A 60,984-nucleotide genomic window follows, 5' to 3' on the forward strand; every position below is an offset into this window, starting at 1 on the left:
ATCACTCGTATAGAAGATTGAAACAAGCGTTTGATGGAAATTCAGAAGAACGACCCCTTCCTAGAATTTTGTCTGGTGAAGATGTCTATGAGATGGTTAAAAACGTCAATGACGTGCTTGGGAAAAGAAAGCGGAGTGCTAGTACTAAAGAATCGTTCAAAGAGAATCCTTGGAAGAAGAAATCGATTTTCTACGACCTTCCTTATTGGAAGACACACTACGTCCGGCATTGTCTGGATGTTATGCACATCGAGAAAAATGTTTGCGAATCGCTTATTGGTACACTTCTTGATGATCCAAATAAATCGAAAGACGGAATACAATCTCGATTGGATCTCAAAGAGATGAATATAAGAAGCATTTTGCATCCCGAGGAGGGGGGTGGGAAAAAAACAAAATTACCACCGGCAAAGTACACTCTAGATCGAAAGGAGAAAAATAAATTGTGTAACTGGTTTGCTTCTATTAAAGTCCCCGAAGGTCATTCGTCAAACTATAAGAGGTTCGTGTCTTTGAAAGATTTGAGACTTACTGGAATGAAGACGCACGACTGTCATGTGCTGCTACAACAAATGTTGCCTCTTGCTTTACGAGGAATTGTGCCAAAAGATGTGAGGTTTGCAATATCAAAGATATGTGTATTCTTTAACTCGATTTGCTCGAAGGTCATCGATCCAACTCGATTGGATTTAATGCAGTCAGAATTGGTGAAAACTCTGTGCTTGCTCGAAAAGATCTTTCCACCTTCGTTTTTCGACATAATGATCCACTTAACCGTCCACTTGGTACGTGAAGTGAAATTAGGAGGGCCCGTGTTTTTACGGTGGATGTATCCAATCGAACGTTATATGAAAGTGTTGAAAAGCTACGTGAAGAACTACAATAGGCCGGAAGGGAGCATAGTTGAAAATTACATAGCAGAAGAGTCGGTTGAGTTTTGTTCTGAGTATTTAGCTAAAACAGACGAAATTGGGTTACCCAAGAATACCAATTTTGATTCAAAAGCTCTATCTAAAGGTATTTTTTTTAACACTTTATTTGTTTATTTAAATTATATATGAACATTATTTTTAAGTATTTGTTTCATTATATATAGGTAGTTATTCGATCGTCAACCGAAAAGAATGGGAGCAAGCAAGTCTCCATGTGCTACACAACGTTTCCGAGGTCAAGCCATTTGTGGATATTCATTTGAATGAGTTGAGAGTGAATAATCCAAAGAAGGGTAGAAATGAAAAATGGTTGCAAGAAGAGCACAACCGTTTGTTTCAGAACTGGCTTGGAAAACGCATATTTATAGAGGCAGGACATTCATCTACGTTGAGTAAACTATCTGGCGGGCCGTCCTCAATGGTTACAAGGTACACTGCTTGGTCTGTTAATGGTTTTACATTTTACACAGGGGAACGAGACAACAAGCATCCCGTACAAAATAACGGTGTTACATTGTTTGCTGAAGCTTTACATGTTTCGTCGGCAAAAGATAAGAATCCAAAACATGCTTTTATGAAGTATTACGGATACATTGAAGATATTTGGGAACTTGATTATTGCGGGTTGCGAGTCGCATTATTCAAGTGCAAATGGGCAGACAATAATCACGTTAAAGTTGATAATGAAGGAGTTACAATTGTCGACTTTAGACGGATTGGCTACGAGAATGATTCATTTATTTTGGCTTCGCAAGCAAGTCAAGTGTTTTATGTTTCAGATCCAGCAAATCCTGAGTTATCGTTAGTGGTTCATATGAAAGCGAGAAACGGTAACGAAGAAGAAGACGAAGACATGTCTAGCATTCCTCCGTTCACATCAGGATTACCGCCAATTGATCAAGAGGTGGATGATTTTAATGATGACGATGTTTCACATCTACTTCGTAAGGATATAGATCCTATTTTTGTTTGATATTGAACATTTAGATAATGTATTTTCATTTTGGATTTTATGTTATTCTCCTGTGGACAACGTTATTTTTCATTCAAAATTTCTCTATACAATGTCATTTACATTTCTCCAACATCGCCGCGGCTGAGTACATCTCTCGCGGTGGCAGGATAATCTCGCCGCGGCGAAATACAAATCCTGCCGCGGCGAGGGACCTTCTACAACGCTTTAACAAGTGTTGTAGAAACCTCGCCGCGGCAACGTATATTCCATGCCGCGGCGAGGTCATTACGCCGCGGCTGGAATATCACCACGCCGCGGCGAGACAAGTTCTTAAAAAACACAGACTCTCGGTATATAAATATCAAACTCTCGCCGCGGCGAGATACAAATCCTGCCGCGGCGAGGACCCTTCTACAACGCTTAAAAAAGCGTTGTAGAAACCTCGCCGCGGCAACGTATATTCCATGCCGCGGCGGGAATATCAACTCGCCGCGGCGAGGATATGTTCCCAAATATGAAGGCTCTCGGTAAGTTTCTCGCCGCGGCTATAGCTTATTTGCGCCGCGGCGACACGTTTCGCCGCAGCGAGAAGACTACTCCGCCGCGGCGAGATTCTGTTTTAAAAAACGCATGCTCTCGGTAAGTTTCTCGCCGCGGCGACGTGTAAGTTTCGCTGCGGCGAGGACCCTTCTACAACGCTTAAAAAAGCGTTGTAGAAACCTCGCCGCGGCAACGTATATTCCATGCCGCGGCGAGGTCATTACGCCGCGGCGGGAATATCAACTCGCCGCGGCGAGGATATGTTCCCAAATATGAAGGCTCTCGGTAAGTTTCTCGCCGCGGCTATAGCTTATTTGCGCCGCGGCGACACGTTTTCGCCGCAGCGAGAAGACTACGCCGCCGCGGCGAGGTAGAAAACACGCCGCGGCGAGAGTTATACGCCGCGGCGAAATGTCTAAGTCGCCGCGGCGAGATTAGAATAGAATCACCTCACCCTACACATTTTTACTTTCTTTCCCATTTTAAACTTGGTTGTCAACAGAAAAATTATCATTCAAGTAAAAAACCATCACACATTCAGATTTCATAATTTTTAAATATTAATCAAGTCTCAAACACACATTAACTAAAACACGAGTCTTAAACATAAACAAACCATGCGAGTCTTAATTTAAATTTAAAATGAAGCTTAAACAAACCAAACGAGTCTTGAATTTAAAATTTAAAGTTGGTGTTGTTGGTTTAGTCGTCATTCGGTGGTGGTGGTGGTGGTGAGTGCGCCGGATATTGAGGAGGTGCCATATGCGGTGGCCACTGTGGTGGTGGGTACGGATAATCGGAGTATTGAGGATATGGAGGAAATAACACCTGGTTCTCTTGGTTGATGTCCCACCGAGAGTAGAGATCGTTCAGTTGGTTGATGTGAGAGGCGCCATACTCCGCTTGTTGGTGCATGTACTGTTGCGTGTGTTGGAACCCGCCGACGAGATAGTTGGAGCATTGAGCTATGTAGTCGATGGTGGCGGGGTCGACTACCGGAGGTGCTGGTAAGAACAATCGAGGCTCGTTGACTGGTGATCCCTCTTCCCCTTCCTCCTCCTCATCCTCCGCTTCCTCCTCTTGTGGTTCCTCCCTAATCTTGTAGCGATCGATGATGTTATTCGTAATAGGCCCCATAGGACCCTTGATCGTATCCCTTTTCGAGCGTCCTACCCCCGCATTTGTACAAAGGCCGGTAATGATCGACGGATATGGCAAACCGTGGCGTTCATTAGTATAGTCTAGACTCTTCATCCAATTGTAGATGAATCGACCGACGTTGATAGAATGACCTTTTATGATGCAGAACAACACTTGGATACGGCCCTCGTCAAGAGTGGTGAAGTGCTTGATCGGATAGAGGCGAGCGCAAACAAAGTAAATCCAAGCTTTAGCAATCCTGGTGAGTTGGTCACGCTTGAGTACCCTTTTCCTTTTTTCAAGGACCCAATCCTCTCCTGGAATGCACAGCAACCTCGCCATCTCCTCGTGGCTGCAAGTTCTCAACCATTCCCGATAGCCTTCATTCTCGAAAGGCACATCTGGGGTCCCAAGCAAATCGTTGATCGCTTCGATGCTCACATCGACCTTTTTACCTCGGACCGTCACAACATCTCCATTGTGATCCGGTAAGTTTGCGTAGAATTCGTACACGAAGTTTAAGTTCGTCTCGAACTCGGGAACGGCACAATACTTCACCCATTCATGACCAAGAATACTGTTGCGGATTGACACTCCTATCTCGGTGTTAGAGCTCACATTGAATCCCCGCTCAGGGATCACACTGCGCGACGAGATTTTGTCGTAACGATCCTCCGCGGCCTTGCTGGTGAAGATATTCGTGTTATAATCTGCTTCAGGAGACGATTGACGAGCTCGCTTACTTTTACTTTTACTAGGACCTTTGGAAGTGCTCGGAGCCGTGGCGCCCGCCGGATTTTTTGTTCGAACCATTTTTCACCTTCACAAAGCATAATCATAAAAAATTCAATCTCGACATCTACAATCAACATAACCATTTTAAATACTAACAATGTCACAACAATCACAAATTCTATATCAATTCCAACTTCATTTAAACATAACAATATCAAATTCATAAACAATTCCATTCTAACACAAATTCTAACTCAAATTCATTCTAACACAAATTCTAACTCTAATTCATTCTAACACAAATTCTAACGTCTCAAATTCATTCTAACACAAATTCTAACTCAAATTCATTCTAACACAAATTCTAACTCAAATTCATTCATAATAAAATAACAAACCCTAATTTTGTTAAATCAATAACCACCTTAAATCAATAACCCTAATTTTGTTAAATCAATAACCACAACATGCAACTCGGGGAAATAACATGAAATCCATATTCAAAAACACGAAATCCATATTCAACAACACGAAATTAAATCAATAAACACCTTAAAAACTTAGAAAATCATACCTTTAAAAAGAGAGTGAGAGGCGGTGAGAGAGAGAGAGGCGCGAGAGAGTTGGGCGGCGAGGACGTGGCGAGCGAGAATGGCGGCGAGGATGTGGCGAGCGAGAATGGCGGCGAGGACAAGGCGACGGCGAGAAATCGGGGCGGCGAGGACGTGGCGAGGGATTTTGGAAGAGAAAATGAAGACAGAGTCGGCCGAAATAGTTTGTCTCGCGTTTGTATTTTGAGGAAAATGAGAAAAAAAACTGAAAACTGGTTTATATAGTGAAAACCTAAAAACCTCGCCGCGGCGAGAATATGTCTTCGCCGCGGCGAGAAGATCCTACAACGGATATTATAACCGTTGTAGGATCATCTCGCCGCGGCGGGAGTCCTACATCGCCGCGGCGAGGAAGTTTCATAGAAAACTGCTAGGCCACGGTATCCTTCTCGCCGCGGCGGAGTATATTTCCAGCCGCGGCGACATAATCTCGCCGCGGCGAGGGAGGACCATCGCCGCGGCGAATCTATTCTACAACCCTTTAAAGAAACCGTTGTAGAATTTGTCGCCGCGGCGAGGTTTAAATCGTGCCGCGGCGAGGTCGATCCTTCTACAACGCTTTGAACTTGCGTTGTAGAAAGTTTTCGCCGCGGCGAAAATCACATGGTGCCGCGGCGAAGGTTCTACAACGGGTTGTTGAAACGTTGTGGGAAATCTGAAATTTAAGTTCTTCTACAACGCTTTTGTAAAGCGTTGTAGAATCACCCAGATTCTACAACGCTTATCCATAAGCGTTGTAGAAACACCCAGATTCTACAACGCTTATCCATAAGCGTTGTAGAATCACCCAGATTCTACAACGCTTATGTAAAGCGTTGTAGAATCCCTAGTTTCTACAACGCTTATGTTAAGCGTTGTAGAAAGTCCGTTGTAGAATCTCATATTTGTAGTAGTGCTCATAAAAAAATTCGGGTGTTGCGAATGTTTCAATCACTAGCTTAATAGTAGAGCGTTCGGCTGTTAACACAGAGAGAGAGAGAGAATAATCTCAGGCTTGGTAAAACTGCTATTATACAAATACAATACAAGAGAAATCTCTATAATATGTACAAATTAAACAAATTATAACACCTCAATCAAAGTAAAAAAAAGAAAAAAAAACAGAAGATATTATACATATGGATCATCTCATCAAAACAATATATAATATAAATAAATAAATAAAAAGTCAGACAACGGCCACGGCGTTGCAATAGTGAAGGTCGAGCAAGTCAACGGTGAGCATGGAGGGGTAAGGGTTGAGCCTGGTGGGCCCGGGGACGGGCCTGGGGTCGTAGGTGGGCGGACAGGTGGAAGGTGCTCGATGGCAAGGGCCGAGCCACTTGGAGTGCATGTAGGCCTGCTTTCGCCATGGCCCCAAGTGCATGCGCTTCTGGCGCATGCACTTCTTGGCGGCGCTGCACATCAGCTTGATCACCGCTTCGAGTCTCTCCGCTTTCCCCACAAACACCTCGGGGAGCCCGCGAAGGAGCTTCTCGTACTCCTCGCTCCCCCTCGCCACCTCGAACTCCGCCCGAAACTTCACCTCTATTATCACCCTCACGCTTTCTTTCCCTTTCCCCTTCTTCTCCACCACGTCCACGAATGTGTGCTCGCCTATATATGTATTTTACAAATTAGTATACTCATCGTATATATATAGTGCTCAAAAACATGTTAGGGTTTCGTTTGTTTTGGTTATTTAGGCACTGAATATTAAAGATAATAGATATTACAAGTTTAAGAGAGAAAAATAAATAAATTATTTGGTAAGGGCAATTGTTATCCCAATCGATTTAAAAGAGACAAATTTATAATAATAATAATAAAAAAGAAATACTCAATTTTTAAGAAACTATCGAACACATGTAAAATAGAATATTTTTTTTTTATTGGTTAGAAAATATGTGACTATTTTTTTTTTTAAAAAAAGAAGAAGAAAAAAGGAACTTAAGGATAGGGATATACGCATAAAACAGAGTCCATAAAAATACTATATGTTAGTGGAATATACTATCTTAGTATATTAGCTACATTAAAATAACTAGTGTAGCATATATGAAAATGAGAATATTATATATATATATAATATCTTTCTGGAAGCAGCTAGGTAGCGTGGCGTTAATTTAGTTTTACCTGAAGGAACATTGGGCGAGCTTCTCCACTTTGTTTTACAAACGGCGGTGTTATAACCCGATTTCCCAAGCCGACCCGAAACCTCTGTCAACAGACAGTCTCTGCAACCGCTCAAAATGGGCTTCCCACACCCACAAACCCGGCCCAATTCTTCCAACTCCTCAACTACTTGCTTCACCGCCTTCCTTATCCCCGTTTCCAAACTGCTCGTCCTTCTCAACGTACCCTATATATACACATACCACATATCCACAAGCACGTAGAATTAGGTACATTTTACTTTTCTCACTCTTTACCGTATATATATATATATATATATATATATATATATATATATATATAAAAGCTGCATAAATTTTCATTTAATAAAGTTGATATGAAAAAGTTTAAGTACATGTTTTTTCATTTTATTGTTTTAATTAAAAAATACTTGTGTTATTTTCTTTAATACTATTTTTTGTACATATATACCTGCAAAAGCTGGTGTTGATTCTCCCAAAACGCGTTATCTTTATCGTCGCGCTGATCTTGACCTGCTTCATCATCACGATCAAGATCGTCTACAACGTCGCTTTCGCTGCTATCGTATGTGTTACGACCGTCGCGGCAGTGATCTTCGTCGAGAAATCCGAAAAACACGTCGGAGAAGCTCTGACCGACGTCCGGTTCCGGCACCGTGATTCTCCGGTTGGCCATGGTTTGAGTTATAGTTGTGAGCTCCTGAGAGAGAGAGAGAGAGAGTGATGAATGTGGATGGAATATTGGTCCGAATGAGGACTTTTGCGGTGCTTGGCGTTTTATATAGATTTGAAATGTTCAATATATGGATTAGGCTCTTACTGGGACCCACTTGCTGATGTGGAGAAACAGCCCCCGCGCACATGGCAAGTTATTGTATGTTCTACGTGGCGTAGTTCAATTGGGTGTAGCGAATCGAAGCCGTTCGGATCTTGGTTCGCACAGCGAGGATCCACGTCAGAAGAGGTCCAATAATATCCATTACCCCCAATGTACCCTATCTGGATATACTCGAATATTCACTCTTCATTTTCTAATTTTTATATTTTATTTGTCGTGTTAAATTATTAAAGAAAGGAGCCAAAAATTATGCTTTGTAGGAAATATTATAATAGTAACAGTAGGGCAGCGGTTACCAATGTTTTTATCAATTCATGTGATGCAAAACTATATTTTTTATTTTTTTTCGTAAGGTGTTTGCTACCTCTTCCAAGTCCAACACTTGATAATTAATGTTACATTCTTATTTTTTTTATTTACAATTCTTCTGTAATTTCAACGATCAAAATTAATTGTGAACTTGATATCATAAACCATGATCTTTATAAATAACAAAACAATATACTCCATGCGTTGCTGTGAAATAATTAATATATTTTAGTCTGAAACAAAAAATATGTAGACATGTCAAGAAATATCTAAATTTGGAAAAAATGTATTTACAATTTTTTTAAGACATTTTTATCTTTATGATAAAAAAAAATCGATACGAATGAACACTACTTGTGTTTAGGGTTTAATTTCTTATTTTTCTTTAAAAAAAATTTCTAAACCGGTCCGCAGTATGACCGTGCGATGGTCGAACGGAAAAGTTGTCTCCAAACTTGTCACATCCGCCGTGCCGGAAAGAGGTTTTCGGTGGGTCTTCACTTGACAAAGAGAGAAACATGAGGTAGAGAGGCGCGAAGAGGTTTCCTCCACGGACATTCCGACGCTCACCATTAGTCCAAGTGGTATGTGAGGTTGCTTGAGAATTCTAGAGAGAGAAGGTCTAAGATGAAAGAGAAGCAAATGTTTATTAAGTTATGAGAAAACTTACATCTAAATGATGAGACTGGAGGTATATATAGTGAAGTGGTAAGAGCAGGGGTGGATTCTTCATCTACCCGTGGTTCCTTCCCTTTGGTTCTTGTTGAGGTCAAGGCCAGACCTGCTTCGCTGTGGTCGAGGCCCGCCCTCGACAATGCCTTCATATTTTGTTGTGGTCGAGGCACGACTCTGACCACGCTTTGATATTTTATTGTGGTCGAGGTCCGCCCCTGACCATACTTGGATATTTGTTGTGGTTGAGGCTTGCCCCAGACCATGCCTTAATGAAAAGTTGTGATCGAGGTCTGCCTCTGACCATGTTTGGATATTTGTCGTGGTTGAGGTCTGCCTCTGACCATGCTTGGATATTTGTTGTGGTTGAGGCTTGCCCCAGACCATGCCTTAGTGAAAAGTTGTGATCGAGGCCTGTCCCTGACCATGTTTGGATATTTGTCGTGGTTGAGGTCTGCCTCTGACCATGCTTGGATATTTGTTGTGGTTGAGGCTTGCCCCTGACCATATTTTGATATTTTTTGTGGTTGATGCATGCCCTTGACTATGCCTTGATATTTTTTTGGTTGAGGCATGTCTCTGACCATATTTTGACATTTTATGTGGTTGATGCCTGCCCCTCACCATGCCTTTTTTTTTTTTTGCGGTTGAGGACTACCCCTGACCATGCTTTGACATTTGTTGTGGTTGATGCTTGCCCCTGACCATGGTTTAAAATTTAAATGGTTGATACTTGCCTCTGACCACGCCTTGACATTTCTTGTGGTTGAGGTCTGCCCTTGACCATGCTTTGACATTTTTGTGTGGTTGAGGCATGCCCTTGACCATGCCTTGACCTTTCTTTTGATTGAGGCCTCCCTCTAACCATACTTTAATATTTTTGTGGTTGAGGCATGCCCCTGACCACGTTTTGACATTTTTTTATGGTTGAGGTGTGCCTCTGACTAAAGCTGGCTATCGGACGGTACCGACAATACCGTGTCTGACGACGTGACTTTCCGAATCAAAGTGGGATGAAAATTTATGTGGCTTAACGACGGAATTACCGTGCTTCACGGAAATAAGAAATTCCAAGCTCTCAGTAGTCATTAATGGCAGACAAATTCTGGGTAGTTGGATTTACATCTTGCGCAGGATGACTCGCCTTTCGTCGTCTTTCATCGATACCCAACGTCATTTCCGCCTGTCGTCGGAAATCGTTTCGTCATTTTCGTGCCACACGGAACTCGGAATTTCCGGCAGGCACTCAGCCAGTCTCGAAAGTCTTTCCTTCCATCGTTCCGTTGCCGAATGGGCAGGTTCACCTCTGACCATGCATTGACATTTCTTGTGGTTGAGGTCTCCCCCTGATCATGCTTTGACATTTTTGTTGTGGTCGAATCTCGCCCCTGGCCACGCTTAAGCCTTCTGCCGGAACTTTGGGCTTTTCGGTTTGTTTCTAAGGCCATGCTTTCTTTTCTTCTTAGTTTTTGGGTTGGGCTTTCATGTTTTTCGAGTAAGGGAAAATCTATCACAACAATATATATTTTTTCATTTAAATATTTTTATTTTTCATAAATTTATCAAAACTTATCAGAGCAACATGTTCTATTATAATTTTGCCAAAATCTTAATACTATTTGTTAGCCAAGATGCTAAGGTGGCATGCTAATAGAAGCTCAGCTTACACGTGTTTGTATTAAAGCCTCAATAGCAGCTTTCTGTGTAGTAATTTTTTCTTTAGTTTGTTATATAGTGATAACTTCGCAAAAGAGAAAAGAGGATGAGAGAGAAACGAAAAAGAGGCTGAATACTAGATACATTGTGAATTATTTGTCTAACAATACATCAAAGATGAACATAAATAGGCAAGACAATAAAGAGTTAAAGACTAAACTAACCTTACATCATAATATAAATAATGTTGGAATAGATCTAGGATTAAGTATAATTTATCGCTTCTAGTAAGCGGCGGAATATAAAAAATTCTTTAAAACACGTAAAACGATTTTATTACCTAGACAAAGTGCATGAACATATAATTTAAAATTTAAAAACTATAAAGATTTTTCACTCGGTACCAACCTCGTTTGAAGCTTTAGCGTTGAGAAGCCTTTATAGAGGTTGAATCGTTCGTCTCCCCACTTAGCTTGTCTCATTCGTGTCTTCTTGAATCCTGAGTAACCACGATAGTTTCTACCACTAGAGTCTTCGAGTTTAGAAATGATTTAGTGTATGGTACTATTAAACACAATGACTCAAAAACAAGTCTTAGAGCCAAAGAGCTAATACAAAACGCTAGGTCTAATGAGGATCTAGGTGCCAAAACAAAAGAGCAAGAAGAGAGAGAGAGAGAGAGAGAGAGAGAGAGAGAGAGAGAGAGAGAGAGAGAGGATGGGCGGCCAAGCTAGAGAGAGAAACTCTCAATCTAAAAAACTTGTGTATTCAACATTGTGAATGAGGTGTGGTATTTATAGGATGAGGGATTGCCTTGAAGAGGTAGTTTCCTCTTTTTATCGAATATCACATATTCATGAGCACAATCTTTATTTTCCATTTCTATCATAATACCAAGTTTGGAAATTTCCCTTTTTCCTCCTATATTGGTCGTCCATGTGTGTAGCATCATGCTACAAATTTGTTTCCTCTATTTTTCTTTTGGAAATTATCTTCATACATCAATGCACAAGATAATTCCCTCTTTCTCTTGATGGTGTGCACGAAATTCTCATCTAAAACAAGCTTCTAGATGTTTCTTTATTTGTTCATGACAAAACAAGAAAATTCCATGTAGAATTTTCACATAAAATTCCATAAAATGAAATTCAATCCTTAAGGCCCAATTCTCATTTATGGTCGTGTGGATCAATTTACATTGTCATCATATGACAATGTCCAAAATCTTATTTTGACATTTATACCATCTTGTGTCCTTATGGACAAAATTACCCTTTAGACAATTTTCGTAAAATTCGTCTAGTTCAACACTTGAACTTGTTTTGACTTAACTACTAGTTTAACAAATCATACTCTAATGAATTGTGGTAGTGACCTCGTGGATCCAAATGAACAAAGCTTGAGCTTGCATACTTGGACACAAAAGTTCACAAACATTTTCCAAGTTCTAGCTTAATGTCAACTGACTCCTCTAAAGAGTTGACACTGAAAATCTTTCGGTTCAAATGAATATATTTTCTACTAAAAAATTAATTCTACTTAATTGTGACGAGTGGATCCATTGAATATTATCTATGTTTATCCTTCATGAATATCATCAACTAGATGAGATTTATAAAATTACCATTTTACCTTTCTAGTTGTTATTTCCTCAACTCATTTGTCACTTGTGAATAAGTTAGAAAAAAATGTATTGACGAGGAGCTAACAAGTCACATTGATTCATCCAAATAAGTCATGAATCAATTTGGACATTGGCCAGTTGATTTATTCATATTCCAAGGAACAAAGCATGAAGTGATATACATTGCATTTCAGCAATCTTGTACATGAATTCCATACATATGAGATCTTCACAAAGTTGTTCATGACATCTTCATAACTTAGTACTTCATCAATATGTCTTGTCTATATCACATAGTGAATCTAGAACTCCGACTTTCTCAAATGAGAGTATGGAAGCTAATGAAATGACATGTCTCATTTCAGGATTGAGGTAAGCATGCTGCAATTCATACATAGGGACTTTGAGACAGAAGAGGTTAAATGGTTTGTTCTTACACTGTCTCTAGAAGTGCACTGGTCAATTCAGTATCTTTAGAAGATACTTAGGAAGAACTATAGAGTCTCCAACTCTCTATATCTCACAATCAGTCATCATAGGTTCCCCTAATAATCATACTGAGATCAATAGCCCTTTGATCCTTAGATTGTTAATATACTGTTTTAAGCAAAATATGAAGAGTTTGTTCATGCAAATCTATATTTGACTCTTCATTTATTGTTAGGTTTGTTTGAGGACTAAAGATTAAGGTTTATCATAAAGCTTCAATCAAACAAGGAATAATGAATGAAAGTTTCAACTCTTTATTAATTATTCAGCAGTTACAAGCAAGAGTTTTCGTGAGACTTTATTACATCAAATGTATATAAGTGATAACTACTACTCTTGTTGTGGACACCAATGCCAACAATAACAACTATGCTAACATCCTCCCCACCTCGCAAACTCACGATGCTACAACGATAAACATCGAGTTTTTGTAAGACAAAAAGAAAAAGAAACGGAAGAGGTGAAATATTCAAATGTGAATCTCCAAAACCAATTTGAAATATCCAAGCAATCAATGTGGAAAAATCTCCATGACCAATGAGAAATCCTCAAACAACCAATCTGATTCTTCAAAAACAACCAAACAACCGATGCAAAATCTCTGAATAAAAGATGCGATAACACTAAACAAACACCAAAGACAACCTTCAAATACCCATTATCATAGATCCAAAACCATAATCCCACGGTTGAAAGCCTACCTCTGATTGTCACGAATATGTTGTTCAAATTTTGTGACAATCCAACGGTTGGCAAAGGCGCAAACTGAATTTTGGCATTGTTAGTCGGGGCTGTTGCGAAAGTAAATTCGGAATTCATCTCTTCATTCGATAGAAAAAATTATAATACTCAGAACACCATCTCCACCATTCAGAATAGACGAGTATGTGTCATGAACATTATGTACAAATTTCGTGACGATAAAACGGTGAATGAATGCGAAATTTTAATTTGAAGGGTTTGATACCGTGATAACTTTGCAAAAGAGAAAGATAATGAGAGAGAAAGGAAATAGAGTCTGAATACTATTAAGGTTATATTGTGAATTTCTTGTTTAACAATACATCAATAAAGAATATAAATAGGCAAGACAAAAAAGAGTTAAAGACTAAAATACCCTTATATGGTAACATAAATAACTATGCTAACAGATAGTTAGTTAACATTTTCATATTGTATAAATGACAGTTCGTTAATAATGTTCATTAGTTAATGAAGATTTTGTTGATCTAACTGATCGTCTTCATTCTCTCTCTCATTCCTTTCTGGCGTTCATATACAAACAATAACACTATTTAAATCATTACATTTCGTTTATGTTGGTCCTTATGCTGGGAAAAAAATCCAAGGTAAAAAAATTGTCTATTCTTACTCCGATAATGACCTGATCGAATTCATGGTCTTCGATTCACCAGATTTTAGAGTTGGACAAATGAAAGTGAACGGAGAAATCCTTTGCCTTCACCAGACTTTAGAGTTGGACAAGTGAAAGTGAACGGATAAATCCTCTACCAAAACAAATAGTTCTTTTCTTCGGAGGACGAGGGAGGAACCCGATCAAATGCATCTCTATTATTGTTTATCTCTTAGGAGTTTAGTTTTATTTATTTATTATTTTGTACTTTTTCTTTGAACAATATTAACAATTATATAGATATTTAACTGCGTTGCGAGTTATGTATTCGCTCTTTATCGATATAATTTTAATAAGTTTCGATATTAAAAAAATATATCGATAAGAGTTTGAACAAAATGAAATTTCATATGAAATAGGTTAAAAATTAAAGTACCAACTCCCGAATGTGTTCAAATATTACACGAAAATCCAATAGTATCACAGTTTTACTCTACATATTTATACAAAATTTTATGTTTCAAAAATCTCTTTCGTTAAATCCGATATCGTCAATGAGTAGGACCTTATCTAACTGTGGGCTGATCCCCGTCGTTGATGTGGCGGGTTTATCAGATGAGTATGGTGTGGGTCCCACTCTATCACTCACAACTCATCCAAATGATTAAAGTAAAAAAAAAGCGTTTCATATGTGATTCTGTGGATTAGAGTGGCAAACAAATACGCGGCGACTTGCCAATGGTGTTATGGGACTTGGGGTCCACACAAACCCGACGACAAAAAACCAACTCCAGAAGCTGGCGAATATTAATGTTGCAGGTGGAGGGCATTTTGGTCATTTCAATGTTGCAGGTGGAGGGCATTTTGGTCATTTCAGTGGAGTAATAATTCGCTTGTGGGCCAATGCCATTCAAGGCGGCGATTATGTAAATGTACGAACAAATGCACATGATTGAGAGAAATTGCCCATTTGTCACCAATTTCATAACATTTTCTCACTTTCCACCAAAATACTAATTTGTCCCAAAATGTCACCAACTATGTCAACAATGTTGACATCTATTTTTGTCATTCACTATGAGATGTCAACATTGTTGACATAGATGTCAACAATGTTGACATGTCGGTGGTATTTTGGGATAAATTAGTGTTTTGGTGGAAAGTGGGAAGATGTTATGAAATTGATGACAAATGAGGCAATTTCTCTATGATAAAATGAGTTTGAAGATGAGCCTAGTCTTTGTGATGTTTGCATAAACAATATCCATACCATACGTACGTGCATGTGCATTATAACTATAATTAGAAGAGTCTTATTCACAATTTATGCTCCGTTTAGAGTATTTGAGAAGAGCAATGCTATTTGACACTACTCACTACTTTGAACTATCCACTCAACTGTTGACACGTGTGTGTAGTATATCTATAAGGGTGTTCATGCTGACACCAAGTTTACAAACAATCATTGCTTGAAGAGGTAGCTTTGGAGGGTAAAAGAGGGAAGTTATGTTTGCACTCTATTTATTATTTAAACATCTAATGTATTTTTGTTTTATATTTAATTTATACATTCGTCGCAGCTTCTTCCTTATATATATATATATATATATATATATATATATATATATATATATATATATATATATGTTTTATTTTAATATTTGACGGTTTTAACGAAGAAAATTAGAATGTTAACCATAAATTTTTACTGTGCTAATAATTAAAAATGGTTTTTTTATTCATAATATTGGGAGATAATTCTATTATGAACAAAATGCCTTAGCCCATAGAGCCATTTACCATGCGAGACGTACAAAAGAAAGGGGTCAATTACCATGCAAGTTAAATTTTTATTAATTTAAGCGCTTGCTAAACTGTAAAAAACATAAATAATTATAAATAAAAAAAACGCTTGATATGCAATCTAAATTTGGTTTCTGATAATTAGTTCAAAATGTACTACGTGATATTTCTTCTGTCCCTCAGAGTAAATACTCAACGTAGAAATATACCAATAATTAAAGTGACATTAGATAGATGCATGACATTAATTTCTTGCATTTGAGACTACGACATTCATATTCGACCATTGCTAGCAGCTCTAAATAATTTCAGTATTGTCGGCCGTCCTATGTTTTATGCAACAATTATTTAATAAATAATAATTTCACAGGAAATGATCCAGACAATAATCCAGAACGAGCTTTGAATATTAGATAATCAAGACAAAAAAAGAAAATGCATTATGGACCAGAGACTAACCTCCAAATCTGCATTGCCACCTAATTTCAAAATTATATAGTGGATAAAAATTATGTCACCTTATCCGACCATTCATTCGCCTACTAAACCAGATACTTCGGACGAATATATATATATATATATATATATATATATATATATATATATATATATATATATATATATATATATATATATATAAGAGGAATTAAACATATAAGAGCAATTACACATATAACACGTTCAAATATCTTACGTTAAAATTTTAGCCAAATTATTTAAAAAATAAAAAAACAATCAAAATTTAAATATGACCAAGTATCATATAAGAAATTACATTGGATTATTATATCTTTAATTATTTAAATAGTTTGGCGATAATTTTAATAAAGAGTTATATTAGTTGGCTAGTTAATATAATTTCCTCATATATATATAAGCAGTATGCCCCGCGTGCGCGTTACTGCATAATAATTAATATATGTTAGTCTGGAGAAAAAATATATAGAGATATGTCCAAAAATATTTAGGTTTGAAAAAAATGTATTTAAAGTTTTTTAGAGACATTTTTATCTTTTTGATAAAAAAAAATCGATACGAACACTACTTGTGTTTAGGGTCCACTCTCTTATATTTTCTTTAAAAAAAAAGTAAGAGTGTTCATTGTGAGTAGAGATGATTCCTCTAATTTATATATATTGCAAGCAGTATGCATCGGGCGTTGCTATAGAATAATTAATATATTTTAGTATGAATGAAGAAATATATCGAGAAATGTCTAGAAATATTTAAGTTTAAAAAATATGTATTCACAATTTTTTGGAGACATTATCTTTATTATAAAAAAGGTACGAATTAACAGTACTTGTGTTTACGGTCCAATCATTTTTTTTTTAAAAAGTGTTTCTTAAATAAAAGATTTTTTTGTGAGTAAATGAGATTCATCTACTTTATATATATAAGTTATAACAAACAGTACTTCATGCGCGTTGATGAAATAATTAATATAATTTAGTCTCAATGGAGAAATATATAGAAACATGTTTAGATATATCTAGGTTTTTAAAAAAAATATTTTAAGAAACAAAACACTGTTCGAGTAAAAGTCTTTCTTCTACTTTATATATAATATTACATATAGATACTTAATTATTATTTATACGGCACAGCGTAAGAATAATCGAGATTCTTAGCTTTGATGATTGTATGTTAATGTTAGAGGTTTTGTCTTACACGGTTACAGTGCAATTGACATTTGCTTTATCATCACCAAATTTATAAGTATTTTATATTATTGCTTAACATTTCTGGCTTAATCATCGTCAAGTATATAATTGTTTTGTCCACGAGACAAGGTTGCATAGCAAAATAATCCGTCTCTGAGCGTTTTCTGAATATTATGCTAAAAATACAAAATTTATTGTTTTTATTGAAAAGCTTTGATATGCAGATTTTTAAATTTAGTAATGAGTGTACTGTGTATCCAGCTTTGATATGTAATTTTCAACAATGCAATAACACCCAGCATTACTAACTGTCCAAAAATATTTAGATTATAAAAAATATGTATTTAAAGTTTTTTTAAAGATATTTTTATCTTTTTTATTAAAAAAATGTACGAATAAACACTGTTTGTGTTTATAGTCCAATCTCTTATTTTTTCTTTAAAAAAAATTATTTCTTAAAAAAAAAATTATAAAAAAAACAATATTCATTGAACAACGTTTTTGTGAGTAGAGTAGATTCATCTACTTTATATATATAGAGATATGTCTAGAAATATTTAGTTTTGAAAAAAGATGTATTTAAAGCTTTTAGGAGACGTTTTTATTTTTTGATAAAATTTTTAAAAAAAAAAACATCAGTCAGAATGAACACTTGTGTTTATAGTCTAATCTCTTATTTTTTTTAGGGCGGCGCAAAAAACCGGTAAAATCGTAAACCGGACCGAGCCATTGGTTTTTAGACCGTTGGTCCGGTTTTAAATGGTTTAAAATTTCACCGGTTCGGTTTAAACTTTTAAACGGTTCGGTCCGGTCTAAAAAGTCTAAACCGCGGTTTAGACCGGACCGGTTAGTATTTAAATAAAAAAAAATTAATAAAAAATATGTCTAAAGCGGTCCAGTCTAAAACGGTCCAAAAGAAAACCGGACCGGTTATTATTTAAGGAAAATATAAATAAAAATTATGCTAAAATAAAACGGTCCGGTTTAAAACGGTCTAACGGTCCGGTATAAAACGGTTTAAACCGGACCGGACCGTTTTAACCGGTTCGGTCCGGTCCGTTTTTTTTTTTTTATTTGGTCCCGTCTGGTTTAATTTTTTTTAAACTGTTTAAATCGGTTCGGTTTGATTTTTTGACCGATTTTAGATCGGATCGGACCGTGCACACCCTTAATTTTTTTCTTAAAAAAAGTTTTTCTAAAAAAAAGACGGTTTATTGAACAATATTTTGTGATTCGAAATCATTCTTCTACTTTATATATATAATATAATATAATATAATTGTTTATGTAAGAATAATCGAGATTCTTAGCTTTGATGATTGAATATTAATGTTAGAGGTGTTGTCTTACACGGTTACAGTGCCATTGACATTTGCTTTATCATCACCGAATTTATTAGTATTCTATATTATTGCTCAAGTATATAATCGTTTTGTCCACGAGACAAGGTTGCATAGTAAAATAATATGTGAGCGTCTTCTGAATATTATGCAAAAAATACAAAATTTATTGTTTTTTTTATTGAAAAACTTTTATATGCAAATTTTTTACACTTAGTAATGAGTGTATCCAGCTTTAATATGTAATTTTCAACAATGCAATAACACCCAGCAAGTAAAATAAAATAACGAGAAATCTAGTAAATAAAAAAAAATCGAACGATAACTAAAACGGTGTTGATTTCATTACAATAAATCAAATCTTGTATAAATTGAGACAAGGTAATAGCTAGTCAAGAAGATATGTGCATTATATAATACGAAGGGCATACTAGTTACTAGGAGAATATTTCTTCTTGGCGTTCATTATTATTATAAGTTCATTAGATAATACCCAGAAGATTTTTTTTAGGTAGAAATATATACAGAACTAGAAAATGAAATATGCTTTATTTTGTTTGCTAACATATCAAATGATTTTAACGAGTTTTTTTCTAATAATCTTTTACAAGAGGCGAATTTATTAGAATATTATATAGATTACGAATCTGAGGATAGACACCGTGAAATATTAATTAGGTTTATAAACCTTCATTTGAAAATAGAATTCTTGAAAATAACGTGTCATGATGTTTCTTCCTTTTGAAAATAGCTTGCTACAATAATTTAAGTGTAAGTTGACAGCACAAAACGTACATGCGTTTAAACATTACGTGTAATCTTCATGATCTGCGTCGCTAACATTATGATCAATGATCAGCTTTCATACAAGTTAATTATTTGGAGATATGTGATCTATCTGAAACTTGACGTTTCTTTATCAAGCACCAAGCGTCTAGGCCTTACTTAAACTGCGGGACTTGAATTGTATTTAAAAACAATAATAATTTTTAAAATAACACAAACACAGAATGAATACCAATTTAATTTACATATTAAATTTTATATTGAAGCCAAATAACAATTCTTCATTAAAATAAATTAATGAAGAGAGAGAGAGAGAGAGAGAGAGAGAGAGAGAGAGAGAGATTTAATGTTGTTTTTGCAACTAATAACCATGAATTAATTAGAATATTTGAAATATTTAAAAATTATAATAAGTAATATATTTTTATCAAATGAAATAAATGAGTGATAGCTAGTTTGATTTAGTGGTAATCATACATATACCTTGATTGAGAGATCAATTTAAGTTCCATGAATTACAAAAATGCATGCTCTTGTAAATTTATCATATATCATGTAATCTTAATCAGTCATTAGTGACACTTCTAAAAAAATGAGCTAAAGTCTCGTCTATGAGGTTATATAATTATTACTTTTACTATTATTAATAATAATAATAATAATACTTACTTTGCATTACGGATGCAATTTTTTTGTATTAAATGTATCCTTCATTCTAAAATTATTAGTTGAATATATGCCCGGAGCAGACTAGGGTTGAGGTTTTAAAGTCAAGGTTCAGGGCTTTGGCCTATTCCCTTGACCCGGCCGGACTATTTAAGGAGGGTCGATCCGCATTGAATATGTCATGTATCACACTAGATCAAACCCAAAAATAATCATCATCGTGTCTCATTTTCATTGATAAGAGATAAACGAAATAATAAATTATGCTTTGACATGGAAAATAGTCCGCCTCATTTCATCCTTGTTTTGATCACTATCATTATGTGCTAATACTTTCTACACTCGATAAACTTTTAACATAGATACACATGTTGCTTATTAACCTACACAAACCTAATAATAATAAAAAAAAATCAATTTTATTAAAATGGTTTGAAACAATATTCTACTGTCATAATAATGAGCATTAAAAATCGGTGTATGGGAAATTTTCTTGGTAAAGGATTGGTTGGGACTTTCTTGGAGGATCCCTGATTATGTTGGCCATGATTAAAAGCCCATGGACCGTTGAAGACACTGAATTAAAAGGCCCTTTAACTTCCATTTAGAGCCAGAAGAATACAGAAAGATCATTAATTATAAAAGAGAAAATTCCAAACCTATGATCATTTAAAATAAAAAAATTGACCAAAATTCATTAATTACTTCTAATTCAAAAACTATGAACAAATTTGACTATAAACGCAGTTGTTTGTTGACATGTTAACACAATATCTTTGACAAATTTGTCAATAAGTAGTCATAGTTTGTTAATTAGGAGAATTAATAGATTTTGGTCAAAAATTTATTAATGGTCAATAGTTTTGGTATAATCTCTTCTAATGCATGTTTAAACATTCACTAATCTTCTAAGAAAATCAATTTTCTGTGTAAATATTTAATTCAAATAATACAAAAGTTTGAAATAATTATTGTCCAACTATGACTAGTTTGCAATTTTGTTTATAAATTTAAAATATTTATTTGAAGCATTATGGCTAATTTTGGTTATTTATTTAGAAGTTTGATATTATTAAACATGTATTAGAATATATTTAAAGTATTTTTTGTATAATATTTAAACAAACTAAATTGTGGCAAGACCTCCTATCTACGTGACGTGATCTCTGCGAGAGGACGATAGTTCAATCTCTAGGAAGCGCAATATTAACGTTTGAAGATTAGATCTTGTACTTTATGCTTAAATGTTCAATGTAATTGATTATATGATGAAAAATTGAATTATTAAAAAAAAACAAACTAAATTGTAATTTTCATCATTTTGATATTACGTTTGAGTTGTCATTATCGAGTGTACCCCGTATCTCCTAATTTACGGGTAAATCATTTACGGATATGATAAATAGGAAAAGTCGGATAATAGTTTTTTTTTTTTTTTTAAAAACAAAAAGTCGAATAGTTGTTAATGACACGTAAACCCTTTATTCATAAGAGAAATTGCCTCATTTGCCACTAGAGAATTTGTAAAATAATCAAGATTTATCTTAATTGAGTGAAATAGCCAAAATGCGCTGTAAGTTGGTTTCAAAAAAATTTTTGAACCCAAGATTAATTTTTTTGAAGTGATAAATTGCTTATAATAATCGTCAAAAAATTTAATCCTGGCTGTCAAAAAAATTTTAAAAACGTAAATTTGGCTATTTTGCTGAAAAGTTGAAACCTTAGCTATTTTGCTAATGAATAAGTTTCAAATTGCTATTTTGTACCATTTTTCACATTATATATTAACATGCAAGAGGATGCTTCGTTGTAAAGACAAGTGATTCTTAACTTACTCGCTGCTGTCCAATGCTAGTAAAAAATTGTTTACTATTAATTTAGACGATAATGTCGCAAAAAAACAATACAAGGAAATAGCCTCCCACGTGACGCGTAACCTAAAATCTCAATCTATAATCGTTTTGACTATATGCATGCTCACAATAATACATATGTACAAGAAGAACTATATGCCCTGAATCCCAACTCCCAAACCTAATTCACTAAACATCATGTGGTGGCAAATCGGCCTTGGCTTTAACGGTCTCCATATTTAAGCAATCCTGGACCTGGACCAACACATGAAAAAGAAAACTTAGCCACCACATTCACACAACTAACTAAACCACGTCCCATAATGACATTTTTTTTCACCTACCCTCCACAATGGTGTTAGACCAAGACAAAGACGTGGAAGAAGACACGGACTCTCTAATGTCCTCGAAAGTCGGGTGAGACTTGAACCCGATTATCTGAGAAAAACTCGTCCACAAATCTCCGTTCCTAACTTTCTCCAACAAATACGCTCCCATGTCCTCATCGCCCTCCAAGTCTCCCACGACGCCCTCGCTCCCCTCCAAGATCTTCACGACTTGCCTCATAGTGGGCCTGGAAGCCGGGTCGGGGTACGCGCAAAGCAGGCCCAATTGCAAAACCCTCTCGGCGGTCTCGTTGTCGAATTCCCCTTTTGCCCTCAGGCCCTCGTCCACGGCCTCCAAGAGATTCCCTTTGCTCATGGTCTCCCAAACCCACTCCACCAATGGAGGCTTCCCATCCTCTATGGGACGCCGACCACACACGACCTCCAAAACCAAAGCTCCGAAGCCGAACACGTCGGACTGGGCCGAGACCCGCCCGTTTCGCACCACTTCCGGGGCTAGGTACCCGACCGTGCCCACCACCCGAGTTGTGGTCGCCACGTGGGCGTGCGAGTGGACCCTCGCGAGCCCGAAGTCCCCGAGCCTCCCGTTCATGTCCTTGTCGAGCAAAACGTTGCTCGCCTTGATGTCTCGGTGCAGCACTTGGGATTCCCACCCCTCGTGGAGGTACAACACTCCTCTCGCCACGTCCTTCAGTATCCTAATCCTGTCGTTAAAGGTGGCCGTTTTAACCGGTTAACATTAATTACACGATCAATAATATACATTTTGATCGGGTATTTCATTGTTAATCGTGATTATCCAACTACCACGAAAAAAAAATATATTAAAACTAACCATTACTTAGTTGATCGTTCTATAAAAAACTATGATTAACCAGTTATTTCGTAGTTAATCGTGATCAACCAATCACAACGAAAAAAAAAATAAGTAATTAGCTAACTAAAACGTTAGAAATAAGTGTCATTCCTGATTTGCACTTTCATTGAAATAAAATGGTGAGGTATTTACGTCAATTTACGCATATAAATACATGAACGTGAATGTGAAACTGTAAATACGATTATATAGCTAATGGACCCAAATAAATATGTTAAAACTAACCATTAAGTTCTAAAAAAAAAAACTGCAGTTAACCAGTTACTTCATCAGTAATCGTGATTAATCAACCACCATGAAAAAAAAATATTAAAATGAATGATTAATTAGCATTGTGACTAATCCGTTAAACCTTTTAACCATTTTGAGAAGTTAGTCTAAAATAGTTATTACCTATCGTGGAAGCCTAACTTTTGGGTCTCGTCGGAGTCGTGATAGACCCTCTTGTCGAGGCTTCCGTTGTCCATGTAGTCGTAGACGAGCACGAAGACGCCTTTGTCTCTCTTGCACCACCCTCTGAGCCCGACGAGGCTCCGGTGGCGGAGCCTCCCGAGGCTGGAGACCTCGGCCAGAAACTCCCTCGTCCCGTCGCTCCCTCGCGGCATCCTCTTCACGGCGACCTCGGCGCCGCCCTTGAGGACGCCCCGGTAGACCTTCCCGTTCCCGCCGGAGCCGATCACGTTCTTCTCCGAGAACCCCTGCGTGGCCTCCTCGACCTCGCGGTGGCTCATCCGGTGCGGCCAGTACTCCAGTTCCCACTCCTCCATCTCCGCCCTCTCCCTCGCGATTCGTCTGTGTCGTTTCGTCAAACACGTTGCGAGCAGTGCCGCGAGGACGACGATCACGGCGACGGAGACGGCGAAGACGGCGGCGAAAGCCGTGTTCTTGAAGATCGACTCTTTTGGGAGGACAAAGGATGGGAGATTCACGGTGAGCAAGCTCTCGCTTAACGAGAAATTGTCGTTGCTGAAACTCCAGGCTAAGATCTTGTGGCTCTGAATCAGTTGTCCAGTTGAGCTCGTGAACCCGACGAACATGTCGTCCATTAAGATATCGGATAAATCGCGGTTGTACCTGAGGAGAGGAAGCCTGGGCTTCCTCTCGCCGGCTACGGCCATGGCTACGGTCACGATCGAGTTGTTGTAGTCGATCCAGACCTGGTAATTCTCTCCGCTGTTGAGCTTCAGTCGCCGGAATTTGCTCTCCTCCTCCCAAACTCCGGCCTCGTGAGCCAGGACGGAGTTCAAGGAGTTCACGTCGATGCCGACGTGGTTGTCGTCGATGTCGACGAACTCCTGGTTCTTGAAAACGTCGAACTCGACTCCGAAGATGTGATTCTCTGGGCGGCCGTTATCGGTGCGGTTGATGAAGCCGAGATTCTGCGCCGACGGAGTTCCGGTGAAGCCGACGGCGGGGGCGAAGAGGAAGACGATTCCGTGGCCGGAGAGTACTCCGCGGCGGGGAGCCATGGCGAAGATGAAGGAGGTCGAGAATGGCAGAGAGGAATTGGAGCGCCTGGCGGGGATTTTGGTGGCGTAGAAGGCTCGGCCGATGGAGAAGTGGGAGTGGTTTGTTAGGGTTAGGGTTTTGTCGGCTGATTCCACGGTGGCGTTTCCGACGAGGCGGATTGGGTCGGTGGAGCTGAAGCCGTTGAATACGAAGTCGGTGGAGAGAGCCGTTTGGGTCAGAGACAACGCCGTGATTGCAAGAGCTAGTAACACCTGATTATTAGGTAAGCATGACTGGTTTTGGCGTCGTTTCTTCATCGTCAAGCAAAGAAACAGTGGACGCAGAGCCATAGAGCTAGTGGTGATGGGAAAGATGAGAGAGTTTCATTTTATGAATGAAACGAGTAGAAGAAGAGTTCTATTTGTATTTTGTATATGTGTTGGCAATACGGTGGCTTTTTTGAAAATTCTATTTGTTTGGTCAAATCACAAATGTTTGGGTTGGACTCTGTCTATTTTCTTTTTACACCATTTAATTTATTGATGAGAGATTGAATAAGGACCTCAAGGAATTTTTTTTAATAAATAAATAATAAAAAGAGAGATTTAACCCTTATGTATGTTTCCAAATTCCAACCCGAGAATAATATATATCTATTGTAAAAGAAATTATTTTTTGTTCCGGATATATAAAAAAAGATGCTAGGCATTCTCATTCGAGTTTGTAATAATCCTTTATCTTAATGTAACCAAGTTACTTTTATTTATTTTAATTTCTAATTTTTGTCACTGTTTTTATATATTAAGAGATCATATATTATTTCTGTTGTATTATTTTTCTTTTGTTAATGCCCTCTCTAAGAAAAAATTGTACATATAGTTAGTAACAAAAACTAGGTAACTTAAAATAGTTTCTCTCTCATCTCGCTTCCTCTAGGGTTTCAAAGGAAAACACAGTAGCCGTCACTCTTTCCCTGGGGCTAGGTACGGGCAGTGGCCTCTGCCGCTCGCCGTCGTACCTTCGGCTCTGGGGGTGGAGATATAAATAATGAAACGCCACCGGTGTGAGAGAGACCTATCGAAGCTTGACAGAGGAGAGACGGCGGGAGCTTGGCGAGGCGGCGTCGATCGCGGATCCTCGGTGGCGATGCCATGGCCGGCGGCGCCCATGCGTGGTGGGTTGTTGGCGTTCATGGTGTGGGGCTACTCTTCGGTGACAGAGCGGCGACAATCTTTGGTGACGGAGCTACGGCGTGTCTCCCCGGAGTCGGTGCGGCGACAATCTTCGGTGACGGAGCTGCGGCGTGTCTCCCCGGAGTCGGTGCGGCGACGATCCTCGGTGACGGAGCTGTGGCGTGCCTCCCCGGAGCCGGTGACGGTGCGGCGCGGTTCCTCGACGACGGTTTCTGCGAGGCAAAGGTTCATGTCGAAGGGGACAGAGCGGTATGGTGCAGCGGCTACTACGCTGTGGAGTGGCTCCTCGGCTATGGAGTTTCTGCGGCGTGGTCCCGACGATGCAGTGGCGTGGTTCCTCGACAACGGGGACGATGAAGCGAGGCTCTTCGGTGTAGGCTATCGATCTCTGGTGGCGGTTTTAAATTTTATTTTGTTTTTTTTCGCTTTAAAAATATTTGAGACTCGTTTATTTTGTTACAGCATTTTGTCTGTTTTGGTTTGTTTTGGGGGCCGATTAGCCGTCGTCCACTATCCCATTGTGGATTTCCTGTTAGGTTTTAATCTATGCAGGTTGAAGAGCCACCATTTTCGTGGTTATCGGACCAAGTTTGGTTGGATTTTTCCATCGCCAATCTTTGGGTTTTTTAACGAACCTCTTGTGTGCTCTATTGGTGCTTGTAATTCTTCCCGTTGTTGGAAGTTTGCACATATCGTTCTCTTACCGGATTTTAGTGTTAGATTCACCTCGACTTAGGTCTTGGTAATCCATGTACTATGGTGTTTTCTCCTGTATTGATGAGTTTTTTATCCAATTTTAATGGAAAATCCTTACTATTCAAAAAAAAAAAAATTGTACATTAGTAATTTATTTTATTTTTTATGAAGATGTAAGCAGAATTGGTACTTACTAAAACATAATTATTCTTCCTACTAATATTGAAATTTGAATAAGCATTTAATATTACGGATGCTGACTTGAATTTTGTGCTATAAACTTATATATAATAACAAAAATTATTGTTTCTCAAAATAAAAAAATTATAGGTGGGAGATAATGTTGAATAGACGGGTAACGGGTTACTAGCTGTGATGGGACCCAATTACAACACCACCGCAGCCAATATAATAAATATAAAATATAAAAGTAAACATTTGCTTGTTTTACACCCAATCCTCATCAACCGTATATGCCCCCCGCTTTCCCATATTCAATTTAGGGATCGAATTAGCATATATACAGTATTTATGAGAAAATAAAAAGAATAAATAATACTTTTGCCTTCTATATTTTGTCACATTTTTCAAATTAATACACGAATTCTAAAACCGATTTTTTTTTTCAATGCCTTAACTTTATTTTTTAATCGTTTAGTCCTTCCGTCAAGTTTTTTGCCTAACTATCAGTTAAGTGTGACATGTGCTTGTCACATGATACTTAAATGAAAGGTAAATTTGTAAGCTTGTAAAATAATTTCAGATAAATTAAAATGAAATGAGATAAAAAAAATTAAAATATTAGATAAAAAAAATAAAAAAATCTTTTTCCCTCTCTCTTTAGCCTAGAGTGACCGTGGTGGCAAGCATTGAATTACCTTCAAACTTATCAAACTCAACTTGCCTTTAGGTATCTAATCTAGAAAATTTGATAAATTCAAATTACATGGTAGAAACTAATAGATCGGGAAGCTAGTCGTGTCTCTACATGTGGAATAACGAAGCTAATAGTTGTAGAAAATGGCCGACGATGCTTAGAGAAAACAATGGAGCCAACACCGACAACGCCGACCAGATCGTGAGCAAACGATTTTACACATTTCTAATTTCTCGATCTTTCACAAAACAATATACACATAGAAATTCCTAAGTTCATAAGAGACTTTCCGAATCTCAATCTAATCTTTGACCTCGTCTCTTGAACCGAGACTCTGTTTTGAAGGAGCCTCCATCAGAACTATCCAGTATTGTTTTTCCGACAAAGAACTTGTCGAATCGTGGTTGATGACGTGGCGAGAGTGACACAATGAGTGAGAGAAGAAGAGAAGACGACAGAGAAGAAGAAGAAGAAGAAGAAGGAAGAAGAAGAAGAAGAAGAAGAGAGATTGAGTGGATTCACATTCGTCGAAAATGGTTCGAAAGTGATTCTTGAAGCGAGGGATTTCTATTCATGAATATCTCGACGCTTGTCACTTCTGTTGATCTTGATGCCCTCCGAATGTCGCGGTTGAGCGTTGCCACTGCCTGGTGAGTGATTATGAGATCGTCGAGAATCTCTCTGCGATGAGGAGTCTGGAGACGACTAGATTGACGAGGAAGAAGAAGACGTGGTGGAGGTCCACGATACCGACCACAACCAAAGCAAAAAAGCCTTAATTTTTTTTTTTTTTTTGGGTACAGGTGAAGGTGAAGATGAAGAAGGCGCGAGAGAGAGATTGTGAGAAAAATCATAAATTATTTTTTTTAAAATATAATAGATGACAAGGGCAAAATAATAATTTTTTTTTAAAAGTATCACGTGTTGAATACATCAATATTTATCAGAATTTTCGACGAAAAAATTGACGGATGGATCAAATATAAATATATATATTAAAACATGGAAAAAAATCGTTTTGAGAGTTCGTGTATTAACTTGAAAAAAGTGGCAAAATACAAGTGGCAAAAATGTCATTTATTCAAACAAAAATTTGTTTAACCATTGTTTTAAAATCCCAAAAGGATTAGATTGTTTTATGATAGAGTAATTTAATTACTAAAAATATTGTATGCTAGAGTAATTTTGGTTTTGGCTAGAGTAGAAAATTCTGGAAATTAAGGAGCTGGATTCCAAAAATTTTGAAATTAGAAATTATTGGTTGAAATCGAAATTTATATTGTAGGATTAATAACAAACAAGTTGCTTTCTTTGGCATTTGATATGGATCTAGATTTTAAATTTAGGAGGGGATAGAGTGAATTTTTGTTCAAGGGTGACTATTTTATAAATTTTCAAGGTAAGAATAAGAAAAATAAACAATGATTTGGGTAAATAATATAATTTTTTTTTCTATGAAGATTTATGCCTGAACCTTAACGAGCTCTATCCTTGCGGTTACGATCGCAAGTCAATCTCTTTTCTTATGTGTGAAAGCATTTTGTTCTTTATCTTTGATTTTATTGGCTGTGATATAATCAGTACAAGCTGATAACCATCGAGTTTATGACCTCCTGCAATTTTTGGTGGGATAATAATCGGCCTCGTGACTTTGGAATGTTATTTTACATGTCCATGACGAGTTGATCAAATTGGTCGGTTAGGGTTAATTACCATTGTAACAAACAAAAACTCTAATTGAGACAAAGCCACTCAGAGCACAGCTTAAAATCACCGTTCAAAAAGTCATACAACAACCGTTTATTTGATAAATGTATGATTTAATATGTAAATAAATATTACCATATAACTGTTTCCAGCTGATAAAACGAAATTACGAAACTCTTGTCGCTACGTACTGTCGTGTTCTTGGATGTCAACGCTTCACGTGATGAACTGTAGTTACCATTCATTACCAAACTAACCATTTTCTGGTAGATAAACAAAAAAGACGCCTTTTGGATATAATTCAATTATTCAAAGCATTTTTCCCCTTAAAAAAAGGAATATCTGCATGTTTCGCTTTCTGAACATTAATGTCTATTGAAAATAATGTCTAATACGATTAAGATTTCTTTGGTCAGAGAAATTATTCCAGCCACTTTTTCTTTCGACTAAGTTTTTTTTAATGTAAAAATCAGAATCGACAATAGTTTTTTTTATTCAAATATTTGTTGCAGTTAATCAATTCTCTATCTCTTTTTAAAGATCTAATTCAAGTTTTATTTTATTAAAAAATAGTTCACTAAGCCGAAGTAAATTAATTAACTTAATCAGATTAATTAATTTACTTTAGCTTGGAATACTATTTTTCGAAGTAAATTAAATTAACTTAACCAGTTAATTAATTTACTTCGGACTGGTGTGTTATTTTCTTAATAAAATAAAATTTTGGCTTTTTTTTAAAAAAGAGGGTAAATTATTAGACTACTGATCTAATTGCCATTTTTATTTCATTTTATTTTTTTCAATGATTTCGCAAGAAAGGGTTTTATATATAAAAATTGCCTCATGGATGATATCAAATGATGTCACACGAGCGATTCATTTATAAAGTTCGTTTGAAAAAAAAAACGAATTAAGAGAGTCAGATTACAAACCAAATTAGAAATCATAATATATTTGGGCTGTTTGACAGAGCTTATAAAGCATGTATATGGCTTATTATAAAAGTTTAACTGTTTTTTCCTGTTTGATAAAAAATCCGACAAAGCTTGTCCCAAGTGGTGATGGAGTCGGCAAGCAAGGATTGGAGCCAACTCTTCGCTCGATCGTGAAGTGAGAATGAGAGGAGGAGCAGTCAAATTGCTTCATCCGAAATGTTATGGATGCGAATGGTATCGCACATCTCGTTGAAGTTGGCGATGTGCTCGTTTAGGTCTGCATTCGATGCTCCTTAGAATTGATTCAATTAAATTATTTGGATCGTCCCCATATTGATCTCATAGCTCTTATCTCCCCCGATGGCTGGCCTCCAAATCGCGGAACGGTATCCTTAGATCGTGGGCATGACGCAGTCGATGAGCCGTTTTTCAGCCTCGTCCCCCATGATCGCTAGCTTTCTCTCCTTCTGATTTCTTTTACAAGTTTTTTTATTTATTATTTTGTTGTCGATCGAAAGAAGGCTCATGTCACCGTCTTTTTGCATAAACCTTCAAAACAATGAAAGCAGACACAAAAAAGAAAAGTGATTAAAAAAAATAAAAAGAGTTCAAATTGAAAACTAGCTAATCTAAAAACGGTTGAAGATAAGTCTCCCACAACAGCGCCAAAAACTTGTTGCGATATTTTTGTATGCAAGTGCACGTAGTCGCTCAAGTAGTAAAATTCGTAAAACAAGTCGATCCCACGAGGACTATGCTTAACCGATTATTTAAACCAACCAGCAACGAATTAAACTCAAATAAACAAAGATGATTATTATATAAAATGATGAACTAAACTAAAGCACAAAGTAAATACGGGTGAATGGGTGAGTAGAAGGCAAGGACAACGACTTCACTAAACTCTCATATGGCCAGGATTCCTAGAATTACGCACGATTTATCAGTTATGTGTGTTCAATAGTCACACTCATGTAATATTATCGTTAAATCTCTCTTGGGCATCTAACATCCTATCTCAATACCGGACTTTCATCTCTCGATCTCAAATCCTAAAACTACGACAAGCATTAAAATCAAGAGTGTTCACATGATTCTATAGCAGTCCTAGCTATCTCTAGCCTTGGAATGTACTACAATAATCTAATTCTTATGTACGATCAACTTAATATTTCCCAAGCATCAAGTCCTTCCTAAAAATCATGAATGAGGTTGCGATTCTCTCACAAGCATTACACATGGAATTGAATACAGTGATAGAGAAAAAGAACATGAAAAATACTTCAACCAGATAAACATGAATCCACAATCATAATTGATAAAAGCTAAGTCATCACCATTAAGGGGTTCAGTTCATAACGTCGAGAGTAACATAAACACGAAATAAACTAAAACAAATTATAAAAACCATAACAAAATAAATAAATATCAACGGGAGTTCCAAGGAATAGAGATAGAAGGAAAAACGCTGAATTCGCGGTTGTCAATCGCGACAAACGATGGTCTTCTTCTCTAGTTGCCTATTCTCTCACAACTAACCAAACCTAAGAAAATCTAAAATAAAGACAAAAGTGTTTTTTTAGGTTACAAGAGCTGATTATATAGGTTGAGAGCCTATTTTCGGAGCCATGCGAGCCTTTAAATGAGATCCAATGACCCACATTCGCTCAAAAACAAGAATAAACTCTTTAGAATTCGTCGTCGCGCCGCGGTGAATGCTGGGAATTTTTGCGCTTTGTTCCGAGGTTTCATACCGTTTGACCAGCTTTGCATTTCTCGTAACTCTTCATTTTAGCTCCGTTTCTACTCTCGTTTTCTTCTAAATGACTCCCACTACGTCACAAAGCTCAATTAAGCACCCAAAAACCTGAAACTCACTCTGAAAACACCAAATAACTTCAAATACACTTGAGAACTCGTCAAATTCATGCTCGAAATGATAGATTTATAAGTATAAAACGCACTCATCAGCAAGACATTTAAAAGCAAGGTATTTGCACGTATAAAACGCACTCATCATACATTTAAAAGCAAGGCATTTAAAATAGTCAAATGTACTATGTAGTTTTTTAAAAATTCTAATTAATCCCTTAAAGGACTATGTTGAAGTTTGACAAACATTATCCATTAACACAAGATTTACAAAGCACAATCGATATAGAGCAAACAAAAATGTGGCTGAGCTAGTTGCTTAGTCAAGGACCATATAATAATGAAATCGGGAAATGCGAGCAACAAAATCGGATTAGCACAAGGTTTATACTTTATAGCACATATAGTGAGATTGCTTCTATCTATTTAGTACACTAGTATTGTATTAAGCATACTTACTGATTGCAAAACGCGTACGAGACTTTAGAGCAGAGAAAAAGTCAAGAGGATAATTAATTAATTTGACGTACTTGGTTTTGATTTTTATCGTTCTATAAGTCAAGCACCAAAGCGAGACAGTGGCACGTTTGGTACATTGCAAATTGTTTACATTATCAAAATTATTATTATTTAATTGAAATAAATAATTTATCGAACTTTATTCAATTTAATAAATTAAATGAACTGGAAACTATGAATGCCAGTCTTTTGAATTTCATAATGTGTTGAATATTCAAAATTTGACCTTATGAATCAAATAAATTATTTGTTCCTACAACTTTAGATATCATATTTTCACACACAAAATAAATTTTGGATGTTATATTTTGCTATTCGAATATGACTTTAGAAGTAATTATATTTATTTGTTATGAAAAAGTTATCGATAATGTTTTATTTTTCAATGATCAGCTATATAAATAATCATATATCATATTAAGGTAATATAATTATCAGATTTGTTAACAGTTGACCATTCTATACCGGGTATATTAAAATAATAGCCAAACTATGGATTTATTAGGCATATAGCCAATATTAAATTAGACTCCCTAAAACACCCTTTTCCATTTTCACGCCTCTCGCCCATGTTTAATACACTCTCTACAACTTTCTCATATCAGCCTCTCGTTTCTCGTTCTCGGAAAAGAATATCCGTCCTTCCATTGATGTGCCTCGGAACAAGAAATCACCGGCAGAGGAGCAAAATATCGCCGGCATCGAAGAGCACGAAGTTTAGCGAGCAAAAAGGCGTGATTCATCTCTTCCGATCAGTGTTCGTATAAATCGTCGGAATTGGGATTTTCTTCAGACATCTTCGATCAAGAATTGCAATGGCAGAGTGGAAGTTTGGCGTCGCACTATACCAATTGAGATCGTACTCTCTGGTCCAGAAGCTTCCGGCGATGGCGGTGCTCACGGATCTCGGCGCGTGCGAGCCGCGGTCGTCGCGCAGTAGATCGCCGACGTGGTCGCGGCGGAGGGAGACAACCTAGGCCTGGCTCTCCTCCTTCCGGTTGCTCCGGCGATAGGCTGGGTTCTGTATAACATCTTTCAGCCGACGCTGAGGTTGGGCTCTGCCGTGGGAGCCTCGGCCGGGGTGGCTGGTTCCGGCGCCGGCGGTGGGGGATTGGCTGCGGGAGGAGGAACGGGAATCGGCGGAGGCGAGGGTTGATCTTGGTCGGCCATAGCTTCTGAGAGTGTTCGTGAGTGTCGGTTTGTTGTTTGTTTGGCGTATTTGAAGTTCAATGGACAGAGGAGAAGAGAAAGCAGTTTTAGTAGTAAAAGAAAATAAAAAAAATAGGAAGCTGAGAGAGATTGAGAGAAAAAAAGTACTAGAAGAATCTATGCTTTTTTCTTTCTTTTTTCTGTATTTTGTCTATTTCATTACGAATGAGTACTAGTTCTAGACTTCTAGTCAATAATGATTAATGTCTCGTATAGATTAATAGTCAAGTTCTAGTTTAAAAAAAATTATTTACACCCGTATAACATTATTCACTACTAAAGTAAATATTATTTACTACCAAAATTTCATTTATTTACTATCAGTGTTGTCATAAATTTGTTGGTTAATACTATAAAATTTTATTTACTACTTGATGGTTAGTTAATTTATTGTGTTTATTACTCGCATACGCTTCAGATCTCCAGCGATCATGAGCGGCTCGACACGCTCGCTCGGTGTTTCACTCGGAATCCGACGCCGAGGTCAAGGAAAAAGCCGACGGTCGTTCTTGTTACGGTTAATACAATTTACTGTTGTTCTTGTTACGGTAAATAAGATTTACTTTTGTTCTTGTTACGGTAAATAAGATTTACTTTTGTTCTTGTTACGGTAAATAAGATTTACTTTTGTTCTTGTTGCGGTAAATAAGATTTACTGTTGTTCTTGTTACGGTAAATAAGATTTATTGTTTTCTTATTACGGTAAATAAGATTTACTGTTGTTCTTGTTACGACAAATAAAATTTACTGTAGTTTTTGTTATTGTTAATTAGATTTACTAATTTTTTTTTGTTATGGATGATATTATTTACTATGATAGTTAATAATATTAACCTAAGGGTATTATTGGAATATTAGAATGTTGTCATGACAAATTGGCTATTTTCCTAAATATGTTAATAGTTTGGCTATAATTTTAAAGTAGGGGTGTTATTTTGGCTAGTTCTTTAGCCGGCCTTATAATTATCTTATACTAATATTAAAAATAATTATTTCTTTAATACTGTATGGCCAATTGTCATTTTTCAATATAGTTAATGATTAGTTAGTTAAAATTTCTATTATTACAATTTAGTTAAAAATCTTAATTTTTTTTTCAAGATTACAATATAAATCCATAATAATTATTGTAAGATAATTAGACATTCTATAAGTCTACAAAAACAATAGAAAACTGCATTTTTTTCTACCACATTTATATTAGCGCAATTAATTTTCTTCATTATCTTCGACTATAATAATTAGATAATCGAGTAAAGTCGTAGTTATAATAAGAGACAATTAAGCTAGTAGTCCAATAGTCCCCCTCATTTTAGAAAAAAATAGTAAAAATTTTATTTTAGTAAAAAAAATAATCCATCAGGTTGAAGTAGATTTAATTAATTATTTTAATTAATTTAGTTCACTTCGGACGGGGAAAAATTAATTAAATTAACTGTTTTAATTAATTTAATTTATTTCGATCTGTTGAATTATTTATTAATAAAATTGAATTTAACTACAATCTTAAAATAAACAAAAATTAGCTCACAAAAAATTATTCTATAAATAACGTACATACCAAATACTTTGGACAAAATATTTTCAAACATCATTATTTTTCCTTCACGTTTATTCTCTCACTCCCAAGACAAAATATGTTAATAATAGGGGAATCGTGTAGATAATCTATTTGTAAAGATTTTCTCATTTTTCATTATGACGAGATTTCGTACACATATCGTACAGGTAGGGTACACATTTAGTGTACGGGTTTGAAACCAAGAAAAAAAAAGATGACAAAGATGTGGTTGACTTAGAAAAGCGCCGTGTTTATACTTTTATGGTTTTTATCAAAACTTTATCATATTGACTCGTGGAATCTCATCTATTTAATTTATTACTTGTTATAAAAGTTGACATTTGATAAAGAGCTGATGCAATTTTAGGGATCGTAAACTATATATTGTAATAAAGAATATAACAAAACGTACAAAACATCTTTTGTATTTTTGCGTGTGCTAATATTATAAGTAATATATAAATTAGTATAGCTCTAATTTTTTTTAAAATAAAATCGCTATGCGTCTATACTGATTAAAGGCAAAAGACTTTTAATTATAACGAATGTTCAAAAAAAATTATAAAACTCTTTAAGAAATAAGATGAAAAGTGAATCAAAAACACAATTATAATATTAAAATACAAATTGTGGGTAACCGATCTTCTTAGGTAACAAGTACCACTAGCAAAACCGTGTGTTTTTATAACTCGTTTCGATTGCATTTTTGGTAAACTTCTCTAATTATGGTCCACGAACATAGAACAAAATCACCTTTTTTTTATATGAGATTCAGATCTAAAAAATGGAGCTAAAATCACACTGATAAAAAGTACGGTGATACAAAAACATGATCTAAATTATTGTATAATAAACAACAAGAAGAAACAAAAAAGTGAAGTAAAAAAAAAACCCTCCATCAACAACCAATGCTAATTTGCATGACGGAAATGGGCTCATATTGGTTGGGAGTTGGGACCATGACTTTGAGCTTCGTAAGACTGCTGTGAAGAGTTCATAATTTGTCTTTGAAAGCGAACACAACGAAAATAGAGAGGAAAAAAATACATACCCCCAAGTTGAGAGACTTTTGTTAGTCTGGATTAAAAATCGGAGCATCATTACCTCTACATTTAAGAATTGATTAAATACCTATATATATGTATATATATATATTATATATACATACATATGTATACACACACACATATATACATACATATATATATATATATATATAGTTTTTCTTGTCATACTAATTAACACTAATTAAGATGGAACTTTTTTTTTTTTGTCATACTTCTATTTGTCATTTTCTTCACTCTGCCAGAAGCAGCCTCTGAGCTCGTGGAGTAACAGTGGAAGTAGTTAAATGTAAAAAAAAAGAAAAGGAAAAGTAACACAATTTAAATAACTTTCAACTTTATTCATTATCAGCAGAAACACAAATAAATTGCTACAAGAAATTAAACTTCCAATACAAAGGATGGTATGATATATGGAAATAAAATGAAATGGGTTGCCACATTCCAACTCAGGTAGCAAGTAGCAACTCATCTTCTATAATTATTTCGAAATTATAATCTATATACAACGGGAAAAATAAAATGAAACAAAAATTGAACATTACCGAAGTATAGTAAAGTAAAGAAAAGAAAGAATTATAGAAACTTGTGTTCCCTGTGGAAGCAGAACGGTAACACTCACCTTGCACAAACCTGCAGCCCCTCGGAAACAAATGGTTTCAGACAGGCGAGGATAAAGAATAGTATAACATTTTTTTTTAACAAAAAATTTCTCTGTTACTTTTTTGTTTTTTTTTTTTTTTTTATGTCGAATCAGTTATGTGAGCCCCAACTTTGCGGTGGCGTCTAGAGCCGGATCTTCTATCTCTCACACGTCGCGGTGTGAGTCTTCTCAAAGGCACGTTTGTAGCGCTGCCTGGGATTGTTTCAAGTAAGGCTGTCATTGGCGGTTTGTTCATCGCCGGAGGTGGCGGAGGCAGGGCCACCGGTGGAGGCGGGGGCGGCTTAATAGCCATGAGTTTCTCCAGAACATCTCTATGGTATTTCTGTAGCCAAAAAAAAAAAAAAAAAAAATTGTGAATACATACAGTTTCCTTGGAGTTATAGCAGTCTTCAGAAATCGCGTGATATATAGGAGTCTGCTCTCAAAGCAAGAAGAGTAATTCATCAGATTCGTGGACGTTCCTATGCAGAAACACTTATGATATCGAGCATGTTATGCAGTATTAAAATTAGTATATTTTGCAGCATTGAATGGTAATCGAAGTGTGTATTTCTAACGAAGCAAATCTATACAGGGTCTATCAGAGCACTACTGAAACGCCTTTCGTTAATCAAAATCAATTAGAAAATGGTTGTTTTGCAAGTTTTGAGGCATTCCATGACCGTGAAGGTTCATCTTGGTAGTTAAGATAATCCTTTTTATAAAAGAAAGCATACCAAAGCCAGGCACTTCCTTGGCATCAATTTTTAATATTCAAATACATTAAAGTCTAGGAAGGAACTATAAGTTTTATGATTGGCAGCGTTATAGAAGAAGTATAAGATAATACAGAATAAACATTCACGTATTAACAGTAAACAGAAATTAATAAATACCTGCACGACGAAGTTGCGCCGCTCACAATCAAGAAACATGTTGATGGTGTAGTTTGTTCTGTTCCTGATCTTGTCCCTGACAATTGCAAAACTAATCTGGTCTCTGGAAGTGAAACGATCGACTTCGTTGAACCAAAGACAAGTAAACAGGTTGCTTATTGGAATATGCTCCCTAATTATAACGCATCCTTCGGGAACATCTGCAAGTCAACAGCCAAACACAGAGAACCACTCTCAAATGGAACGTTCATATTATATAATAGAATATAATATACTAAATAAATATAGAAGGAACGGAAAGTTGCACTCACCACTTGTAATGGGGAGTTTTGCCTCGGTGTACGGCGCTAAACCCTCCTTTCTGTAGAAATCAGCCTGAAAGTCGATTGAGGCATTGTCGTATTTTCCAGCGACTTTATTTGCCTCAGCTTCTACGAATACATCAAAACGTTTATAATGTTTGGAAATCGCAAAAGTCACATTCTTCCTCCACAGGAACCTGTATTGGGATATGAATGGAAAAGTAATTACGGATTAAGGCAACAAAATACCAACTTGTGCATCAAAGGACATATTACAATTAGAAAATTGCAGCATATTTTATGGACCTGGTTAATTGCCACAAAATAGATGTAAAACCTTGTATGTTACTTATTGCATTGTACCTTCTATTCCCCATCAGGGTTTAAGAAAGTAAATTTTGACGACGTGCAAAAGCCGTAAGCATACAAGTATCAATAACAACTGTTAGAGATTTTCTGTGTGATAACAAGATGGATTCATTAACGGCAATCTCTCAACACAATCATATGCTGTTCTTTATAGGAAAGAAGATTCTTTACTCATTAAAGAAAATCATGGCATCAAGTTGTCTTCAAATGGTAAATCGTGGATGAGCAAAAAAAAAAAATGTTAACTCATGAATGGCAGTGGTGTTTTTTTTTTTTCCTCAGATTATGCAAAAATCATTTGGTACATGTGAGCAAACAAACAGCCGTACCTTTCAAGAACTTGGTATGGATCCACCACAAGCTCAAGTTTTCCATCGACCCACAGCGAATAGCGGGCATTGGGAAAGAGCCTATGCATTAGAAGCTTTGGTACCTGTGACCAGAATAATTCCGTTGAGAACCAAAGGTACCACACATAGAGCGTCATTAAACGCTTAATATTCCTCACATAATTACGAAACTATCAAGAGACATAGATTATAGAAATCAAACCTTCCCAGTTCGCCTGCCATCCTCATAAGGAAGGTTACGAACAACAACTACTCTCCACACACCAATTTTCCTGTCGCTATCCATAGCACCAGTCTTTTTCACATACTCTTCTGTGATTTCATCGATGAACATGTAAAAGCAAACAGTTTCCTTTGAATAATCGCTGATGTTATTCGGCTGGTTTATGTCGTCGAAGTTTCCTACGGAAAATGATATTCGTTAAAAAAACAAGGCAGAAAGTCAATTACGAAAGCTGAAATCAAATGTAATGGATTAGTACCAAATATAGCCGATGCAACAACAATGCCCTGGCATTGATCCATAGAATGGAGATCAGTCTCGTCAATATCAAACCCTGTATTGCGGCCTGCTTTAGGTCCTCTAACAAATCTGGTTTAAGCATAGAAACAACAATGAAATTTGTAAGCATATAGATATCCAAAAGCCAAGTAGTAGATATCTACAACTGCATAAAGAAAACAAAAATTGATCACAGGATACCAAACAAAACGGAAGACATACCCGCAATGCATGTTCATCGACTCTCTTATATCGTAAGAATCGTCCCTTTGCGCTAGAGTGGGATACCCACCAAAATCCGAGCCTCCGAACTCCGTTTCTCTGGATAAATTTTCTTCATAAATGTAAGTCAAATTCTTGATCACAGGAGAGTACGATGGAACCCTTGGCATTAAGGCGATAGCTTCCTCCACGGGAAGGTAACAAACCGGACAAGCTGATAAACAAAGAAAGAAGAGCTATCAACCCCATTAGCTTCAAATAAAAAAAATATAATTACGAATCGCAAATAAACACCAACTGCGCAAGAACACAAAGAGTAGAACTCACGGCGCGGTCCGCTCCTTTTCTTATCCGCCGGCGGGGGAGGCAAAGCGAAGCTGTTACAGGGATGGCCCGGAGGCAGAGTGTATCCGAGGAAAACCGCCGGAGGAGGTGGTGGAAAAACCAGACCCGAATTCAGCCCGGCGGCGTCGCTTAGAGAGGTCATGTTGTTCAGTTCCTCTCTGTATGTGGGAGAAGACTCGGAGAAACTAAACGCGTTCGTAGCGTTCATCTCAATGAAACGGGTAGAGTTGGGCTCTTCACCTGATTTCCAAACCACATCGAAAGAAAGAAGGATTCAAAAAAAAAAAAAAAAAACTTAGTAACACACACATATATAGAGTCTCTGAGCACTACAAAGCATTCAAGCCTAAGAGTACTCGATTCGGCTAATTCCGATAACTATCCTCTCGTCACGAATTGAATTTACCAACTCTATTATGTGCTTAATTCTGATTCCACAGATACGTATCAGAAGCAGCAAGAGAAGTTGAGGAGCGAATAAAATACCTCCTTTGGCAACGCAGAGAACCCAGACGAAGACCGCGACGGAGATGATGGAAAGGAGAAGCATTCCGACCCTTTTCCGGCCGGCGAGCTTGCAGATCCGGTGGAAGAGCGAGTCCCTATCCTTGAACGTCTTGTACGGCTTTCTGGAAGGGGCTTGAATCGGCAAAACTCCATTGTTGCTTGTATTGTTGTTGTTGTTGTTGATAATGTTGTTGAGCTGTTTGTCGAGAGAGCCGTAACTCCCAGTCCGAATCCCCAATCCCAACGAACCTCCTCCGCTCATCTTCTCTGCTTCCCAATCACCTCTTCTTCAACTCTCATCGCATTCTCAAATACCGAAAAGAAAAAGAAAAGAAAAAAAAAACTCTTCGATCACGAACTCGAGATCAAATCAGATGGACCTAACTTTGAATTCAATTGTCAACGTGCACATCGATAATTCCACTTCAAGAACACGACTCTCTCTGTGTTCTAGTTTGAGAGTGTATGTGTTTGCGTGAGTGTCGATAAGTGGAAAGAATCGATAAATTAGCAGATTACGAAGTCGAGTGGGAGCAGAGAAGCGTGTTTGTATATTCGTATATTCTGTGCGTATGTGTATAAACATATAGATATAGGGTTTGGGATTTGAAAGCAAGGGTTTTTGGCTCGAATCTGGTTTTTTTTTTTTTTTTTGGTGAAAACAGAAAGACTTCTCTCTCTGAGATCACAATTGAAGTTTGTGTTTGTCTTGTGTTGTGTGAATCTATTTACTCTTTTTTCTTATTTTACTTATTTTTTTATTATATATGTTGAGGTTGTTTCGGAGCGCAACATTCATGCATTATTTATATAGTGGGGATTTTTTTTTAATTAATTAAAATATAACATTATAATTAAATAGTAGCACTACTATGGTAACTGTCACGGTAACGATGACGTGTCAGTCTCAGACGGCACATAAACCTCGTGCAGGCGCGAATCAGAAAGTGCCACCTGTTAATTCCTCCCCCACCCCTCAAATTTTAATGCTTGGTTTGATTGATTGATTGGATATTTAATATTTTATAAATCAGGTCTTTTTAGCATGCAATTCGTTTAATTAGTTACAGAATTTAATGCATTCCTGATTACGAGTTGCACATAATTCTTATTTGACGGTTGTTAAATGTTAATTCGTTTTATCATTATGTACCATTATAGTGTATAAACCGAACTAGTTGCATATGCAGTTATGTTTTCGCAAATGTGTAAGGAAAGGGTCATGATATTGTGATGAATTACCTAAAACGATAAAAATAGAGCAATAAAAATGTTATATGTGTTATACATGTATTGCTTTGTGTGAAGTGATTCCATTATAATGAAAATAGTGTGATCCTGCGAGAGTCACTGTTTGTATACTCATTATTTGTGGTATATAAGAAAATTACTTAATAGTAACGATTTCTTTCATTTTAATTTTAAGAATATCATTTTTACTCATGCTGTGTGTTTGACTTTTTTTTTTTTTCCATTTCATCTAAACATTCGTTAGAGCATTAGTTTCAAATTTTCAACTTGTTTGGTGATGAATAAGCTATTTCAAAACTCAGTCGATTTCTAATTTCGAAAATCATCAAGGCCAATTGAATTCCGTTATAATTAGATATTCATAATTAAATTAAATGATAAAATAATTCATAAAGTGGTTTACTGTAAAAGTATCGTAGATATATCGTAAATATAAAAAATACCGCTATTATTTATTGATTTATTATTTTACTCATGAATTCTATATATTAATGTTTTTATTAGAAATAATTAAATTTATTGATGATATGTAAATATAATATATTAAATTTTATTTATATTAATATATTTATTGTTCAAATATCTTCTGGGATACCTCTTTGCAATTTATCATTGCATTAACGGTATACCACGCGATACGAGATACTTTTAACGTTAGTCAAATACTATAATTCTCAGACGGTACGTGAGTTATCAGTAAAATTGGTAAAATTGGAGGTGCGACTTGAGTCACATGACTGCTGTAAGTGGTAATTTTAATCTCTTGATACAATCATCACGAGGTTATTAGATTAGTTTTGTACTCAAATAGGTTTGGAATAAAAGAATTTATATCTCAAAGAAAGTCAATGTCCATATTGGATCAATTGCCATGTTAACTCTTTTTTTCTTCTTCTTACAATAAGATATTTATAATTTATCCAATCTATGACAACAAAATTAACGAAAAAAAATTATTTTATTAATATGTTAATGTAAATTTTAAGAGATATGATAGCCTGTTATGTTATTTTCAAGCTCAAGTTACTGCAAAGGACAGGTTTTCTTTTGTTGCTCTTAATTAAGTTTTAAGAGTTGCTTAGGTTTAAAGGGAAACTCAGAATAACACGCATTAATGTATCTTTGAATTGGAGCAGACCATACTCTTATGCGTGTCAAAATTGATACTTACATATATAAAAACATTTTTTTTTCTTAGAAAAAGGAAAGGTTATAATAGAAAAATATAGAGTAATCTGTCTTACTTGCATGAAAACGAAAGAGTAATAAATCGTCTGGAAAAAACTATAATATATCAGTTTGTGTAAAACATTCCTCGAATCACTTTCTTTCCAACTCTCGACAATAAAATAATAAAAACAAGACTCTATAAACAAAATAATGAAAACAACATCAAATTCGTCAGAATTAATCACCCATTTAATTAAAATAAAATATCGTGGTTATTTACATAGTGATTGAAAGAACAAGACACCAGCTATATATATAATTTAATTTATGATATCTAAACCTTGCTTATAATATGGTGACATTACTTAGGTTGTTGACAGGTGACAAAGTATTCATGAAGATTCTCTTGAAATATTAGAAGAATAAAAAATAGTATACTTAGGTTGTTAATTTATGGAGTGGTGAGAAAGTATGTATGGAGGTTATCTAGCAAAAAAAGCAAATTAATTTATTTTTCTCTGTCTTCGAACCTGTCTAACAATTACATCAGCCATGATGCTTTATGATATAGTCCTAAACTCTCAAAACCCCCCAAGTTTATCATATCTCGTATTTATCCATGTTTTACAGATAATTATACAAAGCTGTTGAAATCAAGCTCGTCAGTTCGCCCTCCCGTGTTAGCTCGTCAGTTCGCCACTTCGTCACTTCGTCAGCTTCGTCAGATCGTCAGCTCGTCAATTCGTCAGTTCGTCCTTCCTCCTGACAAGCGTGCCTTCTTCCTGACAAGCGTGCCTCGGAAGTCCTCACTCCTTGGAACTCATATCACATGGGAAAATGTGTTACATTTATTTGTCATCTATTTTCTATGTCTTATTTTCTGTGTAACATTTATTACTTTTTATTTTCTAGATAGAATTATTACATGTATTTATTACACTCTCTCTTGTATCCACCATATGTATAAATAGGTGATACAAGTTCATATCAAATATAAGAAAATATTCAAAGTCTCGGAACACTCTCTATCTTCTCCGATTCTCTATCTTTCTTTATCATTTCTACATGGTATCAGAGCAGGGAAAATCAATCACCATGAACACTACTCCGACCACCTTTCAGTCTCAATCTGAATCCTTCTCCCAACATATCACGAGCCACAAACTCAATGGTCACAACTTCCTACAGTGGTCACAATCCGTGCTCATGTTCATATCGGGACGAGGTAAAGATGACTACCTCACAGGCGCGGCAAAATCTCCAAAGATCGAAGATCCGGCGTTCAAGAGTTGGAAGGCAGATAACAACATGGTGATGTCCTGGCTCATAAACTCTATGCATCCCGAAATCGGGGAAACCTTCCTCCTTTACCCAACGGCAGCAGAAATCTGGCAAGCAGCTAGAGAAATCTTCTCCAACTCAGAAGATGTGTCCGAACTGTTTGAAACTGAGAACACTCTCCACGACCTACGTCAAGGAGAGATGTCTGTTACTCAGTTCTTCAGATCGCTCACGCATCTATGGCAGAAGATCGACCTCTACGAACATCACCAGTGGACCTACCCCGAAGACTCAAAACTCTACCGCATGATAGTGGAGACCAAACGTGTGTTTAAACTATTATCCGGGCTCAACCAAGACCTCGACGAGGTCAGAGGTCGGATACTTAGTACAAAACCACTACCATCTCTCCGTGAAGCCTTCTCCACGGTCAGACATGAGGAAAGCAGGAGAAAACTCATGCTTGGAGTTATCCAATCGAGCCCAATCCCGAGCTCATCCTCAGATTCATCCGCCCTCACCACGCATGGAGATGAAGTACTTGCAGCTCGCGTCTCGACAGAGAGACCTCGCAAACCCCGCCCCTACTGCGACCATTGCAGACGACCTGGACACCTCCGAGAAATCTGCTAGAAGCTGCATGAGAAACCACCGAGCTCAAAGTCAACCCGAGACACTAAGGATTCAAACTCAGCCGGCAACTTAGTATCCACCTCGTCCGCTGCCTCGACCTCGACCTCGGACTCTTCTCCCTTCAGCAACGACCAGCTCGCTATTCTCCAAAAGCTTATCCAACAAGTCCAACTCAGTGGAGAACACTTGGGCATTGGTTCTCTAGGTAACTCTCCTAGAGCCCTCCATGTAAGCTCAGAGAATCCCACAGCATGGATTGTCGACTCCGGTGCCTCTGATCACATGACTGGTAATCGAAGTCTATTCACAACTTACTCCGCTTGTAATAGAAGCATATCAGTCACCATCGCCAACGGAGCCAAGACTCAAGTCACTGGTATTGGCACCGTGGTCTTGACGAAATCCATAAGGCTAGACTCGGTGTTCTTTGTGCCTCAACTACAGTGCAATCTCTTATATGTGCATAAGTTCAACCAAGACTCTAAGTGCCGAACTATTTTTGATGAAAGTTCATGTGTGTTTCAGGAACAGGTCACGGGGAGACAGATTGGTAATGCCGAGCTGAGTACCGGACTCTATATCATCAAGCCAGATCAGCCCGTCATGTGTCAGCTCGCCCAACAGTCACCCCAGTACAAAGAGATCATGCTCAATCACCTTAGACTAGGGCATCCAAATTTCATGTATCTCAAAAGAATGTTTCCTTCTTTGTTTATCAATAAAAATATCAATTCCATTCAGTGTGACATGTGTGAGTTCGCCAAACATTCTCGAAGCTCGTATCACCCCACCTCGTACAAACCATCTCGCCCATTTGCCACAATTCACAGTGATATATGGGGACCCTCAAAAGTCCCAATATCACTGGAGTGCGATGGTTTCTTCTCTTTGTTGACGACCACACTAGACTCAATTGGATATACATGATGAAACAAAAATCCGAAACATCCAACCTCTTCAAAATCTTTCACAAAATGATCCAAACACAGTTCGACACCTCCATCCAAATTGTCCACACAGACAACGCTCGAGATTACTTTAATTCCGAGCTCGGCGATTTCTTCAAAACACATGGCATAATTCACTCCAGCTCATGCGTTTACACCCCCCAACAAAATGGGGTAGCCGAAAGGAAAAATCGACATATACTCGCCCGAGCCATCATGTTCTCCTCAAACGTCTCATCTCATTTTTGGGGAGAAGCAGTCCTCACAGACACCTACCTCATAAACAGAATGCCATTTCGTGTCCTTGGCTATAAAATCCCATCTCAAGTCCTTCTAGAGACATACCCTCACTCTCGACTCATCTCAACCCTACCTGCGAAAGTTTTCGGCTGTTCAGTCTTCACCCATTCTTATGGCCAAGGTAAACTTGAACCAAAATCGCTCAAGTGCATCTTCCTTGGCTATTCAGCAACCCAGAAAGGCTACAAATGCTATGAACCCCGATCACAAAAATTCATAGTCTCAATGGATGTATCTTTTCATGAGTTCAGTCCTTACTTCGCCAATTCAGCTCGTCAGGGGGAGAATGATGAAAATGACTTCCCAAATTGGCTCATCATAAACCCAGAATTTACCTCGCCTCAAAGTCCAACCTCACCTATTCAAGATATTCCCAGTTCGTCCAGTTCGTCCAGTCCTTCCAGTCCGTCTAGTCCTTCCAGTCCTTCCAGTTCGTCACCGACTCCCAGCTCGCCAGCCTCTGAACCCTCTCCATGCGAACTGATCATCACACAGAGTCCGGTACAAGCTCGCGAACTAGATGTCTCTTCGAACCTGAACCACGACACTACTGAACAAGGTAACACCTCATTCCCGGACTTACCAATTGCATTGAGAAAACCTGCTCGGTCGTGTGGTCAATATAGGATGGAGGATTACGTGTACTATGAGAATTTATCTACGGGCTACCAAGCCTATGTTGCGAGGTTAGATGAAGGAAAAGTGCCGAACTCCATCGAGGAAGCCCTTCAAAGTCCCGAGTGGCGAGACGCAAGTCATGCCGAGATCCATGCCCTCGAATAGAATGATACGTGGGATATCGTCGAACTACCACCAGGCAAGCGAACTGTTGGATGTAGATGGCTCTTCACCATCAAACATAATCCAGATGGCACAGTGGAGAGATATAAAGCCCGTCTTGTCGTTAAAGGGTACACTCAGGCTTATGGCATCGACTACCAAGAGACGTTCGCTCCAGTCGCAAAGTTCAATACCATCAGAATCCTCCTTTCATTAGCAGCCAACTTAGATTGGCCTCTCAGTCAGCTCGACGTCAAGAATGCTTTTCTAAATGGCGAACTGGAAGAGGAAGTCTACATGCAACTCCCACCAGGATTCGACAATGATCAAGGGGCCAACAAAGTCTGCAAACTCAAGAAGTCTCTATACGGTCTAAAACAATCCCCACGAGCATGGTTTGGGAAATTCTCCAATGTACGCAAGCGTTGCGACTACGAACAAAGTCAAGCCGATCCAACATTCTTCTCAAAGATCTCAACACAAGGCAAGCACACCATCCTGAGTGTGTATGTGGACGACATAGTCATCACCGGAGACGACCTAGAAGAGATCAGGAGACTGAAGCAAATTTTGTCATCTGAGTTCGAATTCAAGGACCTCGGCAGCCTACGATATTTCCTCGGCATGGAGGTAGCTCGATCTGAAAAGGGCATCTCTGTTTCCCAGCGCAAGTACACTTTAGATCTCCTCAAAGAAACTGGCATGCTTGGCTGTAAACCAGTTGACACTCCAATGGATGCCAATGTGAAACTTCTAGCTCGTACCACCGAGGTCGCCACCAACAAAGAAAGGTTTCAGCAGCTCGTGGGAAAACTCATCTACCTAACTCACACTAGACCGGATATTGGATTCGCAGTGAGTATGGTAAGTCGATTCATGAGTAATCTTTCGACAACTCACATGGACGCAGTTATGAGGATTCTCCAATACCTCAAACCTGCCCCAGGGACTGGTCTCTCCTTCAAGAAAAGACGAAGTCGAGGTGTCGAAGTGTTCACAGATGCGGACTGGGCCGAATATGTTCCAGACAGACGATCAACATCAGGCATGTGCACATACGTCTGGGGAAATCTTGTTACCTGGCGAAGCAAGAAGCAGTCCGTTGTCTCAAGAAGTAGTGCTGAAGCCGAGCTCAGGTCTTTAGCAAGCGGAGTATGTGAAGGCATTTGGCTGAAGAGAGTTCTCGACGACCTCAAGATCATCATCGAAGGTCCAATCAAGCTCTTTTGCGATAATCAAGCTACTCTTAGCATAGCCAAAAATCCAGTCCATCATGACAGAACAAAACATATCGAGATCGACCGATACTTCATCACTGAAAAGATTGAAGAAAAAATAATCGATATGGAATACGTTCCATCAGGTCGTCAGCTCGCCGACATTCTCACCAAAGCCCTTCCTCGAGCAACCTTCTCCGAGCTATGTAGCAAGCTTGACCTCCTCAACATATACAGTCAAGCTTGAGGGGGAGTGTTGAAATCAAGCTTGTCAGTTCGCCCTCCCGTGTTAGCTCGTCACTTCGTCAGCTCGTCAGCTTCGTCAGATCGTCAGCTCGTCAGTTCGCCCTTCCTCCTGACAAGCGTGCCTCGGAAGTCCTCACTCCTTGGAACTCATATCACATGGGAAAATGTGTTACATTTATTTGTCATCTATTTTCTATGTCTTATTTTCTGTGTAACATTTATTACTTTCTATTTCCTAGATAGAATTATTACATGTATTTATTACACTCTCTCTTGTATCCACCATATGTATAAATAGGTGATACAAGTTCATATCAAATATAAGAAAATATTCAAAGTCTCGGAACACTCTCTATCTTCTCCGATTCTCTATCTTTCTTTATCATTTCTACAAAAGCTTGAAATTACAGTCGTATGTATCTCTTAGTATTTAGTTGAAAATTCACTTTTCGGTATCCAAAAATAAAATCATCTTGTATTTAATTGATCGGGTTAACGTTGGAAATTAAAATTGAAGTTATATTTTTTCTTATTTGTGATTCTGTAACAACGACGTTTTATTTGAATTAAATGAGTGCTTATTTGCATACAAAGTCTTATTTTTGTTGGATTTTTGAGTACTTTTTCTTAACATGTTTAGATTTTTCAGTTTAATATATTTTTAAACGTCTATAACATATATATAACAAATATTTATTGTAATTAGGCAATCATTTACTTTTTTTAAAAAAATCTAGTCAAAATTTCTTTTTATTAGAAAATTAACTCATCAAGTCGAAGTAAATTAATTAACATGATAAATTATTTAATTTACTTCGATGAGCTATTTTCTTATATAAATTAAATTAACTTAATTACTTAATTAATTTATAATTATTTTCTAATAAAATAAAATTTTGGCTATTTTTAAAACGAGAATGGGTTATTTGGTTATTGATTTAATTGTCTATAATTAAACATATGTAGATATCTTCGTCATGACATCTCAGTAAATTTATAATCTTGATCTTGATATTTTCACTAATTATAAAATGCATATTGGTATCTCCATCAAGAACCAATGAATAAAATTAGACCATTTGTAAACTGTATCTTGATGGATGCCGGTATTTTAATCCTCACAAGTCACAAGTTGTGACTCACAACACATATTTATTTGTATTTTTTTTTATCTAAATAAAAAATAGTTGGGTATGAGGACTTAAGAGTTGTCAACCACGTTCTTTCCTAATCCTCCATTCATATACTGCCATTTTACATCATAAAGTTATCAATTAGTAATCACGTGCCTTATTGATTACCTTAAGCTCATAACTCGGTTTCAAATTATAGAATTGTATATATGACTAATATCCATTATTTTGATTTTGTATAATTATTTATTATCTAGAGTCAAACAACTTTCTTAGCACAATGTGCAATCATTTTTCTTTTTTAAAAACATATTTGATTAGACCATGTTCCTCGTCGCACCTAAATCTAGCTTGTTATCCCTAAGTTGCAAATAAAATAATCATTAGCTATTATCATTTAATTATTTATGTTTAATTGTTAAAATATTACTTTTAATTAAAAAAATCTAATATTTTAAATTAATTTACAAAATAAAAACTTTCTCAATTCATTATTTTTCCTGGAATTATGTAAATCTAATCTTTTCAATTTGCTCTCAATTCAAGTATACATGCCCAAATTGAGATTAGTTTTTTAAAACAAGATTTGATTCATAGAATAAGCAATTACAACCACTAAAATTTGATAAAAAGATTGGTAACTAAGATATAATAATTTCGATCTATAGACTCGTCAATAATTACATATGAAAGTACACATGAGATGTTGACATTTGTCGTGTTCCGATAAATTTAAACCAAATAGGCGTACGGCCTATCGAGCACACAAAGTTCTCTTTTAGAAACACCAATAAAATCAATGACAATTCTCAAGTAAGCGAGGTCAAATCCCATACAAATTAGACTAACCAAGCCAAAATGAGATACAATCGGTGGATAACAACATGATATGTACATTCCCGGGGTTCGTTTCGGGAACCCGGACTTTCAAGTCTCCCACATTTTCTTTGCGGATGATAGTTTGATTTACTTTTGGGCCACGGAGGAAGAAGGAAGAGAGGTTCGCGCTTGTCTCGATGTCTATGCTCGAGCTTCCAGCCAACTCATAAATTATGGGAAATCCGAGATTTGCTTCGGGAAATCATTGAATACTAATCAAGGCGCCATGGTAGCTAGAGCCATCGGAGTTAACATCATTGCGGGCCACGATAAGTATCTAGGGCTTCCTCTCTCCTTCGGGCGGAGCAAGGCGGAAGTTTTCGGCTTCATTCGCGAACATATTTGGAATAAAGTCAAGGGGTGGAAGGGCACCTTCTTCTCTACGGTCAGGAAATAAATTATCATCAAGTCCATTCTTCAAGCCATCCCGAGTTACGTCATGCATTATTTTAAGCTCCCGAAGCTCCTACTCAATGACCTCCAAACCCTCACGGCCAACTTTTGGTGGGGCTCCAACGATATCAAGAAAAAGACCCATTAGGGACGATGGGAGAAATTATGTGAGAGAAAATCACACGGTGGCTTGGGTTTCCGAAACTTGGAATGGACCAACCAATCCCTCATCGCCAAGACTGATTGGAGAACGCTCGGGAACCCCTCGTCCCTTGCCGCTCGGGGTGCTTAAAGAGAGTTACTTTCCTAACTCTTCCTTTCTTGACGCTACGAGCACCCAGTACGACTCGGGGCTTTGAAGAGGACTTCTTTGGGGCCGGGAACTACTAATTAAAGGATCTCGATGGTGAATCGGAAACAGACTAGATGTCGATGTGTGTAGAGACCGCCGGCTGCCCCAAACTGAAAATTTTCAAATCCATCTCAACGGCACAATCCCACACGGGACCAGGGTGGCCGACTTAGCCCTTCCCAATGGGGAATGGAACCGCCCACTCCTCCATTCCTACCTATGTGCGGATGACGTCGAGGTCATTCTTCATATTCCGGGTGTCTCTGATTCCGTCGCGGATTTTCTCTGCTGGCACCATACCAAGGATGGCGAATACTCCACCAAAAGTGGTTCCTGGGTCGCCACTGACTCTCATTCCTCAGCCGAATCCTCCTCGCCTCAAATCACCAGACGGTGGTGGAACTCTCTCTGGCAGCTCCGGGTTCCTCTTAAGGTATGATCTTTCATTTGGAGAACATGTCGCAGCTGGATTCCCATAACAAAAAACCTCGCCGCGAGAGGCATGCAAATCGACCCCCGATGCTCTCGTTGCTAGGGAGGCCCTCAGTCCTCCTTTCATGCCATTTGGGACTGCAAGGACAGCAAAACGCTCTGGAAACAAACCAACTGGTGGCCGATGATCAAAAGGAACTTCCACGACGACATGATAGCGTTCCTGATTCAGCCACGACTTTGATATTTTCCTCATGTTGGCATGGTCAGCGTGGAATCGCCGAAACGATTCAGTCCACAACAACAGGGTCAGACCACCGGGAGATTCCATAAACCGCGCCCTCAGCTTGCTAGAAGACTTCCGCGAACAATCAACGTCACCACCTGTTATACGGAACCCGGAATTAACCCCGGCCCTCCAAGTGGCCTCCACCGGCCCTGAACACCACGATGTTGTCCATTGATGCGGCTTTCTCCACCGATGGGAATCGATACGGTCTCAGCGGGATTTTTAGAACCTCCGACGGAACAGTCCGAGGTTCCTTTATCTCGCCGGCCAACACCGGGGCCAGTCCTACATTGACGAAAGCTTTGGCCATCAAAGCCGGACGAGATACAGCGCGCACCCTGGGAATCTCGGCCCTTCTAGTTCAGACGGACTGTGAGACTATACCAAAGCTTCTCCAATCCCGCACTCTACCGATAACCGAGATTGACCGAGTTCTTGAAGACATCGAAGCAGCCGCAGTTTGTTTTGACTCTTTCCATGTAATTTACATTCCCAGAATTTGTAACTTGGTTGCTCATTTACTTGCTAAATTTGCTACAAACTTTAGTGCCTACACTCTGTGGCCTAATTTTGTTCCTCCCCACTTGTGGGACACCATTTTGAGTGAAATGCCTCAATGAATTTAGTCTCTGGGACTTTTCCTCAAAAAAAAAAAAAAAAAAAAAACATATGTACAAAGAATATTATTAATATCGACCCAACAACATGTAGATTCTATCTTAAATCAAGACAAATAAGGATATTGCATGTAAATTTTCGATCAAATAAACAAAGCAAGAGGGAAAAGGTAACCACATAGAGACAACACTTAAGGATTTGCCTTGACCGGGTAGAGGCCACAAAACACTTGGAATAAACATTAGAAATATACGTCATAAGAAGGAAAGACTTGTAGGGCACAGCACATAATGATCAAATTTGGTCTAATTCTCACACCAAATTGTGTAACTTTTACACCAAATATTTTTTTTGCTCCAATGCTATTACACTATATCTTACACTAAAAAGAATATTCCAATAATATGTTTTTTTATTAAGCGTTTTAATCTAAATACTTTTAGATTAAATGTCTTAATTTTATTATTTACTTGTAATGTCTAATTAGATATATAAAAATGCAATTGTATTTTATTTATCGATTATGTATAACATATAGTATAAATCAATAATAAATTATAATTAATCAAAGTAACATTTATTAAATTTCATTACATGAATAATACAAGGTTTTTTAGGGAATAACTAATACACCATTAAAAAAACATAAATATGAAAATTACATATTACTAATTGATTTAATTTCTATTCATATACTCATTTTTTAGGTTTGATATTTGTAAATTAATATTATTAATTATCGGCTTAATTTGGTTTGATATTTATGAACTCTTTTTTAATTATTAGTTTAATTTAAGTGGTATTGAAGAAATTAATTTGAATTATAAACAAAATTCCAAATAGTTAAAAACATATTGATTAAGCTGGTGTAAACACTTGGTGCAATCTTTACACCAAATTTGGTGTAAAATTTACACTAAATGTAGAGTTTTAGAGTTTTGGTGTTTTTACCATTGAAAAAAAAAAAAAAAAAAAAAAAAAAAAAAAAAAAAAAAAAAAAACCCACTATATTTGAAGTTTTAGAGTTGTGCATTGAAGATGGTCCAAGAGTCAACAAACTAGATGCAAGGTCTAACGAGATTACTACTAAAATTGTGAAGCTAATGGTTCTGAACTTCTGATTATTTTTCAAATATCTCAGTTTCCCGCTTGATAAAATTATAGCAACTTTTTCAAACAGTAACTCTAAAAATCAGCCAGGGACACAGAAAAATAAGAAACGTAATCTCATCTTGTAATTCATAATCAATTTTCTAGTTTAGAAAATGTCATATTTTGATTTTTGCGTAGAATCAAATGCAAGGGCTCGTGTTCATTAATAAATCTCAGAGTTCTCTGCGGGTTTGCCAGCTATCTAGTTGGTTACAGCTTATTTTCCTGACACTGAATTCACATAATAAATGGCATTTGAATTCTTGTCTCTCAATCACAGATGATAAATAATATTTGACAAAAGAGGAAGTATAACAGTGGTAAAACAAATCCATTACCACCTCAGATCACCCACGAAGGGAAAAAAAATTGAATGAAAAACATTGCAAGCAAAACTCAGAAGCCAATATAAAGATATAACAAAAATTTAAAACAAAAACGAAATTGGATACATATCAACATACTATTAGTCGGAGGTTACTAAGTTCAACTCATTCAAAAATCTGAGTAAGAGAGGGGATATTTATTTTTTATTTTTCTAGTATCGGACAACGTCTTGAAGGCAGCCGTAGAAGTGATCGATCTTGATTTTTTCTTTACCCGAGTATATCGCTTCAGCGGACCCACCGGACTCGCCTTGGGCAGCCATCTCAACCAACATATATAGCTTTTTGATGGGCATCTAAATAACACAACAAGCAACCAAACAAGATACAGTGAATATTGGAGAGGCGCTCAGGTCAATAAAACTTGTTTTTTTTTGTTTCAAAACTGAAACTAGGGTTTGTGGCTTGCGATACAATCAAACTTATCAAATGCACATTTTGACAACGTCAACTCAATGCATTTCATTCCTATTGATGGTAGGTATGTTATATATACTTGGTCGTTGGTAGTTTTCTCTAGTGTTCTAATAAATAAATAAAGAAAAAGTATTTATTATTTATATGAAGAAAGAAAAAATGGAAGACAAAAGGGTGGCCAGAATGACGTACATCATTTAGCGCTTCTGCAGCCGAATCAATATCATCTTCGGCAAAAACGTTCAGTTGTTGTAAAACCTGGTAAAGAGAAACAATGTGATTAACAAGATAAATAAATAAACATACAAAGGTACAATGTAACAACTTTCCTTAAAAGTTAACTTGTTAAAAGAAATCATATTTAAATTAGCTGGCGAGATCATTGTGGCTTTGGCTAGGTAGTTACCTTCTTCGCATCAATAGTCTTCAATGTGGGTACATGGTAAGTGACAGAAAAAGCATCAGAAAGACCAACTGAATCTAAAAAGCTCGCTTCGCTTGTCGTTCCGATCACCATAAGCTTTTTTCCCTGAAGCATAAAAGTTAAAACAAGTCAGTTGGAAACGTGAGTCAAGCAGTGGGATCTAAAACATATTTTATTTCCAACAATGTTGAATATTATTCCTCGAGGAGCTAAGTTAATCAGTGGTCGTTTCAGAAATGACTGGAAGTTAATCTTTAAATTAACAGAAAATAGAGGATAGCATTTCATATGAAAATGACTTGTTTAATTGAGGCAAGGAAAATCAACCACCTCAGGGGGTAGTCGCTTGAGAAGGACCATAAGTGTTTGCGAGATCACATTTGAAAAACGAGGGCCAATAGCGACGTATTCAAGAAGCCTGAAAAATATACGAGTTTCTTCAAGATAAACAAGACAGAGAAAAGAAGGAAAACAAAAGACTGAGAATAGAGTGAAGAGTAAAATAAGGTCAAATGAGATTTGCAACTACCTTTCAATATCGTCAAGGATGATAATGCTCAACGGTGACTTGTATGCGTCCTCAAAAACCTTTAGTGAAGATTAGAAAGAGAAAGAAAGAAAAAGAACTGTATTAGAAGAGCTAAAGATTTTCCACCACACACACAGTAAATACAGAAGGTTTGAGCTGAAGACCAAGCTAGGACTCCAACGTCAACTTGCCAAAAGCCTACTAATTCAGTTCCCACGGAGATAATTTTGAAAACAAACTATTGCACTTAAATCGTCTACTTACTCAACTAGTTCGGAAGTTTTATATCTATAACGCAGAGCCAAATCTGATTGTCCCTACTTATGTAGTACCTAGAAGTTCTAGAAAATGCTATGATTTCGTAAACGTATCCAACATAAAGAAATTCAGGCAATCACTAACCTTAACGATATGTGCACATTTGGTGCTCTCTTGGAGACCAATCATCGTTTCGGCTGAGACCTACCAAGCCAAAAATGAAATAAGAAGAATATTAATGGACTATAAAAAGTTGAAATAAGATGTGTTGTGAATCATGTTAAACAAAGACATATTAAGCAAATCAAGATAAAATAATAGGAAAAACCATAAAGGAACTTACTATCTTGACATACGCAAAGTCGCTGTCAATACCAACAGTTGCTGACAACGCAGTTTTGCCACTGTACAAGAAGATTAAGGTTCAGAATTGCTTCAATAACAACAGCAATTTTCATAAATAGAAACCACCCATACCTTCCACTAGGTCCTTCTAAAAGGCAGGTAACAAGTGGACTTCCTTTGCTCACTTTAACTTGCTCCACAAGCAGCATAGATCTTTGATAAATGTGCTTATGCCGATCACCACAGTCAACCATACCATTAAGCCTACAGACAAAAAAAATAAATAAATAAAAGAATGCGATGATTTGATATTTATTCAAAAAAGGGAAGAAAAATAATTCAACTTGTTAGGCAGTGCATCTGCAGAATATATGCACGAAATTTTTTTTTTTTTTTTTTTGAAGGCCAGCCTTGCTGCAGTGGGGATTGAACCCACGACCTCCACACAGGAGGTGGTGTGGAATTACCTCTAGGCTATCCTAGGTACCACTATACACGAAAATTAATTATGAGAAGCTCTTCAATCTACATGACAATTATAACCAGAAAATTACGTAGAACTGACGAGATTCTGTGATATCAGATACATACCTGCAGCGCTTAAGATTATCTGTTGATGCTCCGAATGCAGGAATAACTTCATGAAGGGCTTTCAGAAAATCATCCATTGTCACTTTAATGCTCTCTTCGTCCACCGGCTTGGTAAGATCATCCATACTTAATTGTCTATTTAAAGCATATGATACTGCACTTTTCACGACACCTTCAAGTTCCGCACCACTAAAATTCTTTGTACGGGCAGCTGCAAACAGAAAACTTTTAGAACACTAGGCAACTAAATAAATTGGTGATTATTCAGGCGGAGAAATATTATTATTAAGACGTGGTAGTCATTTATAGAGGTTGGAAATGATCGCAGAGCATGGAATGAATTAGTTTTGTGTAAGGTTTGGCTTTTTAGGAGAGTTAGGGTCTCTCGGATACCCGTTTTATCATTATGATACTGAGGACATCTTGTCTCACGCCCTTCCCTTGTGCTGATTTCCAATACTAATTGGAAGAGTAAGATTATACCAGAATGCACGTACCAAGCTCGTGAAGGTCAATATCAGGAGAAAGAAAAGAATTCTCTTTCATTTTGTTTGTATGAATTTGAAGAATCTGTAGGCGGCCGTTTTCATCAGGAAGACTTATTTCAATTTGAACCTCCAACCGTCCAGGTCTGCATGCATAGCAATAAATAAGTTCGCAAAAAAATATATGTATCTTCAGATTACTAATATCTTTGGATTAAATAAGTTCATCAGAGTTTTCTACGTATCTCCTAGCAAATTAAAAATATCTCGTGATTTAAGATTTTATAGATGCTGATTATTAATATTATTCTTTTCAAAATACATAGGAATATCAAGATGCCAGTAAAACAATTTCATGAGGCGACATACTATTTTAAATAAGCATTGTAATTTATATGTACGATTTTCATTCTTTAGGGCAGAAGAAAACTCATTTAAAAATAGGTAGGGGGTCAAATAGCAGAAAAGAGAGAGCACCTCAGAAGCGCTTCATCAAGCAAATCTTTTCTGTTGGTCATTCCAATTAGCAAGACATTATTCAAGGACTCCACACCATCAATCTACGAAGAAGAAAAAAAATCTCTCAGCCACGTTAAGGATATTCCATACAGAAGCAAAATTATAAATGCAACGGGATGTATAAAATTGCGAGACTCAAGAGGTTAAACCATTATGGCACACCTTTGTAAGTAGCTGGTTCACAATACTGTCATGGACTCCAGTACCATCCCTTGTTGATCCCCTGGACTACATTCACAAATCAAGAGGAACAGGTGAATAACCATAGACAAGCTATAATTGATCTATCCATAGACGGTAGACCTATCAATCCAGACTGAGAAAAAGATGCCTACACACACGTAAAACTACATACCTTACAAATGGCATCAATTTCATCAAAGATTATGACGTGCAACTCACTTTGGTCCCCTGACATGTAAATTGTAACCACATCAAAAAAAATATGAACTGGTCATTTTATTCCCTTCTAGCTTCAAGGAATATATTTCCTCTTACCATTAGCCCTTTGGTCATTCTCTGCATCGGCAAACAGGTCCCTAACATTTTTTTCTGTTTCACCAACAAATTTGCTCAGGACTTCAGGTCCATTAACAATCTGGTCCATACAGTGCAAAGAAAAGAAAAGTGGAAATGAGAGCAGGTACGCATTTAAATAATATCTAACCAAAAAGAAAGCTATGAACAAAATAGACAAACTAGTTAGCATTTGACATTCAAAGGCCATCCAGCATCCAGCTGGCTTCAGAAACTGAGGATACTTAATGTGTCACGAACATATATGAGAAACAGGGATCCATGATCTATTCAAGGGGAGCACGAAAATTCTAGGTCGAGCACATACAATGTGAGGAAGTACAAATTCTGAGACTAGATTTAACTACCAGTAATTATTCTATGTAAATTGTGAAGAGGGTCGTCCTGTGCCTACCTTACCAATTGAATGAATGATGTTCCTACACTATGACTTCTTGTTCATAAAGTTTCATCGAAGTGCCTTAAGTTTTCGGTTATTCAAATTGTCTTGAAAATCGTGATCTGGCCCCAAACTATGTGGGATATATACTAAACAATTTATAGATTCAACACTATATATATAGACCACTTGAAGTTGAGTATTGACAGAGCCTTTTCCGTACCTTTGGGTCCTTTCCGTTCAACAATTGTCCAATTTGACGAGCCATGAGAGTTTTTCCAGTACCAGGTGGTCCATAAAGAAGCATACCCTTTACATGCTTTATCCCCAATCTATAAAATCAAAATTTTCCAAGTTAAACAAATATGATATCCAAATATACTAAAAAGTAAAAAATTCTGCAAAGTATATTGTATCGTACTTGCTTGTTACATGAGGAGGGAAAACACGTGAAGCAAAAGCCCTTCGAAATATATCTGCAAACTCTGCACTTAAGCCACCAATACCGAGTGACTGAAGATTGAAATCCTTCCGCTTGAAGAGGTTACTGCTGACAGATTCACGCTGATTGACAATCTGCAAGAAGCAACGTTGCTTACAAATGATCTTGCATCATACGAATATGTTATTTATGATAATTTTCGATAATCCATCGTTCTATTCTACTTTTAACACTTTTAGTATATAGTAAGAGTTTCGACGCTTCAATGGATTGCGCATTTGAGTTTAATTGGTAAAAGCATGTAGTGATAGAAGTAACATAATTAGCTCAACATCAAGAAATAACTTTCATAAGGTCAATTGAATATTGAAAACTTAATGTAGTTGGGCTACGAGTTGTGAACTACAGTAGAAATCACCATGATCTAGAATTTCAAACACAGAAGTAAATGAGATAAACAGAAGTGACCTTTATCCCGCTTGCATTTGCAGTTTCGAAAACAATATATGTATCTTTGGATATCATGCCTCTCTCTGTAGCGTTAGACTTTTCCTGCCCCTCCACCGCAGCTTGATTGACCGTGAAGATATAATTATTTCCATGATACTCAAACGTTACTCTTTGCCCTACTGTCATGACCTAAAATCATACAGAGAACCGAAATCAGAAAAATTCAATCCTAGAAGGTTCAACTACAAATTGTGTTTTTTTTTTAATTCTTACAATACTTAAAATTAATTCTCCCAACTACTACAATGACATTCTGCAGCCAGCATGAATCAAGAAGTAATCAATGGCGAAAGAAACTTTACCTGGTTCATAAACTTTTTTTTCAGCTGGGCACTCAGGAGAACAGCATCGACCTACAAACGATGGACAAAATACTGAATCAGGAACTCACTGTGTATCGGAAGGAAAAGGTTCCGCAATTTCAATTAAAATATCTATAGTTAACCTGTTCATTTTTAGTCCCTTTTTTCACAAACTCCAAGTCTAGCGTGAGCAAGGCAAGGTCAAAGTCATCCGGTGGGATAAACCTAAATACAATAGCACAACACACCAGAATAAGAAACTCGGTGCATATGTGCTATAGAAAAAAAAAAAAAAAAAAAAAAAAAAAAAAAAAAAGAACGATCAAAACGAAACACAAGCAATGGTTTCAAAATACCAACCTGGTCACAGACACAAAATCCCCACTGGAAACTTTCGCGTGACGACGCTGGATTGCGTTGAGAGCGATTTCTCCTCCATTTATGTTTGCATGAGCAGTGTTTCCCCAGTTAAGATAAAAACCAAATGAAAATTTCCAAAAAAAGAAAAGATTGGAATAATTTACGTTGGAGAAGTGAAATTTATAAACTGATATCACGATAAAGAAATAAAGAACAAGGATATGTGAGATTGAGGACGCATGAATTTCCGATGAGAGCAAGGAAGAGCTTGGAGCCAGGGACAGCGAAAGCGTTGATTTCGGAGGCCGAGACGTAGGCTTGGTTGGTGAAAGCGAGATCGGCCGATGGCGTCGAAGTGACCTTCAATGTCGACGGCAACGACGAGGATCCGTAGCGGCTCGCCATTGATAGACCTCAACGATGTGATCTGTGATTTGCTTTGTGATTAAGGAAATGAGAAAGGAAGAGAAGAAGAGGCTTTGAAGTTTTCGTGGGGACAGAGAGAGAAATAGCGGGTCAGTGTCCGTGTTTCAGATTTTTATTCGGGTCAGGAAATTAAGGATTGGCGGTTTTCATTTGGGTTTGCGGTTTGCCTGAAGTAGGCCCAGCCCAATTCACAAGCTCAGGCATAAATATGTTCAATGAATGAATGCCGATTCCCTGACTATACACAATAGTTAAAATTCTTGCTCAAATACTTTTTATTTAAAAAATTTATACCATTCTATCCTTGTTTTAGATAAAACTTTAAAGCAAATAAAAAGTTTAACAATTCAGTAAAAAATAATAATTAAAATGAAATGGTAATCAACCAGAAAAATACTGTAAAAGAGTATTTATGAAATAAAAAAAATAAATGAGTTATTTGAGTTTATACATTTTC

The 60,984-nt window shown here is 37.0% G+C and overlaps 7 protein-coding genes across 8 annotated transcripts; 3 read left to right on the forward strand and 4 right to left on the reverse strand.

The window, feature by feature from the left end:
- Positions 1–5,953: 5,953 nt before the first annotated feature.
- On the reverse strand, positions 5,954–7,806 carry LOC149385945 (uncharacterized). The gene is made up of 3 exons (XM_089626306.1): positions 7,500–7,806; positions 7,029–7,254; positions 5,954–6,509 (listed from the first exon to the last, which is right to left on the reverse strand). The coding sequence occupies exons 1-3, from the start codon at positions 7,722–7,724 to the stop codon at positions 6,082–6,084; spliced, it is 879 nt and encodes a 292-aa protein (XP_089482432.1). The 5' UTR covers positions 7,725–7,806; the 3' UTR covers positions 5,954–6,081.
- Positions 7,807–22,061: 14,255 nt separating this feature from the next.
- On the reverse strand, positions 22,062–25,182 carry LOC149385946 (Concanavalin A-like lectin protein kinase family protein). 2 transcript variants are annotated; one of them, XM_089626862.1, is made up of 3 exons: positions 23,720–25,180; positions 22,447–23,153; positions 22,062–22,357 (listed from the first exon to the last, which is right to left on the reverse strand). In XM_089626862.1, exons 1-3 carry the CDS (start codon positions 25,123–25,125, stop codon positions 22,326–22,328), a joined length of 2,145 nt encoding a protein of 714 aa, XP_089482988.1. In that variant the 5' UTR covers positions 25,126–25,180; the 3' UTR covers positions 22,062–22,325. The 2 variants fall into 2 exon arrangements, with proteins under 2 accessions (XP_089482988.1, XP_089482989.1); XM_089626863.1 differs by lacking the exon at positions 22,062–22,357 and having other exon boundaries at positions 22,439–23,153; positions 23,720–25,182.
- An 11,546-nt stretch (positions 25,183–36,728) lies between these two features.
- On the reverse strand, positions 36,729–41,342 carry LOC149385947 (strawberry notch protein (DUF616)). The gene is made up of 9 exons (XM_089626844.1): positions 40,524–41,342; positions 40,020–40,277; positions 39,693–39,906; positions 39,451–39,560; positions 39,171–39,370; positions 38,948–39,051; positions 38,259–38,446; positions 37,948–38,147; positions 36,729–37,394 (listed from the first exon to the last, which is right to left on the reverse strand). Exons 1-9 carry the CDS (start codon positions 40,804–40,806, stop codon positions 37,152–37,154), a joined length of 1,800 nt encoding a protein of 599 aa, XP_089482970.1. The 5' UTR covers positions 40,807–41,342; the 3' UTR covers positions 36,729–37,151.
- A 2,688-nt stretch (positions 41,343–44,030) lies between these two features.
- LOC149385948 (uncharacterized) lies at positions 44,031–44,879 on the forward strand. The gene has a single exon (XM_089626443.1). The coding sequence runs from the start codon at positions 44,031–44,033 to the stop codon at positions 44,877–44,879; it is 849 nt and encodes a 282-aa protein (XP_089482569.1).
- A 5,512-nt stretch (positions 44,880–50,391) lies between these two features.
- On the forward strand, positions 50,392–50,778 carry LOC149385949 (uncharacterized). The gene has a single exon (XM_089626444.1). It carries the CDS (start codon positions 50,392–50,394, stop codon positions 50,776–50,778), a length of 387 nt encoding a protein of 128 aa, XP_089482570.1.
- A 1,230-nt stretch (positions 50,779–52,008) lies between these two features.
- Positions 52,009–52,467, forward strand: LOC149385950 (uncharacterized). Its single transcript, XM_089626446.1, has one exon. It carries the CDS (start codon positions 52,009–52,011, stop codon positions 52,465–52,467), a length of 459 nt encoding a protein of 152 aa, XP_089482572.1.
- Positions 52,468–53,853: 1,386 nt separating this feature from the next.
- NSF (AAA-type ATPase family protein) lies at positions 53,854–60,627 on the reverse strand. The gene is made up of 21 exons (XM_089625686.1): positions 60,325–60,627; positions 60,102–60,197; positions 59,885–59,966; positions 59,742–59,792; positions 59,398–59,568; positions 58,909–59,063; positions 58,711–58,819; positions 58,070–58,169; positions 57,927–57,982; positions 57,734–57,799; positions 57,530–57,612; positions 57,065–57,198; positions 56,568–56,778; positions 56,109–56,240; positions 55,975–56,035; positions 55,776–55,835; positions 55,374–55,432; positions 55,175–55,262; positions 54,827–54,949; positions 54,613–54,678; positions 53,854–54,299 (listed from the first exon to the last, which is right to left on the reverse strand). Exons 1-21 carry the CDS (start codon positions 60,504–60,506, stop codon positions 54,156–54,158), a joined length of 2,229 nt encoding a protein of 742 aa, XP_089481812.1. The 5' UTR covers positions 60,507–60,627; the 3' UTR covers positions 53,854–54,155.
- Between the last annotated feature and the right edge of the window lie 357 nt (positions 60,628–60,984).

This window comes from Urtica dioica, chromosome 9, assembly GCF_054948205.1.
Source record: "Urtica dioica subsp. dioica isolate 48M chromosome 9, U.dioica_male_clone48M_v1_H2, whole genome shotgun sequence".
Taxonomy (NCBI): Eukaryota; Viridiplantae; Streptophyta; class Magnoliopsida; order Rosales; family Urticaceae; genus Urtica; species Urtica dioica.

Coding starts and splice junctions, on each gene's coding strand:
- LOC149385949 (XM_089626444.1), top strand. CDS start 50,392: ATGTACATTCCCGGGGTTCGTTTCGGGAACCCGGACTTTCAAGTCTCC.
- NSF (XM_089625686.1), bottom strand. CDS start 60,506: ATGGCGAGCCGCTACGGATCCTCGTCGTTGCCGTCGACATTGAAGGTC. Junction 59,569..59,741: donor AAAAAAAGTTTATGAACCAG/GTAAAGTTTCTT, acceptor GTATGATTTTAG/GTCATGACAGTAGGGCAAAG. Junction 55,836..55,974: donor ACTTTGCGTATGTCAAGATA/GTAAGTTCCTTT, acceptor TTGGCTTGGTAG/GTCTCAGCCGAAACGATGAT.
- LOC149385946 (XM_089626862.1), bottom strand. CDS start 25,125: ATGGCTCTGCGTCCACTGTTTCTTTGCTTGACGATGAAGAAACGACGC. Junction 23,154..23,719: donor AAGTTAGGCTTCCACGATAG/GTAATAACTATT, acceptor CTTTAACGACAG/GATTAGGATACTGAAGGACG. Junction 22,358..22,446: donor GTCTAACACCATTGTGGAGG/GTAGGTGAAAAA, acceptor GTGTTGGTCCAG/GTCCAGGATTGCTTAAATAT.
- LOC149385945 (XM_089626306.1), bottom strand. CDS start 7,724: ATGGCCAACCGGAGAATCACGGTGCCGGAACCGGACGTCGGTCAGAGC. Junction 7,255..7,499: donor ATCAACACCAGCTTTTGCAG/GTATATATGTAC, acceptor GTGTATATATAG/GGTACGTTGAGAAGGACGAG. Junction 6,510..7,028: donor CTCGCCCAATGTTCCTTCAG/GTAAAACTAAAT, acceptor ATACATATATAG/GCGAGCACACATTCGTGGAC.
- LOC149385948 (XM_089626443.1), top strand. CDS start 44,031: ATGGTATCAGAGCAGGGAAAATCAATCACCATGAACACTACTCCGACC.
- LOC149385947 (XM_089626844.1), bottom strand. CDS start 40,806: ATGAGCGGAGGAGGTTCGTTGGGATTGGGGATTCGGACTGGGAGTTAC. Junction 39,371..39,450: donor TGTTGCATCGGCTATATTTG/GTACTAATCCAT, acceptor CATTTTCCGTAG/GAAACTTCGACGACATAAAC. Junction 38,447..38,947: donor CCATACCAAGTTCTTGAAAG/GTACGGCTGTTT, acceptor ATCCCAATACAG/GTTCCTGTGGAGGAAGAATG.
- LOC149385950 (XM_089626446.1), top strand. CDS start 52,009: ATGTTGTCCATTGATGCGGCTTTCTCCACCGATGGGAATCGATACGGT.